Genomic DNA, 72,089 nt, shown 5'->3' with positions numbered 1-72,089 from the left:
ACCAATAAACTCATGGGATATCATACAAAAAAGTTTCAAGAAAATCACTAATCATGTCATCCACAATCATGAATCCTAAATCAATCAAAAGTATATTCCTAACAAGCATAACATTCTAAGATATTCAGCAAAGCGAAGGATGCTCAACAAAAAAATTTCAACATACCCAACTGAAGCATACTAAATTCCACGAATACGAATATTCAAGGGAAAAATTGATTCAGTTCTCTACCATATCACTTAAGGAGTATTGTCTCAATAAAAAATGTAAATCACGAGAGAAGGAATAAAGATACTAGTTATGTTTATCGATGACCTCAGTCGCGACCTCAACGAGAGACGCTCAGGAAAACTGTAACCCCCTAGACCCGGCCTATGCGTTTCGACTAAGTCTAGTGGATCACATTATAATTATTAAAGACATTTTTCGCAACCGTTATTCCATCAATATAAAATCACATTATAAATAACATGAAATTATAAACAATTTATACTATCAAAATCCAACTCGTAAATATAGTACAAATAAATAATAATTTAATTTAAAACATGTCTTCAAATTCAAAATCACAATAAACCGAGCAGTAGTAGCAAAAGTGTTATCATTATAAAATCCGATATTTTAAAATAAGGTCCATGTCACCAAAATAAAGTCAACTTGCCAGATAAAAACATTACAATCTGATTTACTTCAAGAGATATGTTGATCCTCCAAGTGCTCGAACCAAGGTATCTACCCAACAGTATCTGAAAGGGGGAAAACATTTTCAAAAGGTGAGCTAGGCTCAGTGTGTCCCAACATTTCCATAAAATCACAATAGGTACAAATCATAGTCCAGTAATCTCACAAATTCGTAAAAGAGTTTAACTTTTTGAAAATCATAGTTTAAACCCTTTTCTGGTACACCATCAGTAGTTCCCAAAATTATTTTCCATATAGCTTACTTTATGCACATAGCAAAAAGAAAGCCGACTTAAGGATATGCTCTGAAGCTTGTATCCTTAAGCCCAAGTCAATAAGTCCATATAGCTTACCCTAAGCACACAGCAAAGGAAAGCCGACCTAATGAAACATCTTGGGGCCCTCAAGAGTCACATTAGGCCCAGTTAGCTTGATTAGAGCTATTCCATCGTAATTCAATTCCAAAAATTCAATTGCACCGTGACATAAATTCCATAAATCCAAAAACATGGTAATCATATACCATTTCAAAACAAAAATTAGATAGAAGCCATATTCCATAAATTGTCACATTAAATTGGTGCATCCATAAAACAATAACCAATGAATTCGGTGTACCACATATTAAAACCAATAAAACAGTTCAATAATAAGTAGGGAACACACCTCGACAATAGATAATCTACTGATTGCTGGTTTCACCACGCTCTGCTACAGTTTTCGAACGGGTGAATACTGGCACACGTGGTTTAACTAATCTAGAAGAGCTGGGTCGAGCTGTCGAACGATCCAGAGAGTCTCTTGTACCTTCAAACAATAATATTATCAGTCTCAAATCCTATTTAATTGTTCAAAGCTAAACTTCTTAAGTATATACGCATTTTTCGGGTTTGACTATCAATTTGAGGTATTTCGAGTCTGAATTTGGCCAAACGGATTGCGGAATCGGAATCAGGGCATCGAAAAACATAAAGTATGACTTTTCAAAAATTCAAATTCTTGGTCAAAGTCAAAGTCAACCACTTTGACCGTAGATTTGGAGACCTTCGGATTCGAATTTGACAAAACGGACCATGGAAACGGATTCGGCACGTCGAAAACTATCAGGATAGGTATACTCGGAAAAGATTAACGGTCGTTTAATGCTCGGTCAAAGCCATTTTAAGTTTTGGTCAAAGAAAGTCAACGGTCAACGGTCAACGGTCGGGTCGGGTCAACGGTCGGGTCGGGTCAGACCGGTCAAACCGGTTCAGACCGGTCAAACCGGTTCGAACCGGTTGAAACCGGTTAAACCGGTTTCCAGCAGCCACTCGCCCTGCGGCGGCGCGTGTGGCGCGTGAGGCGTCCTCCGGGGCCCTAAAAATCCCGGAAAAATTTCTAAAAATTATTTTGAGCGATTTCAAGATACTTACAACGATCGGTTCAAATTTTTGAACGGCGGAGAGCTCGATTTCAAATCGGCCGAATCTTTGACTGCACCACCTCCTCACGCGCCGCCGTCTACGGCGGACAAGGTTGACACCGGTGAACTCGGAACGGCACAAGGAACACGATGGTGCAGGAGGTGTCGTAAACAGAGCAACGATCATCGGTGAATTTAAGATTTCCTCGTCGATAGAGCTAACAAAACCGTCGCTACTTTGACTGGAAATTCCCGACGTTTGGCCGTGTTTCGCTTCAATTAATTTGAAGGGTTTGTTCCTCGCTCGATGATGAACACAACGGTGGGTTTAAAACGATGATCGGAATTTGGACGGCGTCGGAATCGGAGTTGGAAACTGCGTATGGGAAAGGAAAATTGGGAGCATTTTGGTTCTGAAAATCAGAACCAAATGTACGCTTATAATCAAAGCTGCCGACAGTTTTAGGGTAAATTCAAGGCTTGGTCCTTGGATTTCCTTCACTTCTAAAATGGCCTATAAACTCTCATAAATTTTGATTTAGTCACCAACAATTTACCAATTTTCACAATTAACCTCCAATTTCAATTAAATATTATTTTGTAAATATTCGGGTTGTTACAATTCTCCCACTCTACAAGAAATTTCATCCTCGAAATTTACCTTATGAGAATAGTTGAGGAAACTGAGCCTCCATTGACTCCAATGTCTCCCAAGTAGCTTCTGAGGGGCCTCGATTACTCCACTGAACTTTGACCATTGGAATTCGTCTATTCCGAAGAACTCGTTCATCTCTTTCCAAGATATGAATGGGCTCCTCTTCATATGACAAATCAGGTCTCAACTTTACTTCTTCAACCTGAATAATGTGACCCGGATCTGGACGGTATCTCCTCAACATTGATACATGAAAGACATCATGAATACGACTTAGCTCAGAAGGCAACTCAAGCTGATATGCAACAGGTCCTACCCTCTTCAAGATACGAAATGGTCCAATAAATCTTGGACTCAATTTACCCTTACGCCCGAATCTCAATACTTTCTTCCAGGGTGAAACTTTCAAAAAGACCCGATCTCCCACTTCAAACTGTATATCCTTCCTTCTTTGATCTGCATAAGATTTCTGCCTATCAAATGCCTCTTTCAGACGGTCACGGATCAATCTGACTGTGTCCTCCGTCTCTCGCACTAACTCAGGTCCCAACGTTTTCCTATCACGCAACTCAGTCCAACAGATTGGAGTGCGACATTTACGCCCATAGAGCGCTTCATAGGGTGCCATACAAATGCTGGTCTGATAACTGTTATTGTAAGCAAATTCAGCCAACGGCAAAAAGTTCTCCCAACTACCATGAAAATCGATTACGCAACCCCGCAACATATCCTCCAGAATCTGAATTACTCTCTCAGATTGACCATCAGTTTGTGGATGAAAGGATGTACTATAATCCAATCTTGTTCCCAAAGCCGTATGTAACGCCATCCAAAATCTCGAAGTAAATCTCGGATCTCGATCAGAAATAATAGACAATGGAACACCATGCAATCTGACAATCCCTGAAATATACAATCTTGCCAGCTTATCCAAAGTATAATTTACTCGCACCGGAATGAAGTGAGATGACTTTGTAAGTCTGTCAACAATCACCCAAACTGAATCTTTTTTCGAAGGAGTCATCGGCAAGCCAGTAACAAAATCCATAGTAATACGCTCCCACTTCCATTCAGGAATCTTGATAGGCTGTAACAAACCTGATGGATGTTGATGTTCTGCCTTAACTTGCTGACAAGTCAAACACCTAGCCACAAAGTCAGATATATCTTTCTTCATACCAATCCAATAATACCTCTCTCTCAAATTCTGGTACATCTTATCTCCTCCGGGGTGCATAGCATATGGACTACTATGAGCCTCAGTAAGGATAGTCTGCCTCAACTCAGCATCATCAGGCACACAATATCTACCTTTAAAGCATAAAACTTCATCCTGATCAATTGCGTAATCTGTGTTTGTCCCCTTCTCTACTTGCTCAAAGATGGAAAGCAAGGAGCTATCAAGGGGCTGCTTAGCTTTGATCTCATCAACCAAGGTCGGCTTAACTTGCAATTCTGCTAACAAAGTGCCATCGTCATATAAATTCATCTTGGCCATTAAAGACCTCAACTCTGATACCGTCTTTCGACTCAAAGCATCTGCTACAATGTTAGCTTTACCAGGGTGGTAATCAATCACGCAATCATAATCCTTTAGGAGCTCTAACCAGCGACGCTGTCTCAAATTAAGTTCCTTTTGGGTCAGAAGATACTTTAAGCTCTTATGATCTGTGAAAATGTAACACTTCTCTCCATAAAGATAGTGTCTCCAAATCTTCAAGGCAAAAATTACTGCTGCCAACTCTAAATCATGAGTAGGATAGTTACTCTCATGCGGCCGCAGCTGACGGGATGCATAAGCCACCACCATACTTTCCTGCATTAAAACACAACCAAGTCCTGAATGTGAAGCATCACTATACACTGTAAAATCCTTCCCGGACTCTGGTTGAATCAACACCGGTGCTTGAGTCAAAACCGCCTTTAATTTCTCAAAGCTCTCCTGTTGTGCCTCGCCCCAGTCAAACAGCACATTCTTCCTTAACAACTTTGTCAAAGGAGAAGCAATGATCGAGAAGCCCTCAACAAAACGTCGATAATAACCAGCCAAGCCCAAGAAACTGTGGATTTCAGATACGTTCTTAGGTCGTTTCCAATTCATAATAGCCTCTATCTTGCTGGGATCAACCTGAACACCTCGCGCAGAAATAATATGCCCCAGAAATGACACTTCTTGAAGCCAAAACTCACACTTGCTTAGTTTGGCATATAGACGATGCTCTCTCAAAGTCGGCAGAACGATCTTCAAATGCTCGTCATGCTCTGCCTCAGAACGAGAATAGATCATAATATCGTCAATGAAGACCACCACAAATTGATCCAAATATGGTCGGAACACCCGATTCATCAAATCCATAAAAGCTGCAGGAGCGTTCGTCAAACCAAAAGGCATCACTAAAAATTCATAATGACCATATCTAGTGCGAATGGCCGTTTTTGCAACATCAGATCCTTTAACTTTCAATTGATAATACCCCGAACGAAGATCAATCTTAGAGAATATAGTAGCTCCTCGCAATTGATCAAATAAGTCATCAATCCTGGGTAATGGGTATTTATTCTTGACCGTCATCTTATTCAATTTCCGATAGTCAATACATAATCTTAGCGACCCATCCTTCTTTTTCACGAATAGAATTGGAGCTCCCCATGGTGAAGTACTATGTCGGATAAATCCTCGATCGAATAATTCTTGCAATTGGACTTTCAACTCCTTAAGTTCCTTTGGAGCCATATGATAAGGTGCCATAGAAATAGGTGAAGATCCTGGATAAGTCTCAATCTCAAACTCTACCTCTCTATCAGGAGGTAACCCAGGCAACTCCTCCGGAAAAACATCAGGAAACTCGCTAACTGTACGAATCTCCTCGATCGTGGACAATGCACCTTTGGTGTTCAAAATACAAGCAATGAAGGTCTCATATCCCTTCCGGATCATATGATCAATTTCCATCGCTGAAACTATATTGGAGAGATAACCACGCCGTTCACCAATTAACACAACAGTCCGACCATCTGAAGTCTTCAGAGTAGCCCGCTTGTATTCGCAATCTAGCTTTACCTTGTGTTTATTCAACCAATCCATTCCAATAATTAGATCGAACTCCCCTAAAGGAAGTTCCATAAGATCAGCGAGAAAAATTTCTCCCTGAACCTCGAGAGGACAACGCCGAAATACTTTATTCACTAATACCGCTTGTCCTACTGGACTTGTAACTGTAACAATATTTTCAGTGTTCTCGATCGGAATCTGAAGGTTTCGAGATACTGAGCTCGATACATAGGAGTGAGTGGAGCCATTGTCTAATAATGCAAAGTATGGGGTAGAATAAATAGTAAATGTACCTGCAATAACCTCAGGCTCATCTCTGTCATCACGACATCTAGTTGCATAAACTAAAGCTGGCTGTCTAGCCTCAGAAGCTGTTGGCCCTCTATTTTGCTGAGGTCAGGCTCTACTGTCTGTCCTGGACGCTGATCTTCGAGTCTTTTCTTGACTATGATCTCTAATTGGGGTCTGTACTGTAGTCCGCGAACGCACAAGAGTTTGGGTAGTGGTCTGCTCAAACGAAACTAAATGAGGACAATCCCTCCGATAATGACCACTAGATCCACACTGATAGCAAAGACCCATCTTCTTACGACACTCTCCTGAGTGCTGTTTAACACAATACTCACAAAGGGGCCCATTATAATACGACGAGGAACCGCCTCGACTGACAGCTAAAGGTAAGGATGCTGCAGGCCTGAAACGTGTATTGCTTCTCTGAGGGGATGAAGTACGAGTCCTCTTTCCGGACTGTGCTGATGACTCCATCGGGCCTGAAAATTTCTTAGATCGATCTTGATCAACACGCTCTCTACCAGAAGCTAAAACCTCCACCTCTTCCGCATCTTTGGCTCTGCCCACCAGCACATCAAATATCTCATCCTGATGGGTTACAACTTGCCTACGCAGCTCGTATCTGAGTCCAAGGGCAAATTTACGACATCGATCTCTCTCCGTAGGTACCATACTGAATCCATACTTCAGCAACTTCAGGAACTCGATCTCATATTCAGAAACAGTCATGTCTCCCTGAACCAGGTCTTGAAACTGTTGTCGTCTCTGAGCTAAGTAGCGCTCTCCCAGAAAACGGCTCCGAAAGCGATCCTTAAAGAAATTCCAGGTCAAACGATCGGTAGGAACACTACTGGTCACTGACTCCCACCAAGTGTAGGCATTGCCATCTAACATCGCCACAGCACCCTGATATCTCTTAGTTGAGTCCAAACCCAACTGATCCATGCGTCTCTCTGTATCCTGGAGCCAATCCTCAGCTTCAGTAGGAGCTCCACCTATCTGTCCCCCAAAAGTTCTAACTCCATTGGCAATCAAAGTCTGCGAAATAGGAACCTCAGATACAACACCAGTAGCTCTGACTGCTCCCTGTATTAACTGCAGAAATTGTCTACCAAAATTCTCATCCAAAGCAACTCCGGTAGACTCTGACTCAATATCGGTCGCTCCTATTATCGGTGTAGTCATACCAATACCAGCGGCAGGAGGCAGATCCGTTGGGGTCGTAGGAGCATGATCACCTATCAGAGGTGGGGGATCTACCCGTATCTCATCGATCGGATCTGCGAATCTAGCCACTCGACCTCGTCCACGGCTAGTTCGACGACTACATCTAGCACTCATTTTGATGGATCTCAAGTTTACTACAGAAGATAAAACTTAGGGTTAGATAAGCACTTGGAGTCTCATACATAGTTAAAATCTTAATAACTTTGTGACATGGCCTTAGTAACTCGTTTTGTAAAATATTTCAAAACCGTATTTTCAATGTGGACTCATATACAGTCCGAGGGTTAAAAACCAAAAGCTCTGATACCAATAAATGTAACCCCCTAGACCCGGCCTATGCGTTTCGACTAAGTCTAGTGGATCACATTATAATTATTAAAGACATTTTTCGCAACCGTTATTCCATCAATATAAAATCACATTATAAATAACATGAAATTATAAACAATTTATACTATCAAAATCCAACTCGTAAATATAGTACAAATAAATAATAATTTAATTTAAAACATGTCTTCAAATTCAAAATCACAATAAACCGAGCAGTAGTAGCAAAAGTGTTATCATTATAAAATCCGATATTTTAAAATAAGGTCCATGTCACCAAAATAAAGTCAACTTGCCAGATAAAAACATTACAATCTGATTTACTTCAAGAGATATGTTGATCCTCCAAGTGCTCGAACCAAGGTATCTACCCAACAGTATCTGAAAGGGGGAAAACATTTTCAAAAGGTGAGCTAGGCTCAGTGTGTCCCAACATTTCCATAAAATCACAATAGGTACAAATCATAGTCCAGTAATCTCACAAATTCGTAAAAGAGTTTAACTTTTTAAAAATCATAGTTTAAACCCTTTTCTGGTACACCATCAGTAGTTCCCAAAATTATTTTCCATATAGCTTACTTTATGCACATAGCAAAAAGAAAGCCGACTTAAGGATATGCTTTGAAGCTTGTATCCTTAAGCCCAAGTCAATAAGTCCATATAGCTTACCCTAAGCACACAGCAAAGGAAAGCCGACCTAATGAAACATCTTGGGGCCCTCAAGAGTCACATTAGGCCCAGTTAGCTTGATCAGAGCTATTCCATCGTAATTCAATTCCAAAAATTCAATTTCACCGTGACATAAATTCCATAAATCCAAAAACATGGTAATCATATACCATTTCAAAACAAAAATTAGATAGCAGCCATATTCCATAAATTGTCACATTAAATTGGTGCATCCATAAAATAATAACCAATGAATTCGGTGTACCACATATTAAAACCAATAAAACAGTTCAATAATAAGTAGGGAACACACCTCGACAATAGATTCAAATAACAAATCTACTGATTGCTGGTTTCACCACGCTCTGCTACAGTTTTCGAACGGGTGAATACTGGCACACGTGGTTTAACGAATCTAGAAGAGCTGGGTCGAGCTGTCGAACGATCCGGAGAGTCTCTTGTACCTTCAAACAATAATATTTATCAGTCTCAAATCCTATTTAATTGTTCAAAGCTAAACTTCTTAAGTATATACGCATTTTTCAGGTTTGACTATCAATTTGAGGTATTTCAAGTCTGAATTTGGCCAAACGGATTGCGGAATCGGAATCAGGGCATCAAAAAACATAAAGTATGACTTTTCGAAAATTCAAATTCTTGGTCAAAGTCAAAGTCAACCACTTTGACCGTAGATTTGGAGACCTTCGGATTCGAATTTGACAAAACAGACCACGGAAACGGATTCGGCACGTCGAAAACTATCTGGATATGTATACTCGGAAAAGATTAACGGTCGTTTAATGCTCGGTCAAAGCCATTTTAAGTTTTGGTCAAAGAAAGTCAACGGTCAACGGTCAACGGTCGGGTCGGGTCGAGTCAACGGTCGGGTCGGGTCGGGTCAACGGTCGGGTCGAGTCGGGTCAACGGTCAGGTCGGGTCAGACCGGTCAAACCGGTCAAACCGGTTCGAACCGGTTGAAACCGATCAAACCGGTCAGAACCGGTTGAAAACCGGTTAAACCGGTTTCCAGCAGCCACTCGCCCTGCGGCGGCGCGTGTGGCGCGTGAGGCGTCCTCCGGGGCCCTAAAAATCCCGGAAAAATTTCTAAAAATTATTTTGAGCGATTTCAAGATACTTACAACGATCGGTTCAAATTTTTGAACGGCGGAGAGCTCGATTTCAAATCGGCTGAATCTTTGACTGCACCACCTCCTCACGCGCCGCCGTCTACGGCGGACAAGGTTGACACCGGTGAACTCGGAACGGCACAAGGAACACGATGGTGCGGGAGGTGTCGTAAACGGAGCAATGATCAGCGGTGAATTTAAGATTTCCTCGGCGATAGAGCTAACAAAACCGTCGCTACTTTGACTGGAAATTCCCGACGTTTGGCCGCGTTTCGCTTCAATTAATTTGAAGGGTTTGTTCCTCGCTCGATGATGAACACAACGGTGGGTTTAAAACGATGATCGGAATTTGGACGGCGTCTGAATCGGAGTTGGAAACTGCGTATGGGAAAGGAAAATTGGGAGCATTTTGGTTCTAAAAATCAGAACCAAATGTACGCTTATAATCAAAGCTGCCGACAGTTTTAGGGTAAATTCAAGGCTTGGTCCTTGGATTTCCTTCACTTCTAAAATGGCCTATAAACTCTCATAAATTTTGATTTAGTCACCAACAATTTACCAATTTTCACAATTAACCTCCAATTTCAATTAAATATTATTTTGTAAATATTCGGGTTGTTACAAAAACGTATGTTGGGACTGTCGGCGCACCCCACGACGTAGCAGAAACAAAAACTCGATGGTCTCACCAGTGATCCAAGTATGATAAACCGAAATCGAGAGGAAATGATGAGAATACTTACAATGGGTTCCTTGAAAAACAACAAAGACCACAGTGTTAATGGTGATCACATAAGATTCAAATCATAAGCCTCCACGAAAACACGTCTCAGCCTCTACTTAGTTCACCCGATTGAGAGCAAGTTTTACTTTCCCCAAAAACAGTTTTGAGAAAACTACTGAGGAAGAAATGGTTGCTAAACCTTACCTCACTTTAAATATATCAGTTACCCTGACATATTAGGGATTTTAAGTTATTTCGAATTAATAAAAAATCTTATTTAATTAATTCAAATTTAAATATCCATTAAAGACTTATAATCTAAATTACAATCTTTAATGTTTATTTGAACTCTTATTTAATTATTTCGAATTAAATATCGATTAAAAGAGTTGTAATCAAAATTACATTCTTTTAATGTTTACTTATTATATTCGGGATAATTAAAATCATATGTATATAAAATATACAAATATTAACTCTAGATATATTTTAGTAACATACAACAAATTGTACATCTTTGCTCATATCAATCCTAGGGTGTGACCCTGTAGGTTCTTGTAACGTTAGTAGTAATTATTAGAACAATTCAAATATTACATACAATGAGTGACATCTAACAATATATCATTGTCACCTAAGTTACAAGAAATTATGATTCGATATATCATCTTCTTGATTAAATTTTTTATGTATTACATCTTTTTGTCCATTATATCTAGAATATGCACAAGTCTTGAAATAGTCACACTTGTATAGCCCATTTATTGTTTCTTGATATCGAGAGTAGATTATAATTAACAAATAATTTTTGATATCTCATATCAACTTATTCGAGCATGGTTGTCTTACTCAATCATGTGGCCTATGATATATTTCCTATTATGTAGGAACTATTATGTAGGAAGGACAAATCATATCTTAATCACACACACCCCACTACATATATCAAGATATATTCAATAACAGTCTTTATAGTGCAACCAGTTACAAAGCATGTTTAACTGTATCAAAATATATAACAATATATATTGGAATAACATTGATCTCAAGTCTGAGGATCATACATATAGTCATCACCATGAGCAATGTTATGACCGTTACATAATAATCCAAGACATATGCTCATGGTGGGTCAATCTAATACAATATTCTCTAACAATATAATCATGTATCAATTCTGACATCTCTATGTCAATAACAACTCGTTGTCATCAATCAATAACATGTTAGTCTTAAATGTATTATTATTCTCCATGCCCATAATAATACTTGACTATGGATCTTTTAATAATAATAATGTTATTATATGCATTTTATTATCTTTCAGCTTATGTTAAACATATACATATAACTGAAATTAATAGTGACAATGCCTTTATTCAATAAAATCGGTAAATAAATGCATTATTACAATTATCGTATGATTGGTCTTTTGGCATACTCTAACAATCTCCCACTAGCACTAAGACCAATCACTCACATATCTAATATCGAGTGAATCAGTACGACGATCATGCCTCTACTGTGTAAGAGGCTTTATTAAGGGATCAATAATGTTGTCATCCGTGTGTACTATGTATATTTCCACATCTCCTCGATCTATGATCTCTCGAATGAGATGAAAGCGCCTAAGAATATATTTAGATTGTTGATGAGATCTGGGTTCCTTTGGTTGTGTAATGGCTCCATTATTGTCACAACGAAGTTCTATAGCATCTGATATGCTGGGAACAACCCTTAGTTCTGATATGAACTTCTTGATCCAAACAACCTCTTTTACTGCTTCACTGGCTACAATGTATTCAACCTCTGTTGTAGAATCAACTACTGTGTCTTGATTCAAACCTTTCCAGCTCACAATACCTCTGTTAAGACAAAACACAAAATCCGATTGCGATCCTGAGTCATCCTTGTCAGTTTGAAAGCTGGCATCAGTGTAACCTTTTACACTAAGCTCTTCCTCCCCTCCATAGACAAGAAATTTATCCTTATTTCTTCTTACGTACTTAAGGATATTTTTAACCGCAACCTAATAATTTTCACTAAGGTTTGCTTGATACCAACTTATCATGCTTAAATCATACGATATATCTGGTCGAGTACATATCATGGCATACATGATAGAACCAATACCCGAAGCATATGGAATCTTATTCATTCGTTCTCTTTCTTGTGGAGTTGAAGGAAACATTTCCTTCGGAAGAGAAATGCCATGTCTCATAGGCAAAAATCCTTTCTTGGATTCTTCTATACTTAACATTTTTAACACTTTGTCTATATATGTGCTTTGACTCAGACCTAGAAGTCGTCTTGATCTATCTCTATAGATCTTAACTCCTAAGATATACACTGCCTCACCCAAATCTTTCATAGAAAAACCACTACCTAACCAAGTCTTAACAAACTGTAAAGTAGGTATACCATTTCTTATGATGAGTATGTTATCTACATACAAGATTAGGAAAGAAACAATGCTCTCACTAGCCTTATTATAAATACAAGGATCATCTTCATTTCTGATAAAATTGAATTCTTTGATTACATCATTGAAATGAAGATTCCAGCTTCAAGAAGATTGCTTTAGTCCATAAATAGACATCTGTAGCTTACAAACCTTCTAGCATTTCGTGGAGTGACAAAACCTTTTGGTTGTGTTATATACACATTCTCTTTAAGTTTTCCATTAAGGAAAGCGGTTTTGATGTCTATTTGCCAAATTTCATAATCATGGAATGCAACTATTGCGAGCAAGATTCAGATGAACTTAAACATAGCTACAGTGGAGAATGTTTCATCATAGTCTATACCATGAACTTGTCAAAAACCTTTAGAAACTAATCGCCCCTTGTATGTTTGTACATTACCATCCATGTCGGTTTTCTTCTTGAAAATCCATTTACACCCTATAGGTTTGACCCCTTCAGGTGGCTCAACCAAAGTCTACACTTGGTTTACTGATATGGAATCCATCTAAGATCTCATGGCTTCAAGCCATTTCTTAGAGTCTGGAATAGACACTGCCTCTAGATAAGTTATTGGCTCATCTTGATCCATGAGAAGAACATCTCCATGTGTGGTAACGAGAAATCCAAATCATTCGGGTGTGGCGTTCTCTTGTGGATCTGTACATTGGTTATGTTTCTAAATCTGTTGAATGTTCCTCAACAACTTATGAAACATGTTCAACTTCAGGTTCACTGATATGTTGTTCTTGAACTTCTCCAAGTTCAATATTTCTACCATTCTTTTTCTTTGAGAGAAATTCTCTTTCGAGAAAAACTCTTGTTCGAGAAACAAACACTTTGTTCTCGTTAGGGTTGAATAAAATAGTATCCCTTAGTTTCTTTAGGATATCCAACAAATATACAGTTATGAGATTTAGGTTCGAGCTTTTTCGGCATCTGATGTTTTACATAAGCTTCATAACCCCAAATCTTCATAAAATACATACTAGGACGCTTCCAGTCCATATCTCGTATGTTGTTTTTTGAACCTATTTAGATGGAACACGATTTAGTGTTAAAGCGAATGTTTCAAGTGAATGCCCCTAAAAAAGTTGAAAGATCATAATGACTCATCATCGATCGAACCATGTCTAACAATGTTCGATTCATTCTTTCAGAAACTCCATTCCATTGTGGTGTACCAGGTAGTATAAGCTGTGAAATAATCCCACATTCTTTTAGGAGTTCATCAAACTCTATGCTTAAGTATTCTCCACCTTGATCTGATTGACGTGCCTTAATACTCTTGCCTAGTTGATTCTGTACTTCATTTTTAAATTCCTTAAACTTTTCAAGGGCTTCAAATTTATGGCACATAAGATAAATATACCCATACCGACTGAAGCCATTGCTGAAAGTAATGAAGCAATGAAATCCACCTCTGAATTGTGAATTCATCAGTCCACATTCATCACTATGTATTAACCCCAATAAATTACTTGCTCATTCACCTTTACTATTAAAAGAAACTTTAGTCATTTTCCCAACAAGCAAGATTCACATACATCATATTGTTTGAAAACAAATGAATCTAATAATCCATCTTTATGGAGTTTTGATATGCGTTTCTCACTTATATGGCCTAAACAAAAATGTCAAAGATAAGTTTGATTCGAGTCAGTTTTTGATCTTTTAGTATTTATGTTATAAATGGTGTTTTCTTGATCCAAAATATAGTGACCATTAACCAATTGTGCAAAAAACATTATCAATATAAAAAGAACAACAATTATTCTTAACAATAATTTCAAAACCAATCTTGTCCAAACAAGAAATATAAATAATGTTCTTAGTCAAACTGGGCACAAAATAACAATCTTCTAAATTTAAATCAGGTCCACTAGGCAAAGATAAAACATATGTCCCTATAGCTAATGCATTAACTCTTTCTCCATTTCCCACTCATAGGTCTACGTCTCCTTTAGCCAAATTCCTTCTCTTTTGCAGTCTTTATACATAAGTAAAAATATAAGAACCAGAACCAGTATCTAATACCCAAGAAGTAGATGTTGACAAATTAACATTAATAACCTAAATACCTGAAACAAGTGTTCCGTTTGATTTTCCTTCTTGACTTTTTTAAGGTAAATAGGGTAGTTTCTCTTCCAGTGTCAAGTCTTATCGCAATAAAAACATTTTCGTTCCTTGCTAACTCCTCCTTTGGGTTTCAATGCATTTTTTCCTTTTGGTTTGGCCTTACCATTGCCCTTAGACTTTGCTGCTACCTTTTTCTTTCCCTTTCATTTGTCCTTGTGGACCATCAGAATGGGCTTAGGTCCAACCTTCTTCATGTTACTTTCGGCAGTTCATAACATGCCAAGTAACTGTGGCAAAGTCTTGTTAATTTCATTCATGTTGAAATCTAGGACAAATTGGCTTAAGCTATCTGGCAACGATTGCAAGATAACATCGGTAGCCAATTTATCTTTGAGAGGAAATCCCAACTTTTCCAACATTTAGATGTAGCCCGTCATCTTGATGACATGAGCTCCTACAGGAGATCCCTCTAGCATTTTACATTGAAATAGAGCTTTATAGGTTTCATATCTCTTTTGACGTGCTTGCCCTTCATATATTTCCTTGAAAGTTTGAATTATCTCATATGCAACCATGTCCTCATGTTGCTTTTGAAGCTCAGGAGTCATGGTGGCAAGTATTAGACATCAAACATCTAACATATCATCCATATGTCTCTTGAATTTGTATTTTTCAGCTCTTGAACCATTAGTTGCCGATTCATCAGGAACATGTTCTTCAATGACATATTCATTCCTTTCCTATTTGAGAACAATTCTCAAATTACGAAACCAATCAAGGAAGTTTATGCCATTAAGCTTCTCCTTCTCAAGGAGTGATCGTAGTGATAATATGTTGCTTGCTATTAAATATACAGCAACAAAAATATTAAAGTAAGTAAATTTACCGAATTAAAATTTATAAATAGGTCTTTATTTACAAATCACTCCCACTATTTTATTGAAAATTAAAAACCCTATATGTTTTAATTTCGAAAAAATTCAACGAAAATTTTTCTAGTGGGTGAGGATCCATAATACATCAATTTTCTAAATCAACTTTGGCTTTTCTTTTAAGATAATGATTATTTAGCTAAGTAACACTTTACTAGTTACATCTCATGTAACTCATCCTTTTAGTGAACAACTCTTATTCAAGTCATCTCATGGCTTATCCAAATACTTAACCTCTAGGTTTCTAATCCTATTAGAATAACCTAGCTAAGTTATTACCAATATCTCAACCGGTGAATATCACTTGCTTATTCTTCACGTCTAACCAAGATAGATTTATGTGCCAATGCTTTGGAAAAGTCCACACAATATCGATCGAAGCCTTAACGAGGGTAAATATTGGACGATTAAGTTAACTTAGATTATAAAGAGGGATTTACGTAATTATCTCATTATTGTTAGTTTTAATATTAGGCCCTTATTGATCTCATAAATATTCACTCTTATTTTATAATTTGATGCATTACATGCATAACATATATAACAATAAATAAGATGCAATGGTTATAGCCCAAAAATAATGACTAAGGTGGCCCATCCCAAGCTAATGGGTGAACCAAAAACCCTAAAACCTAAGACTACTCTCTAGGTATCTTCTCACCTTTAGTTCAATCCATTCTTCTACTCCTTGTGAATCTTCGAAGAATTACAATTTAAAAGAAACATGTTTTACATACGAAGGAGTAATATGAGAAGAGAAATACAACTGAAATATAGAAAGGCACGACTCGCAGGCCGTATTTCAAATTCAACCATTGTAAATTAAACAAGGGCTATAACCATGCATGTCAAATATCGTGCAAAACAAACATACCATATATATAACGTTGTTATGCCTTTGTTTCAAACATATTAATATGGGACTATAATCTCTACAATTGATGAAGGTTCAATGGGCAATGACCGGTGGGATTTTTGAAAAACATTACTTTCGTTTCTATAGAAAAACCTCACGATTGATAAAACTTATCAATAGAATCATGTTTTTTGTATTTTCAATCTCGAAGGTTTTCTGTATCGGAACAACAATTATTCCACTGCCAAATGCGATATGCTATCGCACTCCCACGAATCATCTTGTTAACAATTGACATATGAATTTCATAAAATCCTTGTAGCAACACATAGATTATAAAAAATAGATTAACAAATTAACATATTAATCGTCATGGTTATCAAATCAAATAATGATATCATGCATATTCACCGAAAACGATAAAACTAGAACATGCATCTTATACATATCGCATCAACCAAAAATTTAACCTGAATTCGGATCATACAAGTGGCTCTGACACCACTGTTGGGACCGTCGACGCACCCCATGACGCAGTGGAAATATAAACTCGATGGTCTCACCAACGATCCAAGTACGATAAATCAAAATCGGGAGAAAATGATGAGATTACTTACAATGGGTTTCTTGACAAACAACAAAGACAACAACGATTAATGGTGATCACGTACGATTCGAATCGTAAGCCTCCACGAAAACACGTCTATGCCTCTACTTAGCTCACCCAATTGAGAGCAAAATTTAATTTTCCCAAAAATAGTTTTGAGAAAAATGATTGAGGAAGAAATGACTGCTAGACCTTACCTCACTTTAAATATATCAGTTACCCTAACATATTAGAGATTTTAAATTATTTTGAATTAATAAAAAATATTATTTAATTAATTCAAATTTAAATATCCATTATAGACTTATAATTTGAATTACAATCTTTAATGTTTATTTAAACTCTTATTTAATTATCCTGAATTAAATATCAACTAAAAGAGTTGTAATCAAAATTACATTCTTTTAATGTTTACTTACTATATTCGGGATAATTAAAATCATATGTATATCAAATATACATATATTAACTCCAGATATATTTTAGTAACATATAACAAATTGTACATCTTTTCTCATTTCAATCCTAGGGTGTGACCTATAGGTTCTTGTAACGTTAGTAGTAATTATTAGAATAATTATATTATTACATACAATGAGTGACATCTAGAAATATATCATTGTCACCTAAGTTACAAGAAATTATGATTCGACATATCATCTTCGTGATTAACTTTTTTATGTATTACATCTTTTTGTCCATTATATCTAGAATAGGCACAAGTCTTGGAATAGTCACACTTGTATAACCCATCTATTTTTTCTTGATATTTAGAGTAGACTATAATTAACGAATAATTTGTGATATCTCATATCAACTTATTCGAGAATGGCCATGCATTTCTAGTCTCACTCAATCAAGTGGCCTATGATATATTTCCTATTATGTAGGAAGAACTACATATATCGGGATATATTCAACAACAGTCTTTATAGTGAAACCAGTTACAAAGCATGTTTAACTGTATCAAAACATATAACAATATATATTGGGATAACATTGATCTCAAGTCTGAGGATCATACATATAGTCATCACCATGAGCAATGTTATGACTGTTACATAATAATCCAAGACATATGCTCATGGTGGGTCAATCCAATACATTGTTCTCTAACAATATAATCATGTATCAATTCTGACATCTCTATGTCAATGACAACTCATTGTCATCAATCAATAACATGTTAGTCTTAAGAGTATTATTATTGTCCATGCCCATAATAATACTTGACTATGGATCTTTTAATAATAATAATGTTATTATATGTACTTTATTATCTTTCAGTTTATGTTAAACACATACATATAACTGAAAATAATAGTGGCAATGCCTTTTTCAATAAAATTGGTAAATAAATGTATTATTACAATTATCATATGATTGGTCTTTGGGCATACTCTAACAAAGTAAGAGATGATTTTTGCGATGTTGGATTCAATCGTGTGGAGGCAACTATATACTTTATTAATATGAGTATGCATATCTGGGTGTCATGCCTCCAAGGCTGTTTGCAGTGTATTCAAACGAATGTAGACACGTTCATGTCACACACTGAAAACTTTGTATTAATATTAAAATTTAATTAATATATTTTCAAGGGGCCTAAATATTAAATTTTGAAACTTGGGACCTATTTTGTAAGCTCCATTCAATTCAAGGACTCGATCAAGAGTTTTTTTAGCACCCTTTAACTATTAAAAATAGGAAAAAAATATAAGAGTGTACATAATTAGTAGGATTTGAACCTGTGGCCTCTAGAACCATCACTCTAAGACTTTTCCATCTATGCTAAGCCATTGTAGTTGATGGTAAATAATAAAAATATTTGTTAAGTCCTTATAAATGGATTGAGTTTTACAGTTTCATATATTTTTCAAAAAATTTCCCTTGTATGATAATTAGAAACTTTTAGATCTCTTTCGGCCCAAAACTAAGCCACTGATGTTCAGTATGCTCCGATCATCCGTAGCGTTCACCGCCATCACCGTCAGAATCACCACCATCTTGCAACCATACGTCGACCTTTAAAACACTTGTATCAAGCATCGATCATCGCAAAATGATGAGAGAACATTTGGTCATTGTTATATCTCAGACCTTGAACTCCGACTATCAGTGTCTAAAACCACCTGCACCGTTGGAAGCATCGCCTTGGTCTAATCATAGCCCAATTTCAGATCATCGTGAACCATCGTCGATCACCATGAAGAAACATTTGAAGTCTCTATAAAACCTAAATCTCCATCCACTTGTTTTTTTTATTATATTGGGCCACTTTCGGCATCTGTTTGTCACACTATCAATACCATTGCACTCCTCAACACCTCACGATCACAACCTAGTCAGATTTATCGCCTCATCGTTAGTTTTTCAACTGTTTCTCATGCGTAAGTGTTAACTTCCTAAAAAGGCTACTTTTAAAGCCTTTTTCACTTAAGTTATTGTTTGTTTAAAAGCTCATTTTAGTCATTTTAGGATCAAGTAGTTGCATATAGTTGCATTTGTGGTGGTTGTGCTATTTTATTTGTTAATGGTGCTGTTTGAGGGAAAAGTGCAGTTTGTCTATGGTGTGCAGGGAATAGCAAGAAAAAGGATTCTTTGGGAAGTAATGCCACGGCATCACACGTTGCTAAAGCAGATTGAAATGCCTTGGTATTTCCGGCGCAGAAAAAGACAAAAAGATATTTCTACATCAGGACAACTGTCTATGCACGTGAAGGATTGCTGTAACCGCCTGCCAGAGCTGCCAATGGACCACTGCCACTTGGAGGATAAGGTTCATGCACAACATGTGATTCTAGGGGTATGAGGGGTATTTTGCACCCAACAAACTCATCATTACCCCTAGATATTTTTTATTATATATGACACCTCATAGGAGAGAGAGATACACGGACAGAGAGCACACGCATAGAGCAGAAAAATCACATTTTTATTTTCTCTTTTCTTTTCTTCTTCCTTGGGATATTCCTCCATTGATAAAGCTCCAAGGAGTGGCAAGCTAGGCGCCGAAAGGAGCTAGAGAGCTAGGTGGTTCGTGGTGGCCGAGAGGAGACCTCCGGTGGCGCGTGGAAGGCTTCTTCTCGCTTCCCTTTTTGCATTTATTTTTATATTATTTTTTGGGTTGTTGGAACGAATATTTTCATGACTTTGTGTTTGGATATTTCGAACCCCACCATGAACTAACTTATTTGGTGGTGGTTGATTTAATGGCTGTTTAAACTTTATTTTTAATGGTATATTTAAGTTTATTTTGGTTCTTTATTTGCTTTGCTTATGAATGCTTCACCATATAGGCTTGTAAGAGGCATGAAAATGTCCATCTCTTAGATGAAGGTTAGGTATTCAGAAGAATCCTAAACTAAAAATACTTGTAAGTATTCGGAAGAAACGCAAGATAAGATCCTCATAAGCAATGGGTTATGGTATTTTCAAGGGGCTTTGAACCGGCCTAGGAATATTATAACTTAATCCCTTAGATCTCGGAAGAGACTAGGTTAGGATTTCAACGACTAAAAAGGGTGTCTTTATCAATAGGGTAGGCTGTCCAACATCGTTGAGTGAGAGCAGATGCCTTGGCATCCTATTCTGTTAGGTTCTTTTGAACACCTTAGGAAAGCCCTGTCGAGTAAGTAAAGACAAGATAGCTTAAATATACTTGAGAAATAAGTTTAGCAACCTTAGACCAATCCTTACCATTCATTTCATTGGAAGCTTGTCACGTGAGGATTATTTTCTTCTTATTTTATTTATTTATCTTTTTATTTACTGTTTTTACCATTTTTCATTGCCTTGACATTTCACCATACTCAATATTAAACATCCATCATTGCCACTGCATTTCCATTTGCTACACCATCTCACCATCAATCCGCATCCACCAGCATACACATATCCATTGCCGTGACATTTGTATATATCAAGACTAACTATACTTAGATAATTTAGTGCGTTGCTTTGGTTAGACTTTCGTAATTTCACCCAATCCCTGTGGAGACGATACTCACTCATCATTATATTACTTGAGCGATTGTGTATACTTGCACATTATTTGCGTATATTTTATAGTACTCACAACACGCGAACAAGTTTTTGGCGCCGTTGCCGGGGATTGACAGCCTGAAGTTATTTAGTTTTGCCAGAGCATTTTATTTTGTTTTGCATTTTTATTTTTTGTATAGTTTACTTGATATTTTTGTTTTATTTTTCAGGTTTATTTAGTGTATGCCTAGAAGAAATTCTGAAGAGCCTTTGGAACCAATAGAACCTGAGATTGAAAGACTCTTTATAAGAAGAAGACGTTCTCAAGGAAATATGTATCAGATTGGAAACCAAGGCATTGGTCAAGATGACGGAAATCAGAATGCCGCGGCATTAAACAATGCTGAACCTGCTATCAGGCCTCGTGTTATTCGAGATCATTTAAATGTGATGCTGGATGATCTGAATCCTGGGATTGTGGCACCCGAAATTCAAGCTGCACATTTCGAGCTGAAACCAGTCATGTTCAACATGTTGAATTCCATTGGGCAGTTTGGGGGTATGCCAACTGAAGATGCCAGGTAGCACATTCGCAATTTTCTGGAAGTTTGTGATTCTTTCCGCCAAGAAGGAGTGCATGAGGATTTTCTGAAATTAAAGCTTTTTCCATATTCATTGCATGACCGAGCAAGAGCTTGGTTGAGTGGTGTACCAGCCGGTTCGATGGAATCATGGGCCGATCTTTGCAAGAGTTTCTTATTGAGGTACAACCCACCAAACATGAATACGCAGCTAAGGAATGAAATATCATCTTTTCGCCAGGGTGACGATGAATCCATGTATGAGTGTTGGGATCGTTACAAGAGTTTGCTTCGAAAGTGTTCAAATCATGGTTTTCATGATTGGACTCAAGTAGTCATGTTCTATAATGAAGTCAATGCACCCACGAGGATGTTACTGATGCCTCGGCAAATGGGACATTGCTGGAAAAATCACCTACGGAGGCGTTTGCTATCTTGGACAGAATTGCTAACAATGATTATCAATTTCCTTCCTCAAGACTTGGGAGTGGGAGGAGAGCACCTGGAGCATTCAAGTTAGAAGCCAAAGATTCGGTGTCCGCTCAACTCTCCGCTATGACTAATATGTTGAAGAACTTACAATGTTCCACTGATGTGAAAGAAGTGAAAACAACTAATCTGGCATGTCTGTTTTGCCAAGGCAATCATCACGAGAGCGAATGCCCAACCAACCATGAGTCTATTAACTTTGTTGGTAATTACAATCGAGGTAACAACAATCCTTACTCAAACACTTATAATGTTGGATGGCGTCAGTATCCCAATTTCTCATGGGGAAATCAAGGAGCCCACAATGCTAATCAACCTACTAGGCAGCAGAATCACAATGAGCCTCAAAGTTACCAAAATGCTATGCCATGAAATAATGCTAACAAAGGAGCTTCATCTTCAGCGAGCATAAGTTCCTTAGAAGCTACAATTCAAGAATTCATATCTACTACGAAGACAATGCTGCAAGACCATTCTACTTCAATTAAGAATCAAGGAGCTTTACTTCATAATCAAGGCGCCTTACTTCAAAGCCATAGCTCGTCTCTGAGAGCTTTGGAAGGTCAAGTTGGTCAGATTGCTACGGCATTGCAAGAGCGTCAGCAAGGACGTTTGCCAAGTGATACTGAAGTCACTAAAGGCCCTGGAAAAGAGCACTGCAATGTGTTAACTCTTAGGAGTGGAACACAAATCAATCGACAAGTCAAGGATAGTGGGCCACATCATGATGATTCTAATCCCACTACTGAAGCTGAATTACAAGATGATAGAGTTTCTGAGAAGGACAAGGAGGAGGAGGATTCTACCAAGGTACCAGATTCTGATGCCAACGCAAAAGAAAATTCTATTCCTACAGCTAAGGAAGCTAGAACTCCCCCACCCTTCCCGCAAAGATTGAAGAAGCACAATGATGAAGTCCAGTTCAAGAAGTTTGTAGACATTCTTGATCAGCTCCATATCAATATACCTCTCTTGGAAGCTGTTGAACAGATGCCGATGTATGCCAAATTTCTGAAGGACATCTTTACCAAGAAGAGGAAAGTAGAGACTGTTACCACGGCAACAGAATTTTGTTCTTCATTGAGTAAGTTACCACCAAAGAGAAATGATCCGGGCAGCTTCATTATTCCTTGTTCAATTGGAGCTAATTTCGTTGGAAAGGCTTTATGGGATCTTGGTTCAAGTGTCAACTTAATGGCGAAATCAATATTCTTGAAGCTTGGCATAGGAGATGCAAGACCCACCTCAATTATTTTACAACTTGCCGACAAATCCCATGTTAAACCTGAAGGGAGAGTCGAGGATGTCATAGTAAGGGTGGACAAGTTTGTGTTTCCAGTCGACTTCTTAATTCTGGACTGCGAAGTTGATGCCAAGGCACCAATCATTCTGGGAAGACCTTTCCTAGCCACTGGACGTATCTTGATAGACTGTGAAAAAGGTGAACTCACCATGAGAGTGGCTGATCAGTGTGTGACTGTCAATGTTTTTAGAATGCTCAAATATGTTGATGACACTGAAGAATGCCAATGCATTTCTGAATTGAACTCAGTGATTAAAGAAGAGACTGAACATCTTTGCCAGAACAACTTCATTCAGCTAGTAGAAAATGAATATTGGGTGGATGATGAAAGCTTAGTGGAGTCCGACGACTTTCCAATTTTGGAGGAGCAATCTAGCTTAGTACAAGTTAGATCAGGTATGAATTTTGAAACTCTGAATTTTGATGAATTCATTTCTCCTAAGCCTTCATTATTGCATGCACCCAATTTAGAGCTTAAGACTTTGCCAGGGCATCTTAAATATGTTTACTTAGGTAGCGATGAGACTTTACCGGTGATTATTTCTGCTAACCTTACTGCTAACCAAGAGCAAAGTTTGTTAAGTGTTTTGATGCAGCATAAGAAAGCAATTGGTTGGACTATGGCCGATTTGAAAGGCATTAGTCCCACGATCTGTATGCACAAGATTCTGCTAGAAGATTGCCACAGCAATTTAATTGAACCACAAAGAAGACTCAACCCTGTTATGAAGCAAGTGGTGATGAAAGAAATTCTGAAATGACTTGATGCTGGAGTGATCTACCCTATCTCCAATAGCTCATGGGTGAGCCCTATCCAATGTGTTCCGAAGAAAGGAGGCACGACGGTGGTTACGAATGAGGATAATGAGCTATTACCCACTCGCACTGTGACCGGATGAAGGATATGTATGGACTATAGAAAACTCAACAAGGCTACGAAGAAGGACCACTTTCCTCTACCTTTCATCGACCAAATGTTGGATCGATTGGCCGGCAAAGCATTCTATTGCTTTTTGGATGGGTACTCCGGGTACAATCAAATTGCCATCGCACCAGAGGACCAGGAGAAGACTACATTTACTTGTCCCTATGGCCGTTTTGCCTTTAGGAGGATGCCTTTTGGACTCTGTAATGCCCCGGCAACGTTTCAACGCTGTATGCAAGCTATATTTTCAGATATGGTTGAGGATTTTCTGGAGATCTCCATGGACGACTTTTCTGTTTGTGGGGACGATTTTGAACGATGCCTCGGCAATTTAGCAAAAGTTCTCAAGAGATGCGAAGAGGCTGAGTTGGTCTTAAATTGGGAAAAATGTCACTTCATGGTGACTGAAGGCATTGTATTAGGCCACAAAATTTCACACAAGGGTATTGAGGTAGACAAGGCGAAAATTGAAGTGATTAAAAAATTGCCACCACCAACTTCGGTCAAGGGAATAAGAAGTTTTCTTGGACATGCTGGATTTTATAGAAGATTTATCAAAGACTTCTCCTAGATTTCTAAGCCCTTGTGCACATTGCTTCAACAAAACCAACCCTTTGTGTTTGACGAATTATGCCTCGGCGCATTTATTGAGCTGAAACGACAACTGATCTCGGCACCCATTATAGTTCCTCCCGACTGGACATCACCATTTGAGCTGATGTGTGATGCAAGCGATTATGCCGTAGGAGCTGTTTTGGGGTAACACCGAGGTAAAATCTTTCATGTTATTTATTACTCTAGCCGCACTTTAAATGAAGCACAATTGAACTACACCACCACTGAGAAAGAATTACTTGGCGTAGTATTTTCTTTTGATAAATTTAGACCTTATCTAATAGGCACTAAAGTTATTGTTCACACTGATCATTCAGCTATAAAATACTTAGTGAATAAAAAGGATGCCAAGCCTAGACTTATTAGGTGGATCTTACTTTTGCAAGAATTTGACTTAGAGGTGGTAGATAGAAAAGGAACTGAAAATCAAGTTGCTGATCACTTATCTAGGCTAGAGAACAATTCTGAATGCCATGACACTGTAGATATCCAAGAGGAATTTCCTGATGAGAAAATTTTATATGCCGTGGCAATCCCGTGGTACGCTGACCTTGTTAATTTTCTTGTTAGTGGAATTGTGCTTTTTGATTTGAATAGTCAGGCTAAAAAGAAGTTCAAGCACGATCCAAGGCACTATTTTTGGGATGAGTCATATCTGTTCAAACATTGTGCCGATCAGCTCATTAGACGATGTGTACCTGAAGAGGAGCAAAGTGATATTTTGTACCATTGTCATTCGACCCCAAGTGGAGGCCATTTTGGTGGAGCAAGGACTGCTGCTAAGGTCCTGCAATCAGGCTTTTACTGGCCAACTTTTTTTAGAGATGCCCAAGCATTTTACAAAGGATGTGATCGATGCCAACGGACTGGAAACATCTCCAGACGACATGAGATGTCGCTGCAAAAATATTTTGGAGATAGAGCTGTTTGATGTGTGGGGCATCGACTTCATGGGACCATTCACATCTTCTAAAGGAAAATTATATATATATTGCTTGCTGTGGATTATGTGTCAAAGTGGGTGGAAGCAATAGCAACATCAAGGAATGACTCCAAGACCGTACTCAAGTTTTTGCACAAGTAGTATATTTTCACTCGGTTTGGAGTACCTCGTGCTATCATCAGTGATGAAGGAACCCATTTTGATAACAAGTTGATTGCCAAGGCATTACTGAGATATGGAGTTTGACACAAGATTGCCACGGCATATCATCCGCAGACAAATGGCCAAGCTGAGATATCTAATCGAGAGATCAAGCAAATTTTAGAGAAAGTGGTGAACCCAAAGCGAAAGGATTGGTCGCCAAAGTTGGATGAAGCACTTTGGGCGTACAGAACAACATTTAAAACTCTTTTGGGGATGTCACCCTTCAAGTTAGTGTATGGTAAAGCTTGTCATCTGCCGGTTGAGCTTGAACATAAAGCTTATTGGGCTATCAAGCGATTGAATTTCGATGCTCAACTAGCTGGGGAGCAGAGATTATTAGAACTTAATGAAATGGAAGAGTTTAGAGCACAAGCATATGAGAATGCTCGGATATACAAGGAGAAAACCAAGAAGTGGCATGACCAAAAACTGATGCCACGGTATTTTCATGTGGGGTAACAAGTCTTGGTTTACAACTCCAGACTTAAACTCTTTCCTAGGAAGCTAAAATCTTGATGGTCAGGGCCATTTGAGGTGCATTATGTCTATCCCCATGGAGCTGTTGACATCAAGAGAATAGACAATGGGAAGATCTTCAAGGTCAATGGCCAGCGTCTGAAAGCCTACAATGGAATTCCACCACCGCACAACAAGGACGTGTTACGGCTGCACGATACTGAAGCGTGCCCAGAGGAGAACCAAAATTCGATGCCTCGGCATAGAATTTGTGTCTGTGCATAAATAAAATTTAACATTCAAGTTTTTTTTCTTTAGTTTTATTTTATTTTATTTTGTAATTAATTTTTAATCTGATTTGTAGGGACCACATTGCTGTAAATTGTACAAGGTGCGGTTACCAAAGGGAGGAAAGGACAAAGCATTAATTGGAGAGATATTATTTTGATTTGTTTCTTTTTATTTAATTTAATTTCTGACATTTACTTTTCTCTTTCCATAGTTTTTGTCCCATCATCATCATTGCTTTTTGGCAGTTTTTCCTTCCCCATACACGCACAACCCCCACCCACTAATTTCTCTCTTAACCGTCCTATCACCCCCTTTTCTCTCCCAAATTTTTAACTTTTTTCTTTTCTCTTTCTTTATTCATTTTTTTCTCTTTCATGTTAACTTTTACTTTTTCTCTCTCTCTTACTCATCTTCTTCCCTTATTCTCTCCATAGCCGAAATACATCCAAGTTTTTAAAGCTTTCAAAAGATTCTTCCTTTTTCATTTTTCTTACATCAAAAACACTGAAAATGGTGCGCTCAAGACCGGCTCCAACCGACACGACCTCTTGGCAACAGTTTGAGAACGATGAGGCTAAGGCTCGGTTCCAAAACTTCAAGAACCGAAAACTCTTTTTTGAGTTAGGATTTATTTTTACCGAGGAAACCGATGGTGGTTTTGGACCCAAAGTTATGGACATCGTGACGCCACTCAAGTAGCAGAAGTTTGCCCGTCATCCTGGTTCGGTGAACACCTCATTAGTTAAGGAGTTCTATGCGAATATTTCCAAGCCCAATCAACACTCCATCTTCGTTCGAGGTAAGCAAATCCGTTTTACATCCACTACTATTAATCGTTATTTTCATTTGCAGGATGTTGTGGATAACCATACTACGTTCGAAGAGAAAGCCGATAGCAACACATACGATGGGGTCTTGGAGGACCTTTGTTTCAAAAACACTGAGTGGAATGGTCGCCAGACGAGCCAATACTCGGTCAACCGGGAACGTCTTCAGCCGCGTGTCAAATTATGCAATCACTTCCTCAAGCATAAACTCATGCCCACCTCCCACAACACTACGGTATCACTTTCACGCTTATTGCTTTTACATTCTATAATGGTATCTCGTCCGATCGATGTGGGTCGTATCATTGTTCAGCAAGTTCACGACTGTTTGGGTAAAAAGGCAAGTGCTTTGGTGTTTCCTAATTTAATTACCGCTTTATGTTGTAAGAAAAAGGTTGAGGAAAATGCTTTTGATGAAATTTTACCTGGATTATCGGGCATCACTAGGGCTAGGCTTCCACTATTGTTGGGACTTGAAAATCCCAAGTCTAACGACCCTGTTCATGAGCAATCTACAGGTGCTACAGAATCGAATGCCGAGGCAAGGTTACTTGCTCTCAAGGAAGCTGTGACGCAGACTCAAGCTCAAATGCATGCTTTACATGGTGACATCCGTAACTTCTTTGGATATGTGAAGCATAGAGATACTGTGGTGGAATCATTCTTTTAAGAAATCATTCCCCACGGTCAACGGAATTTCCCTGGTTTCCGAGACGAAATTCTACCGGCATTCAATGCCGAGGTATCTCCAGAGCCTGAGCACGATGCACCTAATCCTCCTACTGATGACCCTACTCCTGATACACACCGTTCCGAAACTCCTGAAACACCCATATCCATCCATGCCACGTAGTGGTCGCCGCACCAAGACCACCTGGACGCATTGAGAACACTCCACTTCTTCCAGTCCAGCCCAGTCCTATCCGAAAGCGCACCGACGAGGAGCTCTAGCACCTCCAAAGCACCACCACCACGTATTGAGGTACCTCTCTTGCATCCATTTTCATTTAGTTGCATTTCATTGCATAACATATAGTTTATAGTTAGTTTAGTTCTCTTTAAAGCATTGAGGACAATGCTTCCCTTAAGTTTAGGGGAGGTATTGTTCTTGGTAGGTCATATGCATGATAGCATTAGCATAGTATTATGCCATGACATCAGTAAATGGTAGGACAGTTAGATGAAATGTTTTGAGGATACCCGATGATGATAATTTTGTTAGGCTAGAATCTGAATGTAAATAACTGTTGAGAATGATAGAACTCACTCTAGGGCTTGATGCTTTGTGAAAAATATTTACACGATTTGTATGTTTTCTATACTTAGAAAATTTAGGAAATTTTTATGAAAGAACTTTAGTTAGTCTTGGCATTGAAATATAGTATGGTGTTTAAAAGAAAAATAAAAAACAAACTCCCTTAGAAATGAAACTGTGAATAAATGCTTAAGCATAGCTGTAGAGGGACACTCCTCTTTGCCGTGGCATTTCCTGGAACTTTCTTTAATAAATGGAAGCCTTGTGCATATGATTGAATGAAAGAAGTCACGGGATGACTCTACTTAACTAGCTCGGGGATGGAAGGTATGCTCCCTTTCATATAGAGTGTGGGAGAGTATGTGTGATGAGCTGACTCCCTTCGTAACAGTTTAAAAAAAAATCAAAGAAAAGGGAGTAAAAATGTGCTTAATGATAAGTAAATGCCTTGACAAAAACTAAGAGACTTGATTAGAAATTGTCTAAATTCGCTAAGTATAGATTGGATACAATCACGCACACACACTACCATAAAGGATTTTGACCTAGGGAAAAGTACTTGAATTCTTGATAATTCTAGCATGTTGAAGCCTATCGTTCTGAGGGTTGAAATTCAATTTTGTCCTACTGTCTTACTATCAAACTTTTCCATGACATTATGCTTATGTAACTGCTATCCATTACTTGAGGACAAGCAATAGCTTAAGTTTGGGGGTGTGTTAACTTCCTAAAAAGGCTACTTTTAAAGCCTTTTTCACTTAAGTTATTGTTTGTTTAAAAGCTCATTTTAGTCATTTTAGGATCATGTAGTTGCATATAGTTGTATTTGTGGTGGTTGTGCTATTTTATTTCTTAATGGTGCTGTTTGAGGGAAAGGTGTTGTTTGAGGGAAAGGTGCAGTTTGTCTATGGTGTGCAGGGAATAGCAAGAAAAAGGATTCTTTGGGAAGTAATGCCGCGGCATCACACGTTGCTAAAGCAGATTGAAATGCCTTGGCATTTCCGGCGCAAAAAAAGACAAAAAGATATTTCTGCATCAGGACAGCTGTCTCTGCACGTGAAGGACTGCTGTAACCGCCTGCCAGAGCTGCCAATGGACCACTGCCACTTGGAGGATAAGGTTCATTCACAACATGTGATTCTAGGGGTATGAGGGGTATTTTGCACCCAACAAACTCATCATTACCCCTAGATATGTTTTATTATATATGACACCTCATGGGGGAGAGAGATACACAGACAGAGAGCACACGCATAGAGCAGAAAAAATCACATTTTTATTTTCTCTTTTCCTTTCTTCTTCTTTGGGATATTCCTCCATTGATAAAGCTCCAAGGAGTGGCAAGCTAGGCGCCGAAAGGAGCTAGCGAGCTAGGTGGTTCGTGGTGGCCGAGAGGAGACCTCCGGTGGCGCGTGGAAGGCTTCTTCTCGCTTCCCTTTTTGCTGCTATTTTTATATTATTTTTTTGGGTTGTTGGAACGAATATTTTCATGACTTTGTGTTTGGATATTTCGAACCCCACCATGAACTAACTTATTTGGTGGTGGTTGATTTAATGGTTGTTTAAACTTTATTTGTAATGGTATATTTAAGTTTATTTTGGTTCTTTATTTGCTTTGCTTATGAATGCTTCACCATCTAGGCTTGTAAGAGGCATGGAAATGTCCATCTCTTAGATGAAGGTTAGGTATTCGGAAGAATCCTAAACTAAAAATACGTGTAAGTATTCGGAAGAAACGCAATATAAGATCCTCATAAGCAATGGGTTATGGTATTTTCAAGGGGCTTTGAACCGGTCTAGGAATATTATAACTTAATCCCTTAGATCTCGGAAGAGACTAGGTTAGGATTTCAACGACTAAAAAGGGTGTCTTTATCAATATGGTAGGCTGTCCAACATCGTTGAGTGAGAGCAATGCCTTGGCATCCTATTCTGTTAGGTTCTTTTGAACACCTTAGGAAAGCCCTGTCGAGTAAGTAAAGACAAGATAGCTTAAATATACTTGAGAAATAAGTTTAGCAACCTTAGACCAATCCTTACCATTCATTTCATTGGAAGCTTGTCACGTGAGGATTATTTTCTTCTTATTTTATTTATTTATCTTTTTATTTACTGTTTTTACCATTTTTCATTGCCTTGACATTTCACCATACTCAATATTAAACATCTATCATTGCCACTGCATTTCCATTTGCTACACCATCTCACCATCAATTCGCATCCACCAGCATACACATATCCATTGCCGTGACATTTGTATATATCAAGACTAACTATACTTAGATAATTTAGTGCGATGCTTTGGTTAGACTTTCGTAATTTCACCCAATCCCTGTGGAGACGATACTCACTCATCATTATATTACTTGAGCGATTGTGTATACTTGTACATTATTTGCGTATATTTTATAGTACTCACAACACGCGAACAATAAGATTCTCATTTTTATTTATATTACTCTTCCGTTCCTTTTTTCCTTTTGTTTAACTTGGTAATAGACTGATGTTGATAATTGGTTGGGTGAGAAGTAGTCGACTGGTCGCCCCTATCATTTTCGTTAACACACATGCTCCCCACACGTCGTTTCTGGACGTGGGGCTCCTCGGCAACTTGTGGGAGACTTAGAGACTGAACTGGATTGGTCCAAGTTATTCAAACTGGTCTAGACCACTTAGCCCAAACTGATTTTGTTGGAACAAACCAAGCCACTGATTGTGTCGAGCCACTGATTTAGTCGAGCCACTAATTGAGCTGAGCTACTGACTGAGCCGAGTCACCATTAACTTTGACCCATTTTAGACTTTGACTTTGACTAGGATTGACTTTGACTATTGAACAAAAGTTAACTTTTTTTAAATGTCTTATTTTATGTTTTTGATGTCCTCAGTCTTTTTTGGGGTTTATTTTGTGAAATTCAAACCCAGTAAGCTATTCTTCAATGTTTTCAATCCTGATTCGTTTCGATTTTCACATTTAAGCTCAGTTTCTGCTGCCATTAGTTTTAATGTGTCACCAGGATATTATGGGACATTGAATTCAAGTGAGTGATAGATTGAATGGAGTTTACATGGTTGATCGATGTGACTCAGAAATCAAGGTAATACTTTATTACCCACTGCATGCTATGTGGTACATGTTAAGTAATTGGTTGCTGCATAAAGAAATGTATTTATGATTGTGATAAATATCAATTATTCAAAACCCATACTGATCTCGGTATATTGACATTAAATCGATTAAGAACAAAATGCCCTTTAGATGCAAAAAATGACATGACTTTCTCTCATAGTGGAAGCAATATAAAAATTTATATTTTGACCTATTGTAAGCCCTAGATCATCTGTTGAAGTCCCTGACCTGTTTGAAAAATGAATTAGATAGCTATTATAAGGGAAGACTGATAAGAAATAATTCCAAGTCCAATGATTAATTAGTAAATCAATTAATCCCAAGATTCATAAATTATAGTTATTTTATTGTAAAGGTCAGATGTTGGGAATACTTGGATAAGAAGTTACAAAATACCCGTAGATAACTAAATTATTGGAAATGATTCATACGAATGAATTGGAAAAAATGAATGAAATACCCTCGAGCCCCCAAATTGACTAAAAAACCCTCGAGTATTGAAAAGAATTTAATACCCTTAAGACTTTGATTAAGTGAATGCTTCTGGATAGACTCTAGAAACACTGATAAACCTAAATATTGTACTTTCCCTAAATGTTATGAAACACGAACCCAAGCCGGCGAACATTTTGGACACCATTACAATACATAAAGAAACATTATCACAAGAATACATGTTCGTTCTCTCGAGAGCTGTTCAGTGGAGATTTTGATAGTGATCGGTTCAACTAGTGCAGTCAATGTTAGGAAGTGAATATTCTGAAGGATACCAGTTCAAAAGTTAAGTGAGTACAATAGTATTAATATTTGTTCAACTTGATTTAACCTAGAATCTTGATAATTGAATATAAATCTTGATTACCATAAATAATTGTTTTATCCTAATTGAGTTAAATTATCAAGAATTCTTCAGGAAATCAGAATGTCTAAAATGCCTTGATAGCCTGAACTATGGAATTACTCCTGTTACATCATAATCTTAAATACTTATGATGTACAGTTCCTGAATCCCTTTTTGATGCACTCAAATCCTAAATGGTCCTTAAGCATAATTTTTGAATGTCTAATTATATCTGTTAATGTACAAACCCTTTTTATAAGACCTCCATTCTGGAATCTGACCAATCTATAGACGTTTCACATTTTCCCTTCCTGATAACTACTAAGCACCTACGAAAAATAACTAGATCATCTAGTGTGTTCCCTATACACATAAATATTTTCCTATGGTTTTAAAAGTATGATTATGATATTTGAAATAAAAACATGGTTTCATAAATATTTTCTCTGATCTCTGGTTTTTATTCTCTGGTTTCTGAATATTGGATACATCCATCTCCTGATTCTGATATTTTTATTTACTAGTTAACCTGATTTATATTGGGTACTATTTGGAATTTGTTATGAAGTTCTACAGGTTCAGTCCCGATCAGGTTAAAATCCTTACGGACTTAAGGCGACCTTTGAGTAGGCTCCTAGGCTCAATGGGCCTAGTGATAAAACCTTGTGGACCCTATGACACTCTCATAAGGTGGCTCATTTGCTTTGTGCTTAAGGTAAGTCCTTATGAACCTAGTGGCACTCCCCTCAGGTGGCTCTTATGCTTCGACTATAGTAAGTCCTTATGAACCTAAGGTGCTACCTTAGGTTGGCACTTACGTCCTTAGGGCCTAGGGTAAGTCCTTATGGATGCATTTTTGGGGAATTGCATATGGAGTGTTCGGGTGGAAGGTACTAATGTGATTTTAAAATCTATTTACTAAAATAAATTTTTGCTACTATTTTTAAACTATGTTTACATTTCTTTATGGTTTTGTGGGAACACACTAGACACCCATTTTCAATCTCTTGAATCTGTCATCCTAAATGTTTCATCTGAACTATAGGTTTCATGACTATTACCTAAATATTTAATTGATAAACCTCAGCTTATCACTAGGACCTGTATAATCTTTGATCAATAATGTAGTTTATGCTATGCCATAAATTTACTTGTTCTTTTACATCATATGGTAGTTTGTATTATTGAGCTTTCCCAAAGCTCAATCTATTACTCTTCCTTTTAGGTTAAAGGAATCAATCATGTTCTATTATCGACATCAGTATTGGTAGTTCCACCAACGTTGCTTACAAGTACGATAGTTGTATAATTAGAGGGCATGTCGGTCACTTTGTTTTTTGTATCAGTGTCTGAAACTTATTTGATATTGTATATAATTGAACTTTGTTTAGAGTTTATAAAGGATTTTTGAATTTTTACAATTTGTTTATAATTTATTTTATGTTTTTAAATGGTTTATAAAAAATTATTTTTCCTATATTTTTATTTTGGGTCACTCCAAAGGCCATAATGTGACTTTTCAGACTGGATTGGGCCACCCTTATCGGTTAAAGGGGGTTATATTTAGTGGTATTAGAGCTTATGTTGAGTCGAGTCTTCTGAGTAGATCGGTCGATCGAATGTCATAGGATGTATGGTCAGTATATGCCCCTATATTATAACCGTATTTCTCTAAGCTGGAACTCAAGGTCGAGTCCCCTCTCTCTAATAAGCTAATCTAGATATTATGTTCGTAAGGGCTCAACCTCTACAAGAAAGGAATATCATCAACATTCATCCAAATTTTGTAAATCTTCTCGTTAGTAACGTGAGAGTTACTTATTCGAGAATGTTAATTTAGCTCCTGATATGAAATTGGATTATGTTACCCAAACATTCTGTAAACCTAACCTCGTATTTAAGCTTAATAAGTGGAACCTCAAAGTTATTTTTGGGACATAATCAAGGATTATTTCTATGAGGTGTATTCTCATTGATGTAGTCAAGTAGATTGTAGAGTAAGTTCTTTGTCGAAGCTCTGACAAAATGATTCCCCCTAAGTCCTACTTCGATGAAATGAGTTAGAGAATTTCTCGAATCATTCATTTCCAATTTTATAAGCTTTGTATCTGATGAATGTTGAGCCTTGTACCTCAATGATTTAACTGGTATGGATTGAAATGATAGTGTTCATGTACTTGAAAAAGTGTAAATCTTGAGATGATTTCGTTGTATCTGAAAAGGAAAAAATTATGTTTACATGTTGCACTAAAGCTAAGAAAGTGATATTTTGATTAAGGATTTATAATTAAAGTTTAATTAATTTTGAAAGGATAATTCTATTTAGATTTTGGAATTATGGTGAGGAAAGGTTCTGACGGGTACATATATTCAACTCGTTAAGGTTTAGAGATTGAAGAATTTAAGAAAGCTTAGTTTTCACATTACTTTGAATGGGTAAAATTTGAGGATGAAATTTCTTTTGAGGAGGGGAGAGTTGTCACACCCTGAAAATTTTGGAATAATATTAATATTTAATTAATATTTTTACAAGGGGCCTAAATGTGAAATTTTGAAACTTGGGACCTATTCTGTAAGCTCTATTCAGTTCAAGTACTCGATCAAGAGTTTTCCCATCACCCTTTAATTGTTAGAAACATGAAAAAAATATAAAAATATGCAATTAGTGGGATTTGAACCCGTGGCCTCCAGAACCATCACTCTAGAACCTTGTTGTAACATCCCAAAATCAGATCAGGTAGTGTTGGGTCGATATTTAGATCGATTTCTGAATTTTTGATAAAAATATTAATATCGATATTTTTAATTTATAAAATATTTTCTAAAATGATTTAAATGGGTTGAATTATTAATTTGTATTTTTGGGAATTTATAATTTGGTTTTACAAGGTGACTAAATTGAATGAATTGGAAATTATGTTTTTAGTGACTAAATTGTAAAAGATTACAAATAAAACATTTTTGAAACTTATTTTTCCAAGGCTTGTGTGGTTGGTTTTTCCCTCCAAGTTTAACCGCATCTTTAATCTCCTTTTTGCCAATTTTCCATCTAGATTCATTCTCCTAATTATTTCTCATTTTCATCCCTAATTTTCATTAATCACTTTATTCATTTTCTCTCATCCAACCACTCTCGTATTTTCTCCAAGTTTTCTCTCATCCAAGTTTTCTTGTATTTTTACTCCTTGATTTTCTCTCTTCAATCAAGACCGTTTCTTTTATTTTTCTTCTTTGCGACTTTTCTTAATCTCTTTGGTGTTGCCATTGTTGATTTTCCTCTTTTTTTCATTTCTAGCAAGGTAATGCTCCTTCCTTTGTTCTTTTTATGCTTTAATGATTTATGACTAAATGTGATTGATGATTTTAATTGAACAATTGTTTTAAAGAGAGTTGTGAATTAAAAGTGCTTTTCAGAGGTATTTATTGTGTTATTTTTCTTGATTACTTTTTCAAGGACTTCTTGGGTTGATTAAGTTTTTTTATGATATTATTATCATACTAAATCAATTTTTCAATCTCATTTGATTTCGATGTGGAATTCACCAAAACAGGTTTGATTTTGACGTTTTTCAGAAATTCGAGAATTAGAGTTAATTAATGTTAATTGAGAGGTTTATAGATGAGTTTAGATGTTGATACTAGTTGTTCTTGATCAATTCTTGTTGGCAAAACGTAGTATCGATTGGATCGGAGGCTTGGACAGTTGGTTCGATAAGATTTGTTGATTTTTCAGTTGATTTTCAATATATTTTATAAGAAATTTTTTGTCCTTTGTTTTAGATATTTATGTGACATGTTGAATTGATTTATAAGGTGCCTAAGGTGTGTATGATTGGGGAAAATAGTGCATCAATTGTTGGTAGTCATTTGGTTAGTGCTCAGGGTCGAATTGTGTGGTTGTGCCATCGAGGTGAGTGGTTGTCCATTAACTTATGATGAACTTGTTCAATGTTGAATGAAGGTTTAGTTATGTGTGAACTCTGAATTTTAGGTTCTAAGTCGGTATACTTGTTGTTGATAATTATTGTTTAAATTCATGATGTGTAGATGTATGTATGCGATCAATGTAAACATTGTATCTTGTGACATGACTTATGGAACATTGAATGTGAATTATCATTTTGAGCATGTGCATAAAAGCATGTCGATTATGAGTTAAGAATATATTGAAAGAATGTGATTAAGATAATCATATGAGCTATTATTTATTAATAATGATTCAAAATTCATTGGGAACAAACGTTACATGCAAGCATGAGTGTTAAATCATATTGAATATGATCTATGATGTAATGGAAGTATGTGATCATTGTTCGCATATATTATATGACGTGTAGACTACGAGTTATGGTGTATTGAAATATTTTGATTCATGGGATGTGAATTGGAAATGTACAATTGATATGAAATGTGAATACAATGTGTTACAAATGATGTATAAAATTTTGAAAATATTTTTCGAAAATCTATATATAATATAAATGTGTGATTGGACGAGTCGAACATTCTCGTTGTCCATAAGTGTGAGGTTGATCATGACAACCATCTCTAAGTATGAATGTGTGCTTGGATGAGTCAACCATCCCGTTTTCCATAATGTGAGTTGATCATGACAACCAAGTGTAATTGTATTTCAAAATGAGTTTGAATCAATATATGAGAAAAAATGTTATAATACCATAAAATTTTAGGTCAGGGACTATATTGAAAAGATTTGAAACTTGAAGCTTTATTTGAATAAATGGTAAAAGATGAGAAAATGATTTGGAATAGTGTTTTGAGCTAAATTGTATCAATAGATGAATTAAGAGGGCATTTTGGTCCTTTAAGGGGAAAATGAATTTAAAATTCAGTTTTAATAAGGTATTAAAGAAAAAGGGGGAAAGGGGAAAAGATATTACCAAAATTCATCTCTCTTTTCTTCTTCTTCCCGTGAAAATAACTTTCCTCCATTGCAAAGGTAAAGTTGTAATTGGTTAGTGTTTCCCTTCGATTATGGTTGGTTATTGCAAACTTAAGTGATATGTAAGCTTAAGTAAATGTTATATAAGATTAAAACTATGAGATGGGGGAAATATTAGAGATTTAAGAAAATAGGTTTGGAAATGGTATGTTAAGATATGAGTGTTTATTGAGGTTTACTAATAGATTTGACTTGTCAAAGAAGTAAATGAGAGATTAGAAGCATTAGATGAGTTTAAAAACAAGTTAGAAAATGTGGTGTGATTCTTAGATTCAAATGATCTTGAGAGATTTTAGATGTTTCAAGAAGCTAAATGAAGGAAAGTTAGTAGGGATAAGTAGAGAAGAGTTTAATAGTATTGTTGGGGGTAAACATAAGGAAATTTGACCAAATTTGGGTAAGATTCGGGTTGAAAAATGGAAAATCTGGGTAAGGGTATCGGTACTGATAGAACAGTACCGATACTATAAGCTTAAAATTAGTAGAATCAGCTGAGTATTATTAATACTGATGCAAGTAGTATTGATACCAAGAGGGGTATCGATACTATGATGATGGTATCGATATCATTGATAACAGAATGTAGAAATGGTATTTGTATCGTAATTGAGTATCGATACCATAGTAAGGGTATCAATACTAATGAGCCAGAAATGTGAAGATATGCTAAGATTGTTATAGAAAATATAATAATAGTATTTTTTTAGTATTGTTTAAGAATAAATGTTAGTGAATATATTAACAATTGATATTGTATGTGTCTTTAATCAATGCTTGTGTAGATCGTAATCAAACTCTCGAGTCAAGTAAAACGAAAGGCAATGATAAAGTAGCTGAGTAGTCAGATTTGTGTTTTGGATATAATAACGAGGAAAGTCATGTGAGTGCATTTATTATATATTTATATGGTATGATAGTCATAGATGTATGTCAATAAATGTATGGTGATTACCAAAGGGCATTATGTGTGCAAAATTAAGAAATTCATACTAAGTGATTGAATTTCCGTATGGGCACTTTATGTGTAAACTTAAGAAATTCATACTAAGTGGATGAATTTCCATATGGGCACTTTATGTGTAAACTTAAGAAATTCATACAAAGTGGATGAATTTCCGTATGGGCACTTTATGTGTAAACTTAAGAAATTCATACTAAGTGGATGAATTTCCGTATGAGTACTTTATGTGTAAACTTAAGAAATTCATACTAAGTGGATGAATTTCCGTATGGGCACTTTATGTGTAAACTTAAGAAATTCATACTAAGTGGATGAATTTCTGTATGGGTACTTTGTGTGCAAAACTAAGAAATTCATAATAAGTTTATGATTTTCCGTATTGGTAATAGGTGTGCAATCCACGTAAATTATAGTAAGTTGGGGAATTACTGTATTGACACTACAAGTGTAAACTATAGAGAGAATAATGAATTAAAAGAGTTAATTGATATTAGAATTGTCATGATATACATGTGTTTAAAAGTTTTCTTCTGATTATTTACGCCTCACTAAGAAATTACCTAGTTGTGCATTTGACAGAAAGGTGTCAATCATGACAGTTAAATGAAAGGTTAAATTTCTTTGGATGAAAGACTAATTGCTTAACAGTGCATTTTGACATAAACATGGTTATTTATTTATTTTAAATAAAAAATCATAAAGGATTTCTCATAAAGTAGACGAATTATCATGGTTTTGATTGTAATGATGCTATAAATGAAAATGAATAACGATGCATAATTGGCATGAAATGATGCTACAAATGAAAATACATGACGGTGTATTAATGGCATATAATGTGCCACTCATGATAATTATAAAAGATAAATGACCATTTTGGCAATTGGGTACAATACATGTATATTACTTTCTCATTTAACGTATATAGAGCAATTAAATAATAATTAGGAAAATTATACAGAAGGATATGTATGCTAGACATACTAAGAATAATTTCGATGATTTTATATAAGAAATTATGGTTTAACTAAGAATGATTTATATGGTCCTTATATAGGATGCAATTAAATTCTTCATTAAACAGTCATGATATACTTATGTATAAATTGTAGTTCTTTACAATATTACGTCTCACTAAGTAAATACTTAACATGTGTTGATTTCACGCGTTTGTAAAAGAAAAGACTTGTCGTGGAAGGGGTATAGTAGAATCTATCGTCAATCTAAGGTTGACTCTTATCAGTAATAATATGACAATCATGTTTATTTTTAAAATTTGTTGGCATGTAATCTAAACTAAGAAAAAATGCTCTAGAATGTCTTTAAAGTGATAATTTTAGTAATATGGTTCAACAACTGCTTTATTATTGTATTAAAATGCTTGGTTTTAAAATTTTATGAGTTTTCAAATGTAGAAAATGCTTTAAAAGTAATGTGACATCTGCATCTCGTGTACGAAAAGGTATAAGGGAGATGGGTGTTATATTTATTAGTATCAGAGCTACAAGTTTAGCTGATTCTCGGCCAAAACTGGGTTTAATTGAATTGAGACAAAGATTACATGCCATTAAGATTGTTAAAGTTACTGATATGGTGTCAATTAGAGTATGATTGATGTCACCCCTTATTAACTTGAGTGTTATTATTGAGTATGTTATAATAAATGTCGGAAAATAAGGACAAAGGTAAGAAAGTAGATAATATTGAAAATAAGGTCGAGAACAAAATCAACCCAATAGAAGTTGAATCGGATGAGGATTCAGAGGAGATTTATAAATTTAGTGATGATTATGAGGTTTCTTTAGGTAAGCTTAAATAATTGAGAAATGTTTAATTAAATTATTAAATTGTTTAAAGTATTGTTAAATTGAGTAAGAGGAAGTGAGTAAGCGGTAAATACATTGACCGCTAAAAGCTTATAGAAAGATGAGTTATTAGTGGATCAACTGATTATGAGTTGTTTAAGAATAAATATGAAGTTTTATGAACCTAATAGAGTTACTTTTAGAAGATAATTTGTGAAAAATGGGTTTTCTATCCATTTTATGCTTCAATAAATTATTATTTAAAATCGAGATTAATTTTCAAGAACTTGGAAAAGTGTCAAGTTCGTAAATATAGGAAAAAGAGTACATTTGGTTACTAGTGTAATTTTAGCATTAACTGCTATGATTTTATTGCTACAAAGTTGTCAAGTCTTCTTATTAAATGATATGGATAATTAGACTTTCATAGTTAAGATGGAAAATGTTTTAACTGTAAGAGAATATTTTTAATAGATCCAGAAAAGTTACATGGATTACCTCAAGAAGGAAATGAGATATTTTTTAAAATAAAAGTATTCTATTCAACTTAATCTCGAGTTAGATGATAGTGGTAAACCTTAGGGGGTCATGGTGCAAGTGTAAGTTGGATATGTAGTAAATATTTGATATGGATTTCAGGGGCTATGTTCCTGGTGAATCTGAATGAATTATCATTTGATGAGTTAAGATCATTTTGGGTATAGGTTGTTTGTCTCCAAAGACGGTTAGTTTAGAAAGATGCAGAGGGTATGGAAATTATAGTTTTGGAGAGAAAATAAAATCATCACTCTGGTGATATTAATAAGGATTGTGAAGAAAATGATGTCAGAAATATATATAGCTTTTCTGTCTAATGTGATATATACTCAAATAATTAAATTAGAATTGTATGATAATTTCACAAACTTGGAAAATTATAGATGTCTTTTCAGATGAATTTCTTGGGTTACCTCCAGATCGAGAGGTGGAATTAAAGGTTGATGGTTATTAAAGTATTGGACATGTTTCCCTGATTTAGTATCAAATGATTTAAGCAAGTTAAGAGAATTAGAGCCTCAATTTAAAATAGTTGATTGATCAAGGTTTCAGTAGATTGAGTGTATCATTGTGGGGAATATTTGTGTTATTAGCGGAATAAATAAATAAATAAATAAATCTATGTGGTTATGCATATATTTTTAATAGTTAAATAAAAATCTTCGAGAGAAGAAGTTGTATGCTAAACTATTCCAATGTGAAATTTTGGTTAACAGAGATGACTTTCTTTGACCATGTTCTTTCAGTATAAGGTATAAGAATAAATTCTAAGAAAAACTCATGATGTAGTAAATTGGAAACTTTCAAAGAATGATCCTGAAGTTTGGATTTATTTGGGGCTTGCTGGTTACTATCAAAGGTTAGTGAGAAACTTTTTGACATTTTCTTTGCTGCTAATCAAGTTTTAAGGAAAGATAAGTCTTTTGTAGAATGAAAAAGGGTCAAGAGAGTTTTGTAATGCAAAAGAGAATTGTAATAGAGACATCAATTTTTATACAACTTGAATTGGATAAAGATTATATGGTTTTTATTGATGCATCTATCAACGGTTTAGGAAGTGTGCTTATGCACAAAGGTAAGGTTGTGGCTTATGCCTCAATAAAGTTAAAGACTCATAAGAGGAATCATATACACATGATTTAGAGTCGACAATAGTCGAGTTTCCTTAACAGGTTTGACGTCATTATCGATATAGTGAGCGATGCTATAGTTGTGCTAATTACAAAAGCCTAAAATACTTGTGGAATTGAAGAGAGTGAACCTGAGACAGAAAAGATGTGCAGAACCTCTAAAGGTGTATGAAGTGATCTTCCAGGAAATGTCAATATTGTTGTGGAGGTACTTGCTCAGAACCTTTTGCAGTTTTGCGAACAATGGATGTACAATTAACAATGAATGAAAATGGCACTATGAGATAAATTAAAGATGAAGCCGATGTTTTTATTAGATCTGATAAGAGAATTACAAAGGAAATACGAAAAATTTCTAGATAAGAATTTTATAAGTAGAAAATGAAGAGATTAAGGACTTTTGAAGTCAGGTCCGATAGATGTTCGTATTATCGTGGGAGACTTTGTATTCCCAATGATTAAGAATTTAGAAAGATATTCTTTTTGAGACATTAAATACGTTGACTATATAGTTAGGTGTAAACAAGAAGTACCAAGATTTAAAGAATTGAGTTAGTGACCTGGTTTGAAATGAGCCATCACGAAAATTTTAGCAAAATGTCTGACGTATTATTAGAGGAAAAGTTGAACATCAAGTATCTTCTAAATTGTTTCAATAAATCTTGATTTATGAATGAAAAATGGGTCATGGTAAAATAAATATTCAATAGAATTGAATTATGAAAAAACCCAATATAGATCTGGATTAGAGAAATCCAGAAATCGAGGACAAATTTTATTAAGGGGAGAATTGTAATACCCCAAATGTCAAGTCAGGGACTATATTGAAAAAATTTGAAACTTGAAGATTTATTTGAATAAATGGTAAAAGATGAGAAAATGATTTAGAATAGTGTTTTGAACTAAATTTTATCAATAGTGTATTTGAAAATTTTATTAAGAGGGCATTTTGGTCCTTTAAAGGGAAAATGAATTTAAAATTAATTTTTAATAAGGTATTAAAGAAAAAGGGGGAAGGGGAAAATAGGTTAGCAAAAGTCATCTCTCTTTTCTTCTTATTTCTGTGGAAATAGCTCTCCTCCATAGCAAAGGTAAAGTTTTAATTGGTTAGTGTTTCCTTTCGATTATGGTTGGTTATTGCAAAATTAAGTGACATGTAAGCTTAAGGAAATGTTATATAAGATTAAAACTATGAGATGGAAGAAATATTAGAGATTTAAGAAAATGGGTTTTTAAGTGATATGTTAAGATATGAGTGTTTATTGAGGTTTACTAGTAGATTTGACTTATCAAAGGAGTAAATGAGAGATTAGAAGCATTGAATGAGTTTAAAAACAAGTTAGAAAATGTGGTGTTATTCTTAGATTCAAATGATCTTGGGAGATTTTAGATTTTTTAAGAAGATAAATGAAGAAAGTTAGTAGGGATAAGTAAAGAAGAGTTTAATAGTATTGTTGGGGGGTAAACATAAGGAAATTTGACCAAATTTGGGTAAGATTCAGGCTGAAAAATGGAAAATCTGGGTAAGGGTATCGGTACTGATAGAACAATACCGATACTATAGGCTTAAAATCAGTATAATCAGTTGAGTAGTATCAATACTGATGCAAGTAGTATCGATACCAAAAGTGGTATCAATACAATGAGGATACTATCGATATCATTGATAACAAAATGCAGAAATGGTATCAGTACCGTAATAGAGTATCGGTACCATGGTATAATAGTATCAATACCATAGTAGGGGTATCGATACTAATGAGCCAGAAATGTGAAGATAGACTAAGATTGTTATAGAAAATATAATAATAGTAGTTTTGAGTATTGTTTAAGTATAAATGTTAGTGAATATATTAACAATTGATATTGTACGTTTCTTTAATGGATGTTTGTGTAGATCGTAATCAAACTCCCGAGTCAAGCAAAACGAAAGGAAAAAAATAAAGTAGTTGAGTAGTCAGATTTGTGTTTTGGATATAATAACGAGGCAAGCCAGGTGAGTGTATTTATTATGTATTTATACGGTATGATAGTCACAGATATATGTCACTTAATATATGTATGGTGATTACCAAAGGGCACTATGTGTGCAAAATTAATAAATTCATGCTAAGGTGATGAATTTTCGTATGGGTACTTTATGTGTAAACTTAAGAAATTCATACTAAGTGGATGAATTTCCGTATGGGCACTTTATGTGTAAACTTAAGAAATTCATACTAAGTGGATGAATTTTAATATGGGCATTTTATGTGTAAACTTAAGAAATTCATACTAAGTGGATGAATTTCTGTATGGACACTTTATGTATAAACTTAAGAAATTCATACTAAGTGGATGAATTTTCGTATGGGCACTTTATGTGTAAACTTAAGAAATTCATACTAAGTGGTTGAATTTCCGTGTAAGCACTTTATGTGTAAACTTAAGAAATTCATACTAAGTGGATGAATTTCTTTATGGGCACTTTATGTGTAAACTTAAGAAATTCATACTAAGTGGATGAATTTTTGTATGGGCACTTTGTGTGCAAAACTAAGAAATTCATAATAAGTTTATGAATTTCCGTATTGTAATAGGTGTGCAACCCACATAAATTATATTAAGTTGGGGAATTACTGTATTGGCACTACATGTGTAAACTATAGAGAGTATAATGAATTGAAAGAGTTAATGGATATTAGAATTGTCATGATATACATGTATTTACAAGTTTGCTTATGATTATTTATGCCTCATTAAGAAATTACCTAGTTGTGCATTTGATAGCAAGGTGTCAATCATGACAGTTAGACAAAATGCTAAATGTCTTTGGGTGAAGAGTAAATGCTTAACAGTGCATTTTGACATAAACATGGTTATTTATTTATTTTAAATAAAAAACATCATAAAGGATTTCTCACAAAGTAGACGAATTATCATGGTTTTGATTGTAATGATGCTATAAATGAAAATGAATAACGATGCATAATTGGCATGAAAGGATGCTACAAATGAAAATACATGACGGTGTATTAATGGCATATAATGTGCCACTCATGATAATTATACAAGATAAATGACCATTTTGACAATTGGATACAATACATGTACATTACTTTCTCATTTAACGTACATAGAGCAATTAAAGAATAATAGGGAAAATATACAGAAGGATATATATATTCTAGACATACTAAGAATAAATGATTTTATGAAAGAAAATATGGTTTAACTGATAAGGATTTATCTGGTCCTTATGTAGGATGCGATTAAATTTTTCATTAAACAACCATGATATACTTATGTATAAATTGCAGTTCTTTACAATATTATGTATCACTAAGTAAATACTTAACGTGTATTGATTTAACGCGTAGGTAAAAGCAAATACTAGTCGTGGAAGGGGTGCAGTAGCAACTATCATCAATCTCATGTTTACTCTTATCAGTAACAGTAGGACAATCATGTTTATTTTGAAATTTTTTGGCATGTAATCTAAACTAAGTAAAATGCTCTAGAATGTCTTTAAAGTGATAATTTTAGTAATATGTTTCAACAACTATTTTATTGTTATATTAAAATGGTTGGTTTTAAAATTTTACGAGTTTTTAAATGAAGAAAATGCTTTAAAAGTAATGTGACATATGTATCTCGTGTGCGGAAAGGTATACGAGAAATAGGTGTTACATATGCATCATTGGCAACCACGCTAGGTAACTCAGAATTAGTTATTTGTTCTTAATGGGACCTTGGAATATGAAAGCCATGCCTAGGAAAGAGTACTCTATGTGTTTTATATGTGTGTGTTGTTAGGTTATATGGGGTTCGGTTGGTGTATTGAGCTATGCTCGGAGAAGACACGGGGTAAGGTGGGCGTTGAGTTTTGCTCTGTAATTTGATGGTTTTGGACCTATGTGAGTCTGCAAATAAAAATGTGAGTCATATGGATTTTGCTTATCCAATGAGTGAGTTGTATTTTGAGCAAAGGCTATCGATCTTTAATTGAAATAATGTATGTGGAATATGTGACTTTGCCGAAAAGGTAATTGTGCATTAGTGCATGTGATTTGTTGCAAGGTATATGACGATACAAAGCATGATTATAATCTAGATGTTCTGTACAATTATGATGCATTAAGTTAACACATTAAGGTATGATCATTGAGGTAAAAACAAGTTTACATGGCATTTAGGTATGCTTTCCTTTAGCCTTGGCATGTACATCATATTTGAATGTTTAGTCATTCATTGGGCTTTATAGCTCACACTCGTTGTTTAATATTTTTCAAATTTTTACTTGTCGACTCGAGAGCTTGAGGGGAAAGGCACTTGGTGGTGATCAAAGCAAGGGGAGCTTTTTTGAAGTTATTTTGAATCTTGGTTTTACTTTAAGGCAATATGGGATCATTACTTGAGCTTTAAGTTGATTTGTTCTTGTGACCCTTTCTAGTGCATAAGTAACCTATAATGACTTATATTATGCTTTGATTCTTGAATGAATAATAAAATAATTAGTTTTGATTTTGGATTACGTGTTATGCTCTATTACTAAGTATGCCTAAGATGGTTAAAGAATGATTTATACCTTAAATACATGTCTTGGCCAGTTTTACAATTTATAATTAGATGACTAATATCTGAGACTCTTAGGAAGCATAAAATGACCAATAATGCACAAAATGGTTAGGAGATTGGTGTTTAAGTTAAATGTTTATGCAATATTTGACTTTGGATGATAAATACTTGCATGTTATGCTAAATGATGTTATGAACCGTGTTACATATGTATTTCGATATATTCTAAGTGGTTTAAGGGTGTTCAAGCATGTTTGTAGACCCTAGGATCGAATTCATGGCCAATTGGATGCATTTTCATGTAAATTTGTATGCATTTTCAGCATTTGTTTTAATAAAAAAATGACGAATCCCTTACTCAAAATGATCTATCCATTTAGGTAAAAGATTGATCCCTTCTCTAAAGGATTAATCCTAAACTCATTGTTTTGCAAATGATCGATCCCCTGTGAAAAATGATCGATCCCTTTATTTTTTTCTTGATAAAATAGGTAAACTTGCATTCATTAAAGAACTAAAGTGTTTCCTAAGTCCTTGGATGGTCCTTAAACTTTAAAATGTATTCAATTTGGTCCAAAAACATGATTTTACAATTAAAGCTTGGTTTCAACTTGAATTTTGTTAAAATTTGTTCTCTAACCCTATAATGATAGTAATTTCATATTGGAATCTTCAATTTCATATTTTTGGTTTATTTTAATATTTTGAAAAGTTTGCATTTTAGTCCTTAATTTGAGGATGTTCACTTAGATATATGTTTGACATCCGATTAACCCTAAAATTTGCATGCCATTAATTAATTAGTTATAATAAATATTAGTAACTTTAAAATGAGAATTTTACTTGAACAAGTATGCGATGTAAAATGTCCAAATTACCCCTGCATTGTGAATGACATTTATCTTGCGATATTCGATCGTGTAAACATTGTGATTGATATTCTTATTAGTTGCTGCCACATGTTGAGTAATGCATGTTTTAAATTTAAATTGGTTTCACTTATCACACATGTTTAGGGTTTTTGTTCTATCCAATATGATTGGAATCTAATGTACGCTCAGATATTTGGGTGAATCTTCGTAAATGGGTATGTGGTGCTACATTTGCCATTTAGGCTAGGCCATTGTAGTTGATGGTAAGTAATAAAAATATATGTTAAATCCTTATAAGATGGATTTTGTTTTATAATTTCATATCATTTTTAAAAAATTTCCCCTGTTTGAAAATTGTAAACTCCCAAACCTACACCGCCATTCAACATGCTCTGACCGCCGTGTTCACCGCCACCACTGTCGGAATTGCCATCGTTTTACGACCATACCTCGACCCTTTAAACTCTCATATCAAGCACCGATCATTGTGAAATGATGAGAGAAAAGTTGTTGGTTGTTATATCTCCGACCTCAACCTCTGACCGTCTATGTCTAGCATTGCCTGCACCATTGGATGCACCACCTCGATCTGATCCTCGTCTAACGTTCAGATCATCGTGAACCATCCCCGATCACCGTGAGGAAACGTTTAAAGTCTTGGTGAAACCCAAATCTTTGACCATTGGGTTTTCATTGTTTTGAGCCATTTACGACGTCTGTTTGTCGTACGATCATCACCATTGGATTGCTTGATGCCTCACGATCATAACCCAGTCGGATTTGTCACCTCACTATCAATTTTTTTTGTCGTCTATCATGGGTAAGATTCTCATTTTCATTTTCATTTTCAATGCTTTTATGTTCTTTTTTTTTCTTGTGTTTGACTTGGTTATAGGTTGATGTTGATATTGGTTGGGTGAGGAGAAATCGGCCAGTCGCCCCTATCATTTTCGTTAACGTACTCATCCCCACGTGCTACCCCCGTGCGTGGGGCTCCTTGGAAACTTGTGGGAGACTTCCAGACCTGTATGGATCAGTCCAAACTGTTTGAACCAGTCTAAACCGCTCGACCCGAACAGATTTTGTTGGAACGAGAACAGCTGAGCAATTAATTGAGCCAATTCGTTAATCAAGCCAAGCTGCTAACTGATCTAAGCCGCCATTGACTTTGACTGTAACACCCCAGTTTAGGGGCTAAATTTTAGAAATTATAAAGTGGTCAATTTAATTGGTATTTTGGAAGAAATTGAGGATTAAATTAAAAAAAATTCAAAGTTGGCAGACTGTTTTATGAAGTGCAGGAAATTCAATGGCTAAACACATAGTTTAACCATTTTTCTTTAGGAGAGAATTATAAACTCCTTCCTCGTGTAGCATATTTCATTTTTTTCCCAGTTTTTCCTTCCCTTCAACCCTCATTTCAACTCTGATCTACTCGCCGTCCGACCTCCGATCAACGAACCAAAACCACCATCGTGTTCATTGTCGACTGATGAACAAAACCCCTCAAGCCTTTCATCGTGAATCATCTTCATTTATCGTTAATTTCAATCGAAAGTATCGTCGTTTTTAACTCAATTTTCGTCGGTTTTTCGTCGATTCACGACGATCCGGCCATCCATTTTCGACACCTCCCGTACCATCGTGTTCCTTGTGGCATTCCGAGTCTATCAGTGTCCTCCTTGTCTCCATCAGGGGTGGCTCGTGAGGAGGTGAAACGATCAAAGTTTCGGATCTGTTGAAATCGAGCTCTTCGCCGTTCAAAATTATGAACCGAGCTTGATAAGTGTCTTAAAATGTCACAAAATAATATTTAGAAAGTTTTCGGGGATTTTTCTGACATTGTATCACTGTTCACGCGCCCCACGTGCCACCCCCAAGAGTGGGCATCGTCTGGCCGCAGGGTGATAAATATGTCAAAAGCAAGGGTGTTAGTTTTGTAAATATTTGTAAAAGGGTGGTATATTTGTAATTAATTTCTGTTAGGGTGATATTTGTGTAAAAATGTTGACTGTTAACCGGCGTTGACCACTGTTGACCAGAACTTTGACTGGCATTGACCAGGCATTTAACGACCGTTGACTTTGACCGGGTATACCTATTTTGAATTTTTTGACGTCCTGAATCTGTGTTTAGGGTCTGATTTACCAAATTCAAACCCGATAAGGTGTTTTTTTATTGATTTATCACCCGATTCAATCCGTTTTTGGGAATTAAGCTCCATTTTTATGTAATTTCTGTTGATAGGCATCTAAGGAATTATGGGAAGTTGAATTAAGGATGGAGGGCGTTCGAATATCATTTTTATGGTCGATCAGTATGGCATAGAAATCGAGGTAATACTTTACTACCTCTTTATGCTTTATGGAACATGTGAATATTGGTAAATGCATGAATGAAAATGTTTGGTCTAACATGTGTAATTAATGGAGTTCTACACTTGATTCGAATATGGTAAAAACTCGGTATATGAATATGGATCAGATGATTAGTATAAGAAATTGAAAGACGGTTTGAATTCAATTACAAGTTATTAGATTAAGTGATATGGGAATCATCATTGGATATGTAATATATAAATTATCTCATTTGATAAAGTACGAAAATACTCTGGTTGAAGTGATAAATTACGAAAATACCCTTATGTTGTAAAAAGATAAGAATTAACCCTAAAAGTTAGATAAGAAGTTTGTAAATACATATTGATCTGATGAAACTATAGATATGCATAATAAATGCTAGTTTGCTTAGGAAATCTGGATAACTGATTTCTAAACCCAAGATGGCTTGTACAAGATACTAGAAGTTTGATAAGGAATATTTTAAAGTTTAAAGATTATTAGAAAAAGAGATAAACCCTAGAATCTCTGACTTATAATTATTTTTGTTTAGAATTTTAATACCGAAATTATATGGTTAAGAAATTATGAAATTACCCTCAAAAGAAAGACAAATTAGAGAATTTGTGGAAAATCCTTATTGTGGATAGCTAAGGTAGTGGACGTAGGCTTTGGTTGAGAAAGTCGAACCACTCTAAATTGTTGTGCAAATATTTTCAATTTTCTGTCAAAGCTTCCACCGAAATTTTTATTGCTAATTCACCCTCTTTTGGCCTATTCACCCGATCGATTAACTCAAAAGATTATCCCACTAGTATTGGATGTTGGTAATGACTCAATATCCCACTAGTATTGGATATTGGTTATCACACTAGTATTGGTTAATGCTCAAATTTTTAACATATTTCTAAATGAAATTTAATTCTATCTTTAATAGAATTAAAATGTGCTTTGGAAATGGCGATTTTGCCCTCACTATTTAGCCTATAAATAGTGGGCAATTTCATTCATTTTCAGATATCCCAAGGAAATATTTGCTTTGAAACACTCCTGTCTTTTGAGTGTTGTTTGAGTTCAGAGAAGAGCAATACCACCAAGTTCACTCCAGTTTTTGGGTGTACGAATTCTTGGAGAACCGTGTTAACCTTGGGGAAATGGTCCACCTACTATAGCGATTACACACATCGGGGTGAATTCGTTTCTAAGGCAGTGGTTTTACTACGACACGGTTTATGAATCTATTTTTTTTAATTAATATTTATCTTTCCTGTCAGTGCTAATGATGTGATTTTGTAGTCCATATTTCCAATAATTTATGAACGAATTCCTTTATACTGTAATTATGACATTACCTTTGAGTAAACTGATTCTTGATCTTTCCAAGCTCGATGCACTTGATGGAAAGAATTATCAAAAGTGGTCCCAACAAATCCTCATATTCTTGGAGCAGCTTGATCTTGATTATGTGCTGCTCAAGTCACCACCTAATATGGTGCCAACCCCATCTGCTGGAAATAATATGGATACAGTTCTGAATGATGATGCCTTAGCAGCTACCACAGCCGCTTTCGCTATCTACGAAAAATACGAGAAAAATAACAAAACGGTGCGAAGACATCTGCTTAGTCACATGTCAAATAAATTATTTGATATGTTTCTTAGAGAAAGGAGTGCCAAGGTAATTTGGGACACTCTGGAGAAAAAGTATAGTGTGGACAATGCGGGCATAAAAAAGTATGTTGTCGGTGAATGGCTTAAATTCCAGATGATAGACAACATGCCGATAATGGATCAAGTTCATGACTATGAGAACTTGGTTACTGACATGATCGCCGAAGGGATACAAATGTGTGAGGTACTGTAAGCCAATGTTCTCATTGAAAAGCTGCCCAAGTCCTAGTCCTACTACCACAATTCTCTTAAGCATAAGAAGAGAGAAATTCACTTGAAGAGCTGGTGGGCCATATGAACATTAAAGAAGTCAATCATTTAAAATATAAGGTTACTAATTCTCTGAGTAATTTATCTTTTAGAGCTAACTTGGTTGAGTCTAGATTCAAGAAGATCATGAAACGAGAGAATCAAGACAAGAAGACAAAACCTCAAAAGGTTACTAACTTCAAGAAGTCAGGAAAGGCCAAACCTGAAGGAAATACGTTCAAGTGCTATGTCTGCGGTTTTGCTGGCCACAAAGCTTACCAATGTCAACACCGCTCAAACTGCCAAAATGACAACAAGTTGTAGAAAAAGATGATGAAATCATTGATGCGGTGGTCTCAAAAGTTAATCTGGTGAAAATTAGTTCGGAATGGGCAGTTGACACTGGTGCTTCGAAGCACTTCTGCCCAAGGAATGAGTTCTTTATCGAATTCGAGGAAGGGAACATAGGTGAACGTATGTACATGGGGAACTCTAACAACTCTGAAGTGTTAGGAAAATGCAAGGTTTTACTCAAACTGACTTCTGGTAAAACTTTGGCCTTAAATAATGTTTTGTATGTACCTGTCTTGCGTAGAAATTTGATAAGTGGTGGGCTTCTGAATAAGGCATGCATTAAGTTATTTTTTGAGGCATATAAACTTATATTTTCCCGAAATGGTGATTATGTTGGGAAAGGTTTTTTTAAACAATTGTTTATTTGTCATAGAAACTCAATTTAATGAAAATAAAGCTACCACTTCTGCTTATATTATTGAATCCATTGATATGTGGCATGCTAGATTAGGACACTTGAGTATTCATGCTTTAAAGGAATTGATGAATATGAATGTTATGCCTAAACTAGATATAACTAGCTTTAACAAATGTGAAATTTGTGTAGAAGCTAAGCATACTAGACCTCACTTTAAGTTGTTAGAACTCATTCATACTGATCTAGCATATTTTAGAAACATTGAAAGTAAAGGGGGAAAACACTACTACATAACTTTTGTAGATGATTATTCAAGATATACAAAAGTTTATCTCCTAAGAATTAAAGATGAAGCTGAAAATTTCTTTGTTATTTATAAGGCAGAAGTTGAAAATTAATTAGATAGGAGAATCAAACGGGTTAGATCTGATAGAGGTGGTGAATATGGATCTAATTTCTTAAAAGATATTTATAAAAAGAATGACATAATTCATGAAACTTCAGCCCCTATTTTCCTCAACAAAATGGTATAGCCGAAAGGAAAAAATACAACTTTAAAAGAGATGATGAATTATTTACTGATAAGTTCAGGTTTATCTGATAACATATGGGGGAAGCCATTCTATCTGCAAATCATATCTTAAACTGAGTCCCTAATAAGAAATTAGATTCTACCTCATATGAATTGTGGAAATGATACACTCCTAATTTACAATACCTGAAAGTGTGGGGGTGTCTGGCCAAAGTGGGTTTGTAAGACTTTAAGAAATCTACTATCGGACCAAAAACCGTTGATGTATTGTTTATAGGGTATGCTACGAATAGTGATGCATACAGATTCATGCTTTTACAATAGTATTCTATTTGTAAGTCAATGGATGCTATTTTCTTTGAAAATACTTTTCCTTTAAAGGAACCGAGAATAAATATCGAAACACAAATAGAATATATTTCATCCACTTCTTCTAGTAGTTCTGTTAGGTCTTCTGAACAAATTATTTTTGAGCCTAGAAGAAGTAAAAGGCAAAGAATTGAAACCTCTTTTGGACCAGACTTTATTACTTCATTTATTTCTGAGATAATTGATTTAGACTACATTTCAGATCTTACAGCTTAAATTTTTCTGTTAGATGAGGATCCTAAAACTTTTGAATAAGCCATAAGATCTATCGATGCTAGTTTCTAGAAAATCGCTGTTAATGATGAACTAGAATCGATAATGTCTAATCATACTTGGGAATTAGTTACATTGCTTAAGGGATTCAAATAACTCTGCAACAAATGGGTTTTCCAGAAGAAATTGAGGCTAGATGGTTCGATTCAGTGGTACAAGACAAGTCTAGTCGTCAAAGAATTCACTCAAAGGTTTGGTTTAGACTACTTTGATACATACTCTCCCGTTACGAAAATCTCAACGATTCGTGCATTATTTTCACTAGCCTCTATTCATAAGTTACAGGTACATCAAATGGATGTTAAGACTGCATTTTTTTAATGAGGATTTAGATTATGAGATTTATATGGAGCAGCCACTAGGTTTTGAAGCACCTAGTACGGAAGACAAAGTCTATAGACTTAAAAAAGTCACTTTATGGGCTTAAGCATGCTCCAAAATAGCGGTATGAGAAATTCCATAAAACTATTATTAGTTTTGGTTTGGTTGTGAATGGTTCAGATGCTTGGGTGTATTCGAAGATGTTTGGCACTAAATGTGTCATCATAAGCCTATATGTTGATGACATGTGATTTTCAGTTCTAACATTGAGTCCATTAACAACGTTAAAAGTTTCTTGTCCACAAAGTTTGAGATGACAGATTTGGAAGAAGTTGATGTAATCTTAGGAGTCAAAGTTACCAAAACTGAAAAGGGATTTTCTTTAAATCAAACACATTATATAGAGAAAGTGCTAAAGAAATTTGACAGTTTTGATGTCATCCATGTTCCAACTCCTTATGACCCTTGCATACATCTCTTTAAGAATAAAGGAAGTAGCATTTCCTAAACAGAATATGTTAAATTAATCGGAAGCTTAATGTTCTAAACGAACTATACTCAGCCTGATATTGCTTATGCTGTGAGTAGACTGAGTGGATATACTCATAATCCGAGTGGTGAACATTGGATTGCTCTTAAACGCTTACTGAAGTATCTTAAGGGTACTTTGGATTGGAAACTTGAGTTTTTTGACTTTCTTGCGGTACTGGAAGGATATTTTGATGCCAACTGGGTTTCTGATAATGATGAGGTAAGTTCTACAAGCGAGTATATTTTTACTTTAGGTAGAGAAACAATCTCGTGGAAATCATCAAAATAGACTTGTATTGCTCATTCTACCATTGAGTCACAATTTATAGCTCTTGACCTAGCTGGACAAGAAGTCGAGTGGCTCAGAAGCTTGTTAAAAAAAATCATTGTGGGGAAGACCGAATCCTCCAGTTTCCTTGTTGTGTGATTCACAAGCCACGATATGTGTGGCTAAGAATCAAGCTTACACTGGTAAGAAGAGACACATTCGCATAAGACATGAATCAGTTAGACACTTAATAATGAATGGAGTGCTCTCTTTAGAGTATGTGAAGTCGGAAAGGAACCTAGCAGATCCACTTACCAAAGGGTTAAGTAGAAAATTGGTCCTAGATTCGTCGAGGGGGATGGGTCTAAATCCCATTGGTTGAGGAATTCATGGTGGATACACAACTTAGTTATCTAAGTTCCATGTGGTCAAATGAAACCATGGAAAGCTCATAGTGCACATTCCTACTGCCTATCCCTATGATGAATAATGTGCATGCCCAGGATGAGCTTAATTGCTCTTAATAAATTCATAGCCCAGGATTTGGGTGGTCTTAGTGAGAAAGACTTGATAAATTTACCGATTTTGGTTGAATATATATTCTTAATAAGTTCATAACCTAGAGTGAGTGGGTAGTCCTAAATGAGAAGGAAATAATGAACTTACAGACATAAAGGTTGAGTTTGTTAAACTCTTAATAAATTCAAATCCAAGAATTTGGATGGTTCTAGTGAAAAAGACTTATTGAATTTACCGATTATGAGGTTGAATATTTATTCTTAATGACTTCTTATCCAGAGTTTGGGTTGTTAATTAATAGTGAACTTGAAGAAAGTCACCATACCCTTTTGTGATGTTGAGCTATTATAAAAGATCTTAATTATTTCATATCACTGTTAAGGGTGGTTTATGTCGAGATAAACTTGATGAAATAACCTATGTAAGTGAGAAGGGTTAGCCGCTTTCTATGAAAAATGTTAAGCCATTTTTCTAGCATACTTACTAGAATCCTGAGGTAAGATGGCTGAATATATACTTTTTTATATATATATATATATCTTACACATCGAGGATTCAAGTGGATGAAAGGGTTAGTTGTGTGTTATGAGTTTAACCCCATCTTAGAAAGTTCAAGACTTGTTTCACTAATCTAAAAGAAGGATTGGTCATCATCACTATGTACTAGTTCCAAATACGTTCACTTGTACTTAAGCAACTAATCTCACTATTGCTCTTCTGGAAAGATTGTTTTCGAGTTTCAGAAGAATTCTTTCGCATTAGTGGGGGAATGTTGATAATGCTCAATATCTCACTAGTATTGGATTTTAGTAATGACTCAATATCCCACTAGTATTGGATATTGGTTATCCCAATAGTATTGGATGTTAGTAATGACTCAATATCCCACTAGTATTGGATACTGGTTATCCCACTAGTATTGGATATTGGTTATCCCACTAGTATTGGATGTTGGTAATAACTCAATATCCCACTAGTATTGGATATTGGTTATCCCACTAGTACTGGTTAATGCTCAAATTTTTAACATATTTCTAAATGACATTTAATTTTATCTTTAATAGAATTAAAATGTGCTTTGGAAATGGCGATTTTGCCCTCACTATTTAGCCTATAAATAGTGGGCAATTTTATTCATTTTGAGATATCTCAAGCAAATATTTGCTTTGAAACACTCCTATTTTTTAGTGTTGTTTGAGTTGAGAGAAGAACAATACCACCAAGTTCACTCCAGTTTTCGGGTATACAAATTCTTGGAGAGCCGTGTTAACCTTAGGGAAAAGTCTGCCTACTGCAGCGATTACACACATCGGGGCGAATTCATTTCTAAGGCAATAGTTTTACCACGACATGGTTTATGAATATATTCTTTTTTTAAATTACTATTTATCTTTCTTGTTAGTGCTAACAATGTGATTTTGCAGTCCATATTTCCAACATACCGAATAAGAAGATATCATCAGTAAAAAAAAGTGGGAGATTTGGGACTAATGTAATCTACATACTATTTTTAAAAAAATTAAATTCTGTTATTAATTTATATACTATATATAAGTTATAAAATTAGTTATCTATTTGATGTTGCTTGATTTTTCTGTTTTTAAATTATATTTTATAGTAATAATATTTTGGTAAACTATGTCAATAGTTTCATTTGTTTTCGTTCTAACCAATTTTGGTCATCAGTTTTTTTAATTATGTTTAATACCTTATGTTATTGGTCCGTTTGATTAAGTCCCTCCGTCTTTAACTCGGAAGTGTTACCTGACAATTAATTTAAAAAAAAACCCACGTCAACTCCTCCTCCTCCTCTAACTTTCATGAAAGCCATGGTGGCCAACTTCAACAATGTAATTCATCCATTCATTTAGATCTTAAAAGTTTTAGATAGAACTCTGACATTTGCTTTAAAAGCCTAATCTGCTAGTTACTTTACAGTCAAGTTGTTGGTTGCGATTTTTCCAAAATTAAAATGTTCACGCTATAAACGCAACAAACTTGTACATATCTTTCTTCAATCACCCCCTTCATGTTCTAATAGTAGAATATCATGTTCTTCATATTCTCTTTCAAGGCCGAACCGATGTTCCGTTGGTTCTGCGCGTGCTTTACCATTTTCAGACGCCTCGTGTTCAACGTAGAATCGAGCACAATAGGCTTCTATATGAGCATAATATGTCGGGGGAACTGCATAAAGCAAACAGATTGTTTTTATGCTGTTGATAAATGTTTAGCGAACTCCCCAAGCCAAAGAATGTAATTCAAATGGTTTCTTGTTATATATGAAGCTTCCCATCAATTTGTCTCAAAACCATGCAAATGTGTTCAAGCATGCTACGAGGTTATGCAAGTTGCAGATTAGAAGTTACCAACTGAAACAAATCGCGTGCACCGAGCAGGTCTACTTGTCCCCTGTCGATTTCCAGTTTCAATTTAAAAACATATTAAGACATAAAGTGCTAGTAGACTTGCAGCAGCATGCCAACAAACAATCCTCAAACCTTATGCTAAGTACCAATTTCTAATTCGAACCCATTAAGACACAAAATATAAGACTGGATTCCGTACTTGGATTCCAGCATGGCTACACAGATAGAAGTCGAACTATATCGGATGACAGATCTTGGAATCCTCCACATTACCTATATTTGGAAACTTCAAGTAGATATTCATCTTAAACATTTGTTTGAGCCGATGGTGGTTTGAGATTGAGAGTTGAGACTTAGGAGGAGGAAGAGGAGGCACATGGTTTTTTAATTGCCAACTAAAAATCCTGTTATTGAGTTAACGGAAGTTAACGACCAAGAGACTTAAATCGAATGTACCGATAACGTAAGGGACCAAGCATACTTAATTAAAAAGTCAGTGACCAAAGCCAGTCAAACTGAAAACAAATGAGACTATTGACATAGTTTACCCTAATATTTTTTCCTTGGTCTTTTCTCCAGTAACGGATATCATGACTATCAATACTTTTGGACTTTCAGTGCAGACTTCTTTCATTATTCTTTTTCTTGATCTATAGTTCTATGAAATTCCTTGAAAGATACTGATATCTTCGTTCGCCATGAATTTACTGCATGGATTGAATATTTCATTGTCTATCATGTTCTTAATCACGTTCTTCTCACGATGTGATGTCTTGGTCATGTTTTTGTTTGTCTTGACCACGATCTCTTTTTGACAATGTATCCTTTCCTCTCTCAATTCTTCTACGATAAGACTGTGGTTGTTAACATCTCCTTAACATAAATTTTATATAGAAAAAATATGCAAGTGTTTGAACTTGAAATTCTCACTGGCTTAAGCCCAATCTTTGTTTTTCTTCTGTTCATCCCCCCATAACCTCTATGGAAGTTAAAGCCTTTCTAAAATGGCAAGTTAGCCTCCACATCTACTATAACACCCTAAACCCGATAGGGGTTAAAGTACCACATTGGGCTACCAAGGCAACCCCTAATTTTCAAAACTTATTCATTTTCTTTTCAAACATGCTAAAGGGTATCTTAAAGAAAACATAAATAACCTTTATAAAAACATTTTACAAATCGGAGCTCCGTGACACATAATTTAAAATCAAAATAATACAAACATATTCTTATAAATCTATATACATAAGTAAGGTCTTGTAAATACACATGCCCTATAAACTACAATACAATACTCTAAAGAAGAATGCTAAAAGTCATGTTGTGACGGTGATCCACGAACTGCCCAAGCTACTGACCTGTCAACGGAAAACATCTGAAGGTTGAACTTACAAAGCCCAGTAGTATAATCGCTAATCTAAAGAACCATTAAGATTTTCATAAACATAAACGTGCTAAAGATATGGTACTAAGCAGTAGGCATATACATGATATAGATCAAGTGTTACCTACTTAAGGCTTTATTGTTCTATCACTGAACTAGGAGTCTCAAACTTCCCTTAGTCCTCTGTTAAGGGCTTCACCCTGAGTATACCACTAAAGAGTCTATAACTCTAATAATTGTGACTACTACGCATTATCTAAATGCAAGACTAACTCTGTTATGCATCACATAAACATATACACATATCTGAGGTAAGCACCATGGTGCAGATGATGGGCTACATCCCGGAGCTCACACACCCCTCTAGCCTACCTATAGTACTATACAACACACATAAACTGAGGTAGGCATCATGGTGCATCTGAAGGGCTACATCTCATAGCTCACATACCCCTTTATCCTACCTACACTGCTATATGACACACGAGCTAAGGTAAGCATCATGGTGCGATTGAACGACTATATCTCGAGCTCATGGTCGAAACTACATTGAAAACATATACCCCGTCAGCTTACTCCACCAATTCTTAGGGCATCTACGCCCAACTGGAAAAAGAAGTTCGTAGAACTGATTGATATATAACTTGACATACAGACAAACAAGACCACTGGCCTACTGCTAAAGTAACTCATGTGTCCTGGCTATTTCCCGAGTGTCACACAAAGGCTAGTTTTATGATATTTATCTCTTTAGTTATCTAAGCTATTTTTGTTCTCATTTATTGCATTTCCTAGCTGCTATCCCACTCGTTCTCTCATCCAAAATGTTAAACAGAGGCTTATTAAACAATTATTAATGTTATTTATTAGGGATGTTCTATTCTGGTTCTTCGATAGTTAAGGGCATTTTAGTCATTTTTTGCATCTGTCGAAGTCTATACGTGTTCTCAAGGTTTCTACGATGATTTTCATGGTTGCTGATCACTGCCTTTACTAATCGATTACCCGATACCTGATTCGGGTTCAACTCTGAGTAACGTCTAGTCTCTCCTGTTATGTTTTCCTTTAATTCACTCTTGAATTAGAGAGACGATTGTACACCCATCATTCACTGACATTCCTGTAGTTCGTGACTTCGCTGGCTCGTAATCTGATGAAATTGTCCTATTATTTTTCGGTACATCCTCGACAGTAATATCTTGTCCTTAGATACTCTCTACGTGCTTGACTGAAGAAACTTCTATGTGTTGCGCTTACTATGGTTATTTCGGTTGTAACCCAATCATATGAGTGCTTTTGTGCCCTTTTGTCAATTTACGTCCCTCACAGACTAAGGTCTACCCTTATAATCATCCATCACTCTTATGGGCCTTAAAGAGGTCAAATTTAACCTTCTAAGGTGAGTAGTATCAATACTCTACTTGTAGTATCGATACTCTAGTGTCAAATATCGATGCTCCCATGAGTATCAATACCAAAAATGTATTATGTTTCAAAAAAATAGGGCTCAGTATCGATAATGTCACCCTGAGTATCGATACTGTTGGGGCAATATTGATACTCCACTGGCAGTATCGATACTCCCAACCTGAAATCCCTAATTTTTGCCCTAATTCATCCAATATCAATATTATTTATCCTAGTATCGATACTCGAACCTTGAAATAGTTATTTAGGTTCAAGAAATCACCCAAAAATCATCCTAAATGCCATAGTTTGGTTTCTAATCATATGCTAAAGCTTTAGGGGTTAACTGGGGTCTTAAAGTATCATAAAAATGTATTTTTAACTCCTAATAGGTAATTTGATCATAATATCAAAAATAAATCCTAAAATGATTAATCACTCAAATCTTAGCCAAACTTCATTCTTATGACAATCTTAACACTTCAAAAGATTAGAAATACACTTCAAAATGGAAGAAAATGAATAGGAAGGGGAAAACCCCTCGTCCAAAATCCTATATATCACTAAATTATATCTTAAATTTCCATAAATGGTATAATTACTCATTTGGTCCCTCGTAATTTATGTCATAATTAAAAATCTCCTTTTATGACTAATTAGGCTCAAATCCAACCCAATTAAACCCAACAACTTAAACCATGAAATCTATGATGTCCACTTACCTCTTGGATAAACTCAAAACTACTAGGCCAAAATTTGGGGTGTTATATCTGCACCCTAACTCCTACAAGAATCAACTATCATAACCATGTCTTTTACAAGAACTGACAACAAAAGATCCTTAAATTCAACAATTTATATCCTCAAAGAGAGTCTTTTTGTTTTTTATGCAAATAAGTGGGTTGTTATACTAATTACAATAATTGTATTATGATGTTACATTATATGTATTATTGTTGTTTACAATCCTAGCAATTTGTAACTAATACTCCTTTATGTAAGAGGAGCAAAGCAACCTTGGGCTTGGTTCATCCACCCCAAATCCCTCCATGAATGTGCAAAATGTAAGGCAAGTCCGTCTATATTATCATTTCAAAAACATTTTAATTACATCTTTCATTCTAGCATCACCGAAAGCAAGATCTTGAACTTAAATTTTCATGGTGAATAAACTTCTTAACCCTTTGTTTCTTTTCAAAATCCCATGAATAAAGTTGATTTTTTTTTTAATTTTCATGTGTATTGAAAAGAGTAAGATCAAAGATTTGGATTTTGTTCTAGTTGCTGCTCATCATTTTCTATCTTCATCAGCTTGGTATGATTCAAATTCCTTTATCATTAGATCTTGCTGGGGAACATCATTCAAAGACCTGAGTTTTTTCTTGAATTTGATTACTTTTCCTTTAAGATATGTTCATCGATTTTGGAATTATTTTTTGAATTAGTTCTTATGTTTAAAAAAATGAAAGTAAAAAAAGGGTAAAAATATGAACAAAAGTGGAATCATTTCCAGTTCTCTTGTTCTTTTTTTACAGTCTGCATTTCGAATCGAACCAGCATTGAGCCTCCAAGACTTGGAATTATCATGGCTGGTATTGATGATAATGTTTATATCATCGGAGATTGGATACCTCCAACTCCGAGTCCAAGGACGTTTTTCGCAGCTATCATCGAATCGATGGGTCATTAATTTATAGGGGGTTGGGTTGAGGAAAGAGGGTAGTGTTGATGGAAGAACAAGAGTAATTTCGGTAGTTTACTTATTTTACTTTATTAATTGATTTTATTTATTTAGATAAAAGAAAATAAAAATTAAGAGGTGATGTGGTGTGTTATGATCGTTCTGATAATTTTTTTAACAATATTAACTATTTGGGGCAAACATGATAATGATTTAAAGGTGAGTATAAAACTTCCCGAAAATTATTTTAGGGGCAACTAAGTATAAAAGGTATCAAGGAAGAAAAGGTGTATTTAAGCCTAAGGAAAACAAAAACTTATACAAATGTTAATTACTATTTTTGTAAAGTTGCCTATATAATGAATTTTGTAAAGTTGAATCTGAATTAGTTGGTTTAGATACAAATTATTAATTAAAAACTGACTTAATATTTAAGGCTGAAAAACAATATTTTTCACAAAAACGCAAACCCTATTTATATTGTAACTTTTGGAATAAAAGGACTCGAGTCGTCAATATTTGATCAAATTTGGAACCCTAGTCTCCCTCTCCACGTTCTACAGTTGACCACAAGATTACTCAATCATGGAAGGTATTCTTAAATATGTATAATCTTTCCCTGACGTTTTCTTTTGCTTTCTCACTTTCTAAATCCTACGCTCTAGTCTCTGTTCTCACGTTTAAAATGTTGAGTGCAGTATGTAGTAAGTTTCAGTGTAGGGATATTAATGAAAAACTAAGGAAGTTCACATGGAGGATTGACAACTTCTCCACTATTGAAGGCAAAATGTTGTACTCTGAGGATTTTATTGTTGAGGGAAACAAATGGTAACTTTGATCTTCATTAACGTTGCTCTTGTTTTGATTTTCATTGTATCTCCCATCAGTTATATTTTGCATACCAACTTGTTTGGCAGGCGGATTATTATCTATCCGAAGGTAAACGGTGCAGATTATTTGTCAATTTACTTACGTGTTGCAGATTCATCAACTTTGCCTTCTGGGTGGAGTGCATATACCCAATTCGGATTCGCAATCATCGATCAAATCAACAGGAGAACTTCCGTTACACAATGTATTTTGTTGCAGCAATCAGATTTCTATAAAACAAACGAAAGGATTATGGTTGTTCGAATTACTTCGTTTTACAAGACACCTATACTAATTCGCTCTTGAAGAGGAAGAAGAGTTGAAAAGAGTGGTAACTTCTTGTTTGCTTGTAGATATTTCAAAACTACCTAAGTGATGAGCTGGTATGGTTTTTGATGTGTATAGTTCTTTGATTCTAAAAAATTGGATATACTTATGCGGAAACTTATCTATTTGCTTTTTCCCCTTTGTGAACTTGTTTTATTTATCATCATACAAAGATGGTCTAGTATAATAGGGGAAGGGTAGCTGATATTTGGGTCATTTGTTGAATGTTAGCTCATAAGTGCTGCATGAATCAATTGTGTAATTCAATTCCTTTTGTTATTTACTCGGTCTCTTCTTCAAATTCATCAAAGACGTCTCTTTGAATTCCTTGTTCTGCTTCTTTTACTGTCACAATATGTTCTCCTTGGATATTGCTTCCTCTTATTCCGTTTTGGCTATTTTGCATTTATCCTTTTTGGGGGCCGAGTATTTATTTTGTATGTTTCCCTTGGTCCTGGCCTCACTATGTGGTGAATGCTTGAGCTTTCCATAAATGTACATGTAGAGAAATAGAAAAGATAGACCAGAATCAAATGCAATATAAACGACACACGGAACGGAGTCACATGGGTATTATGCATTCATCTTCCAAGTGTTATTCACAACGGCTTTTTTACGTTTACACTGGGGCTACCTATCATATGACGACCTCTCCGGCTGCGAAGTTTCGGATTCATATTGGTTGTGGGTTGAGAAAAAGAATTGGAGTATATGAATCCAGTCTCCCATTTCCCCCAATAGCTCAGCTTGTTTGAGGCTTTGGTATGGTCTAGACAATCAAAGACCATAAGCCAAATATGTTATCCATGCCATTTTTTCTTATTGGAATCTGTTTCTATCTTGTTTACTCAAGTAGTTGGTGATGATATATACTCTTACTTTTAGCAGTCGCTACGCGTGAGTTCACAGCAGAGGAGGGAAATGGTGTCTTCGGCTTCCCATCATTCTTACCTCTTAATGAATTACGTGACCCTAAAAGTGGCTATCTTGTTAAAGATGCATGCTTGGTTGAAGCCTATTTTTCCATTGATAGGACTAAAGCTTTGATTTCACATGAACTAATAGTCGAAACTGATTCGGATAAACTTAAGACCGAGGAAGCTATTTGTGCTAAGGCAGACACAGACAACCAGAAAACTATGATAACCAAGGCAGAAGAATTAACAACTCCACCAACTCAGCCTTCTTGCCAGGATGAGGTAAGTAAGGTAAGTTACTTGTTAATATTATATTATTGCATATATTACTTATATCATCGCTTTCTTTCCACCATTTTAGGCCATTGAACCTGAAGAGCCTACTGATGAAGATATGAACACATTTTTCACTAGCTTAGAGTCTGAACTAAGCTGTAGAACTGTTTTTTCTCGAGAAGAAGCAAAGGAAGCACTGGCTAAAGTAGAGGAAGCCCTGAATATGACCCCTGTTAATTTTTACTGTTTTTGCAAGAGTTCTCCAAGTCATAAGAAGGCATTCAAGATCCTAGCTAGCTTTTATTGTTCCGCTACCACTCTTACAACAAAGAAAAAAAAATGTGCTGTCAGCCATGGAGCAAAGCTTGCATGAACTAGCTGATCGAGCAATGAAAGCCAAGCGGGACAAGGATCATCTTACCGAGAAGGAATCTGTCAAGTTGGAACTTACGCTTAATTTGGACCTTAATCTAACCAGATACAAGGATGTCAAATCGGAGGTGAATCGGATCGAGGAAAATCTTGTTGCCCTTAATAAGCAAATTGAAGAAGCACACAAGGAAAGGGGGAAAATGCTGGCTGAAGGGAAGGGGATATTCTCAAATTCCAAGAGAATAAAAAAGGAGTTGGAAGCATTGGGAGAGGAACTGGCAGAGTGTGAAGCCGATGCCAAGGTTGCCGAGAAGGAAGAGAAGACTGTTGATGCTGAATGGAGAAGAATCAAAGATTTCTTCTATTCTATAAAACCAAAGATCTAAAAGCTGCCAAGGGAACTTTATATAGTATTGGTATTATGTGCAAGACTTTACACCATCTAAATATACACTTGTTGGGATGTAAACCATTGAACAAGTTCGTTTCCTCTCCTTTTCTCTTCATCAAATGCCTTTGTTTAAACTGAATGGAGGATGTAAAGTCGCATGTTTCTATTTTGTTTTTGCTTAGATATAGTGTTATATTTGTGTTTAATATATTATATATAGGGTTTTTATTGTACGAACCGAACGATCTCACTGGTGAAAGAATTGTGGTCATTCCTTAATTTTCCGGGTTTAAGCATCAAGAATGACAGTAATGTGAGCGTTCGATGTCAAATGGTTAATACATTATAAAATTAAACACAATTTAAAATATTATTTTTTTCTACAGTCTAATATATATATATATATATATATATATATATATATATATATTACGATTTACTTCTACAATGTAAAATTATTTGATTTTACATTAATTTAAGATTATTAAATTAATTATTTTACAATGTTGAAATTCTTTATTTTTTAGTTCGATATAATTTGACTGTTAATTAATTAAAATGATTAATGATATTAGTTATTGTAATTATAAAGATGAACTATTTCAAGTACTTAATTTTTTTTTCAAATATAAAAAAAAAATCATGTCAATATCTTACAAAAAGCAGTGATCATCATTAAAAAGGAAAAGAAACAGCATTCTTTCTAAAGCAAAAAAAAACTTTTTCTGGTAATCCACTTTTCTAGGGATGTAAAAAATTAGTCCGATCTATAAAATTGACTTAAACCGATTTGAGTTAAAATTATTTGTGACCTGAATGATGTTGATTCAAAATCGATTCGAGTCCAAACTAGTGTTGACCTGAACCCGAATTGGATCTGAACCTGACTTGCAATCGATTTGAGAACGATCTAAACCAAAATTAAATTGATAATATGATAACCGAACCCGACATGCATTCGTCTGATATGAATTTAAACCCGAGATTAACCTTGTATATAACTGATATTACCCGACATGTTATCAACCTGACCTGTAATTGACTCAACATATAAATAATCCGACTTGTTATTGACAAAATCTAATATTTACATGACTTGATATTCACCTGACTTATAAGTTACAATTAATTAAGTTGTGAGATTTTGAATTTATAAATTGTTAAAACATTAAAAAGTTGAAACAAATTGTTAGTTATGATAATTAAATTAATAAATTTACTTTATATATTAATTATAATCCATTCTATTATAAATTTTATATATAAATTTTAATTATAATCATTAAATTAATTTTATTAAATAATTTTTTATTGAACATGATTTTATTAGATTATATAAAATTAATTTAAATATTTATAAGTTTAATTATTTTTTATGTAATGATTAATTAATAATTTAAATATAATTTAACTTAAAATTTTAAAATATACACATAAGATGAATTTATTTGAGATTATATATATATATATATATATATATATATATATATATATTAGGTTAATTAGGATTACGCTCCTCCAACAATCATTGTTTTTCTACTTTGTAATTTCGTTTTTGATTTCTTTCATTTTATTCATGATTTAATTATAAATCTCTTCTTGAATTTTTAATCTAATGCAATTTAATTTTGTATACATTTATACTTATACGCATAATTATTATTATTATTATTATTATTATTATTATTATTATTATTAAATAAGTATAAGTATAAGTATACATATGCATAAGTATATCTATAATATTAATATATATATACATATACTATTTTTATCTTTTATTTTTTAAAACTAATTAGGAGATTTATAAATATATATATAAATGCATCATACATACATGCATATATATACACATATCATACATATGTACATACATGCACATATATACTTATATATATATACACACACATTTATATCAATATATATATATATATATATATTGATATATTATACGCATAAGTATATTATATATATTATAAGTATAATGGATGCATGTGTAATATACATTATATATACATGTATCATAACATTCATCATACATATTATATGTATGTATTATAGTTGTTTTAATTTGATCCATACATGTTGTTTAATTTATTTACATTATATTTTATAATTTCATGTTTAATCAATTTAGTCCTTAAAATTATACTATAATATTCAAACCTTATAAACTTGTGCACCAACTTTTTAAATATATTTAAATTATTCCATTTTTATATTAATTTCAACTTAACATTTGATAATTATTTCGATTGATCCCTCATCCATGCTTATTGTTTAATTTATTTAAATTTCAATTTGTAATTTCATGTTTGTTCAATTTAGTCCTTAAAATTATATTTTTATTAAAATTGACCAATAATTATTTATATTTTTTAATTTACTTCAAATTATATACAATTACAAATTACAATTCGTCGTTAATGAAAGAAGAAAAATAATTAACCCAAAAATGACCCGACCTGAAATCAATTTGTATCGGGTAAGATGCGACCTGAATTTTGTGTGTCAATGATGTGGCCCGATCTGAACGAGATCCGACTGATGTCCATCCGAACCTGAATTAATATGGAATTTAACTGATTTAGACCTGAACCATTTTGACTTGAACTGACATCGATCCGAACTAAAATTAATCCGATCCGAAATCGAACTGAATCTGATGTCAAATCAACCTGAAAATAACCCAAACTGATTTGACCCGGACCTGACTTGATCCGAATTGAACCATAAAATTGGCATGACACGACTTGTATCTGATTTAACCTGACGTGAAAGGATCCGACTGAAACCTGAACGATTACCTGATTTCACATCCATACACCTTTCATCCTAAGAGTTAAAGACAACCTATATAGCCCCAATTCTCCCCATTGATTCCATGACATGTCCACAAACAATACAAGAAGGAGCGTCATTCATATTCTTCCCACAAAGTTGAGCCTATCTAACGTTCCTCTGCTTGTTTTTGGAACTGCATCCATGCTGAAAATAAAATGGAGGATGTCTATCAGTCCTTTTTATTATTATACAAAACAGTTCCTCCAGCAGGCAGTAGTTGAAGTTGATCGGTAATTTCTTTAACTTAATTGCCGCAGGCTTACACCATTTGTTCTTCCTTCACTCCTACATGCTTCCGTTAGTTGAACAATTTTTGCCTTGGATTGGCCTCCCTGTTCAGGAGAAACCAAGTAACATGTGTTTGGAAAAAAGTGTTAGCACAACGCTCTAACAAGCTGAGCTAATAGGCCTCTGGTCTACAATTGACGAATTTCTTCATCAACTATATTGTTTTGACAACGCTAGGAAAGATATCCCGATCCTGAGAAAGAGGTCTTCCCAGCCAATTGTCTATCCAAAACAAAGTATCTTCTCCATTCCCAATTCGTCTCAACATTCCAGTTCCAAGGCCTTGCAGCCTGAAAACAATGCTTTTCCAGGTGTGCGACCAGTGAGGAGACTTGTTCGAGGGGTCAGCTGCATATTTCAAAGGATCGCCACGAACTCCATACACTGATTTAAGGGCCTTCACCCAAAGCTTGTTCGGTTGGTTTAAGAATCTCTAGGTCTTTTTCTGAAGTAGCACGACATTAAGTTTCGCCATAGAACGAAGGCCCAAACCTCCAAACCGTTTCGATTTTCAGACCTCATCCCAGGCAACCAAATGTGTAGCTCGTTTTTCAACACTTCCACCCTATAAGAATCGCCGTTTAACTTTATCAATGTCATCTACAACGCTAGATGGTTGTCGAGATGTCAACATATTATAAGTGGGAATAACAGATGTAAAGAGCTGATAAGAATAGACCTTCCCACACCCGAGAGAAATTTAGATTTCCAGCTACTCAATCTCATCTTAACTTTGTCAACAAGATCACTATAGGTGGTTTTGGACACATGACCATGTATCAGAGGGACCCCGAGGTAATTTCCCTTGTCCGAAGAAGCCGTCATGTTCATGACTTGCCCAAACCTTCGCCTAATGTCCATTCTAACTGCCGGAGATATATAATATTTGGATTTCTCGTAACTAAATTTAGCAGCTGATACAAAACAAAACTGATCGATAATACTTTTAAAAGTATGTGCTTGTTGTACATTGGTTCTGTTGCAACTGTGCTTCGGGTGATTCCGGAATTGCGTTTCGACTTGATGTGATGGAGTCGCCACCGATCACTTCAAATTAGGTTGATCGGACACCTAAAACTTACCATTTATCTAATCTGCAACTTACCAGAAATTAGTCGGATTAAGGAATCGATTACAGTCAAGGAAGGCTGAGCACCCTTGTACTGCCTTTTCGGTACCAACCCCTAAACACAAAACCAAGGCCCAAATATTCTAAAAAAACTCCCCACCGGCGTAGATCTACACTTAAAGTCTCGATTTTTACCTTTGTTCGACGGCTTCCCTTCACCTTCCTGGCAATCGTTCCTCCTCCGAGCAAAAAATGAAGCTAAGTCTCTCTCTCTTTTCAAATTTTTATGATTTTTTCGGTGGGTCTCGAATGCTTTTTAGCTTGATGTTTCCCCCTTTTTTTCTTCTTGTTTTGCAGGAGTTTTATAGTGCATGGGGAGGATTTGTTTCTTTCGAAAATCGAAGGATTAATTCCTCTTTGTCCCAAAATCGATGACTCAAAAGGGAATTTGGTTCCCTTTTTGTGTGAGTTATTTCGAACTGAAGGAAAAAATCCTTCTTTGGCTTGATTTTTATTCCATTTTCCTTTTGTATGTTATCTATTTTTTATTCGTGTTGACTGGTTTGCATGATTTTTAGCTTGGATTTGATTTTGTTGTGTCGCAACCGTCCTTCGTCTGTCACCAGTTGAATACCATGTCAAACCACTCCAGTTTCTCTGGCTAAACCGTGTAAGTGACATGCTATTTTTTTGTATTTGTTCCTAGAAGCATCGAATGATTGCATTTTTGGCTTTCATCCTTTGCTGAACCTGTTCCCTAACGGAAACGCCATTAGAGCCCTCCATCGATAGGAACTATCTGGAGTTCATTTGCATGTTTCTTGAATTTATCAATAATGGCCTTCAATTTCAACTATAGCTTTGCCATCTTGTTCTTGTTGTCTTTGAAGGGACTATCCAGGTCAATAACATATTTATCGTCTTTCCCCTACAACATTTGCCAACACATTTTTTAAAAGTTGACTTTTGATGCACTTGATTGTGGGCACCACGTCTTCTTAATTAAATGAGACACATAGTTGCCTTGCAGATTATCCTTGTGTTTTTCATCTCTTTTGTTACAACCCCTTTGTCTATTAATGCAAACTATTTACATTTAACGAACATGTTTTTGCAGAACAACACCTCTTTTGAATGATGTAAATGATAAAAATAAAATGAAAGACAAAAAAATGAAAGAAAAGAGTTAGTGAGGTAAGGATTATAATCAAAACAATATTGAAAATAAAAAGTCCTACCACACATGGTATCTACCCAACATGCTTATTATTCCTACCCAGACATGATCTCTATCCCGCATGTTAATTTTGATCAAGTCCTAACCGCGTATCTTTCTAGTTCGCTTGCTTTGAACAGAAAGTAAAACAGGAAATAACACAAGACAACCTAGGTTTTGAAGTGAAGTTTTGGGGTGGGCTCTAACTCCTTGTAGTCTCCTAGTTTAGGTTCTAAAGAAAGGAACTCGAGTTCTCCTTATCGGTGCCCCCTTGGGCTTTCCAAACCCTTAGTCCTAAGCTCGTTACAAGCTCATGTGGACTAAGTTAAACTCGAGAGGATACATTCCCTTATGTCCGCACGGAGAATAAATTCACACAAAGACATAAGATATATGAATCCTGAAGATTACTTGCTAGACCTGCACGGAGAATAAATTCTCACGAAGGCATCGTTTTCACCCCACTTAAAAAGGGTTCGGAGCTCAAGTATAGAGACAGAGATGAAAACTTTTTCAAAAATCTGAAATCATTGAAAAACGTCAGTATAACTATTTACTTGAAAAATTGTAACATCCTCAATACCGGGTTAGTGACCAAATTGTAAAGTTTTAGAAATTGGTGATTAAAGTAGGATAATTGAATAGTTCAATGATTTATTTGGAAATATTACCTTAAAGATGCTAGTAATTATAAAAGGTATTAAAGGGCAAAAGGGTCATTTGACTAAGAAATAAATTAAAAATGGGATATTGTAAGGATATATACACGTGGGAAATGAGAGATTTCTCCATAGCTTTATTCTTTCTTCTTTTTCTTCATACGTGAAAGAGAGCAAAGCAAAGGTAAGCTTTCTGGTCTGTTGATTATTTGTTAATTTAAATTTTGGGTTTTGATTGTTAGATGATAACTAAGCTTAAGTAAAGCTTAAGTTATCTTAAAATCAAAAGATAAAAGAGTGAGGGAAAATTAAAGATTTGGAGTTCTTGAATGAAATTTTGATATAGAGTTGATAATTAGAATTGGAAGTTGGATTTGACTTTTCATCAATCTAGTTAAGACATATGAAATGTTAGAAGTGGAATTAAATCATGTTGCAAAGTTGGTATAATTCTTGAATCTCATAAGGAGGATA

At 35.2% G+C, this 72,089-nt stretch overlaps 1 long non-coding RNA gene across 3 annotated transcripts; it reads left to right on the top strand.

The window, feature by feature from the left end:
• Positions 1-62,903: 62,903 nt before the first annotated feature.
• LOC120129514 lies at positions 62,904-65,671 on the top strand. 3 transcript variants are annotated; one of them, XR_005516751.1, is made up of 4 exons: positions 62,904-62,978; positions 63,085-63,214; positions 63,304-64,782; positions 64,862-65,671. It is a non-coding gene; the product is annotated as an uncharacterized LOC120129514 (long non-coding RNA). The 3 variants fall into 3 exon arrangements; XR_005516750.1 differs by having other exon boundaries at positions 62,910-63,214; positions 63,304-63,587; positions 64,472-64,782; positions 64,862-65,664; XR_005516749.1 differs by having other exon boundaries at positions 62,910-63,214.
• The last annotated feature ends 6,418 nt before the right edge of the window (positions 65,672-72,089 follow it).

The sequence above is a fragment of the Hibiscus syriacus genome, unplaced genomic scaffold (genome assembly GCF_006381635.1).
Source record: "Hibiscus syriacus cultivar Baekdansim isolate YM2019G1 unplaced genomic scaffold, ASM638163v2 tig00110502_pilon, whole genome shotgun sequence".
NCBI classification, from domain to species: Eukaryota; Viridiplantae; Streptophyta; class Magnoliopsida; order Malvales; family Malvaceae; genus Hibiscus; species Hibiscus syriacus.
Note: the sequence above shows the minus strand (reverse complement) of the source record. Positions and strands in the feature narration are given on the sequence as shown.